At 49.1% G+C, this 65,578-nt stretch overlaps 1 long non-coding RNA gene across 1 annotated transcript; it reads right to left on the bottom strand.

Annotated features, from left to right (window-relative positions):
• Positions 1-22,923: 22,923 nt before the first annotated feature.
• Positions 22,924-64,190, bottom strand: LOC125134386 (uncharacterized). The gene is made up of 3 exons (XR_007136623.1): positions 64,030-64,190; positions 35,974-36,050; positions 22,924-23,183 (listed from the first exon to the last, which is right to left on the bottom strand). It is a non-coding gene; the product is annotated as an uncharacterized LOC125134386 (long non-coding RNA).
• Between the last annotated feature and the right edge of the window lie 1,388 nt (positions 64,191-65,578).

Here is a 65,578-nt window from a genome sequence, read left to right as displayed (position 1 = left end):
GACTGAGTGAAAGTGATTCCTCTCCTAGCTCCTTGGAGGAGGTTAGCAGGAGTAGGAGAGGAAGAGGCAATAGGCAAATTGGATCTGGAATCAGGAGGTGACTTTGCAGTTGCATTGTCTTAATATACAAAGGTTTCTTGCAGAGTTCTTGTTGTGGCTCAGCAGGTAAAGAACCCGACTAGTATCCATGCAGACACAGGTTCGATCCCTGGCCTCACTCAGTGGGTTAAGGATCCAGTGTTGCAGACACACTGTGCAGATGTGTCTACACACTGTGGTATAGATCACAGACATAGCTCAGATCCCGCGTGGCTGTGGCTGTGGTGTAGGCCCGCAGCTGCAGCTCCGATTTGACCCCTAGCCGGAGAACTTCCACATGCCGTGGGTGCGGCCCTAAAAAGACAAAAAAAAAGTATAAAGCCCATTGTTGGGAAAGGTGGGCCCTGGCAGGCTACCTCTCCTAATCCATACCCACTACTTCTAACAGCTGAGGGCAAGGGCTTCAGAGATGCTGAGTGTGCAAATCAGGTGTTGAATTTATTCCCTTCAGGATGCTTGAAAGCTTCAGTCGCCTTCCACATACTTAACTGACACTTCTCAGAATGAAAGGGGAGAGTGAGAATGAAATACTCAATATGCTGGGATGATACATCCCATTGCAACTGTCCTGTGTAAACGGGGACGTGTGGTCCCCCTACTTATTTGTACAATGGGATTAAGTGGAACCAGGCACAGAAATCAGGGAGCACAAAGGGCCGAATGAGCAGCACCTATTATCATTTCTACCCTCTGTGTTCATCCCCAACCCACATTCAAGGCTCATTCTCTTGTCAATCGATCGGTTACAGGAAGCCGTGCTGGTGCCTCTGATGTGAAGATGTCCTGCTCACCCATCTACTCAGCCAGCTTTCTGTAAGCGGCTCATGTATTCCAGGCCCTGGGCTGGATTCTGGGGATGCAAGTCAGGGACACCCCTTGCCCTCCTGGCAACATTCTGAGCTGTATCCTGTGAGCCGTCTTGTAGAGACAGAAATCCCACCAGGTGGGAGAGGTTAACTACGTGATGACCTGACTGTAGCCATGACACAAGCTGCCATGATTCCCGGAACTGGCCTCAAGGAAACTGACCCTGGACCTGAAGATTAACTGTACTTAACACAATCAAGATGATGTTGGTCAGACCACCGCAGGATCGGCTTCAAGACGCCTGTCAGCTGACTGTGGGGCCCCCTTCGTCTCTCTGTAAAAGCTCTTGCTCGCTGATTGTCAGTGGGGGAGTCAGCCCTTTGGACAGAAGTCCACCCCTCCCCTCCAACCTGGTTGCTGGCATCCAAGATAAAGCAAACTGTCCTTTACACCAACCTTGCCTCTTTATTGGCTTTAGAGCAGCGAGCAGCCAGACCCTGCTTTCAGTAACACTGTGAGGAAGGTTTTACTATATCCCGATTTACAGAAAAGGATGTAGAGGCTCAGAGAAGTTAAGGAACTTGCCCAAGTCCATATAGCTGGCTTTACGACATGGCCCTATAATGCCACCATTAGCTGCAGAGTGAAAAACCCCCATCCCTGGAAACATCCACACATTCATCCCTCCTCTCCAGGTTCCAGGTTTTGTTGTTGTTAGGGCCACACCCGCGGCACAAGGAGGTTCCCAGGATGGGGTCAAATTGGAGCTGTGGCCGCTGGCCTATCCCACAGCCACAGCAACACAGGATCAGAGCCACATCTGTGACCTACACCACAGCTCATGGCAACATCAGATCCTTAACCCACTGTGCTATGGCAGGAATCGAACCTGAGTCCTCATGTATACTAGTCGGGTTCGTTACCACTGAGCCATGTCAGGAACTCCCTGCACATCTATTTTTATCTAGAGTTTTGGTACCTGTCTACTACCAATCCCAACCGGGTGGGTCAGAGACAAATTTGTATTTGCTTAGTAAATACATAGTTAACCACTAAACACGTGATGAGCACTTGGCAGGAAAAGTATTGCAAATATGTACCGTGGGGACCTGACCCCGTTTTAGCAATGTGGGAGGGCTTCCCAGAGGAGGTGACTTTTCAGCTGAGTTGGGAAGGATGACTAGGAGCTGGCCAAGAGATGAGGGGGATAAGAAGCCTGTCAGGTCCCTCACTGATCCCAGCTTGCTCAGCCATAGTCAGACAATTCATGCCCCAGGGCTGTCACCAAGGTGTGACAACAGATTCTCAGACACTCTCCCTTCCTGCCACATATACATTCATATGCACAAGACCCCAGTAGCAGGACCCCCCCTCCCAGCCTGATGCCTGGATAGCCCTTTACACCTTTCACTCTGCTTTCCATTGATCTCTTTCTCCTGGAGTCATGCTTCTTGTGTTCAAATTCCAGCTTCACACTTGCTTGCATGTAACCTTGGGCCTGTTATTCAAATTCCCTGAAGCTGCTCCTCAGCTGTAAATGAGGATAGTAACCCTTCCCAGCTCTTGGAGTCATGGAGAGGGTTGAGGGTGATAACCCCGTAAAGCACCTACTCACACCTGTCCCTCAACTGTGGTAGCTCAGCTTAGGGTCCTTGCTCATTGCCCTTCACCTTGGCCTTGCTCTGGCCCCACTCTGCGGCCTGGTGCAGGGCTCCTGCTTCTCCTTCGCCTCCTAGCTCACTGCCTCCCCATGTGTCTACTGGGCCTCCTTTCTTTTTTCTCTTCCCTCCTTCCTGAACCTGAGACCCAGGATACCTGGGAGGCTGGAGAAGGAGAAAGGGCAGTCACTTCCCAAAGGGAAATGCTGCCTAGCTTAGATTCCCAAGCAGGGAGGGGGAGGGGCTTTTGCTCAGCCGGAGACCCCAGAAAACCCTATGCAGATCCTGCAAGGCATAACCCTGACTACCTGCCTGTTTCCCATCTGTAAACCAGAAAAGAGAGGGGATTGGCTTAGATACCCCTAGATGCCCTTAGGGGGCACTCTGGGGGCTAAGTTCGCACTAGCGTCAGGTGCAATGCGGCGAGCATCTCAGGGCGTGAATTGGCATCCTGGATCCTCCTCCATTTCTCTGAGTCGTCTTGAAGAAGACAGTTCTCTCTGAGCCCTGGCCTCCTCATTGGCAAATTGAGGTCGGACAACAATCTCTGCTTACTACCCTCCCAGGGCTCTTGGAAGGAAACAGCGTTGAGAAGAAGGGCAGAAAAAGAGAATTGTGCTGGAAAAGAGAGCCTTTCTCTCTCTGGCCACGCTGCACCTCTTGACCAGTAGATGGCGCCATCGTAGCGCCAGTGGCCTCCAGTCTCCCTGCAATGAGCTTCCAGGTCCAATCTGCTCGACTGCGTCTGCTTGGATGGGGATGTTTGCTGTCCGGGGCAAAACTTGGTTTAGAGTGCTCACTAAGGGCCAAACTTCGGAGCCGATAGGTCCAGACTGGACTGCTTCTATTCCTTTAATAAAGACAGTGTGACTTTGGGTAACTCACTTAACCTCTCTGAACCTCAGTCTCCCCATCTGTAAAATGAGGATCTTGCATTGTCTGGAGGACTGGTTCCAGGTAGGATGGAAGGCTCCTGCAGAACCTGCAGCAGGTCAGTGCTTAGTGCTGGGACTAGCACAGCTGCCTTCAGAGGGAGGCACCAACTCCTGTTCCCTCCCAAGCTGCCGAAATTCAGCCACACTGTGTAACCCGCGTCCAGTCACGTCACCAGGCTTTCACTGCTGCCCCCTCGGTGGAATGTTCTCCGCATCCATATGTTGTGACTTCATAGAAAATTTGAGACTTGTTTTTTTCCTAACTGCTTGTTTAAATCTTACTGAGATATAATTTATATATTATAAAAATTCCCTCATTTTAAGTGTATGACCCAATAATTTTTAGGAATTTTTTAATTTTATCATTAAACCTTGCACTACAAACCTGAAAAGTAACCAAGAAACCGGCAATAAACAACAAGAAGTCTCCCCTCTAGAGGGAGGGATGCAGAGCAGCACTCAAGATTTGATTTTCAAAATTGTGTATCACAAATTTGACCTCTCTCCTGAGTCCCGGACCCTCTCTCTGGAGTCCCTTGACAGTGCCACATGGCTACTCCTGGCCCCTCTAAGTCAGTGCACCCCAACCAAACTCATCATTGCCTCCCCTCCCTCCTCTTCCAGCGTTTCCCATCTCCCTTCTTGGCTTCTTCGGGCCAGCAATTCCATCTTTTTTCTCTATGTTCTTAGCACTTCGCTTAGGACCTGACACTTAGTAAGTGCTCAATAAAAGGCTGCTCTCTGCATGAATGAAATAATCAGCACCATCCAGTTACTCAAGTTTGATTGCTCTCCCCTCACAGCCCATCTGCCAGCCACCCTGTTGAATGGAACCTGGAACTGTCTGGCTGGTGTCCACCCCTGTCCTGTGTCTGCAGCTCCAGCCTTGACCTCCCACCCCCACCATTACAGTGGCCTCTCCCTTATGCTCCTCCACTCCCTGTCTCCCCACCTCGGACCTTTCTCCCTCTTTCTGGTCCTAGGGTGACTTCTCAAAAAAGCACATCTGATCCCATCATCCTCACCCTAAGAACATGCTACCCATCCTGCTACCATGAAGTCCAGATCCTCCAGTGGGATGCATGCAGCCCTGCAGGGTTTGGCCCTAGCCCATCTGTCCAGCCTTGGCCTTGTCCGTCTCACCTCTCCAACCCTTCCAGGCTCTAGTCACTACAAGAGCAGTTTGACAATGTGGCCCAGAGGCAGATCTGAAGTCAGCCCAGCTGGCATGCACACCCCAGTGGCAGAGTCTCTTTGAGCCTTAGTGTCCTCATCTGTGAAATGGGAGTGAGGCTGTTGTGGGGATTAAATGAGGTGCTGAAGATAAGGCGCTTAAAATATGGCCTGACCCACGGCCCGTACTCAGCCAATATTAGCTCCATTTTGTCAGGGGACTGTTGACTGAAATGCCCACCTTGGTCAGGTGTGATAATAGCCACTTGCATGAGCTGTCTCCCAACAGGAGGCCCTAATAAGGAACATCGTGCTGCCCTGAAGACTAAGCAGGAGGATTTGGGAGGGCCCATAAGAAGGAGGAGACAACAAACTTCCCAGGATCCTTGGTACTGGAATCCATCTTGGCTGAGAGGCGCACACGCCTCCAAGAAGAACCCTGGGCCAGACCAGGTAGGAAACAAACCCCAGTCCCATAAAACCTGGGACCGCAAGCCACATGGCAGAGCAGTTCTCCTGGTTTCCTCACCCTGCTGCTCTCGGCCTGGGTGCCCCTTCCCAATAAAGACCTTTGCTGTGTCAGCACATGCGTCTCCTCGGAAAATTCATTTCCAGGACAAGAGTCCATGTCCGGGCCTTGGAAGGGGTCCACCTTTCTGCAACAACTTCACAGCTTCCCAAGTACACGCATCTTTGGCCCCGTGGAATCGCCTGCAGAGACTATTGTTCCCTTGTCTCTCCTCCAGAGACTCACAACCCATTCCAAAGCCCTGGGCGATCCGCTCCACCTGGGAGGCCTGCCCCAGGGTCCTCCGTTTAACCAGAACTTCCTCCATCACAGGGCTTCTCCCACCAGGGTCCCTCTTGCCACCTCTCCCAGGGCGAACCTGACACCTCAGTATTGACGTCCCATACACCTCTGCACTTGCTCCCCTTGTCTGCATCCCCAGTCCCACCTCTCTGACACACCCGTGTCCTCCTTGCCCCCTCAGTGCTCTTCCCAGAATGAACAGCGACCCTCCCTGTCCCTCCCCTCAAACCCTTCCTTGTCTCCCAAGCATGGTTCACCAGGCTCTGCAGACTCAGCCCCCTTCCAGCCCCGGAACGTAGCCTGCACCTTCCGCCCACCAGGTTCTGGCCACAGTGGCCTCAGGAGCACCCTTCCCCTCCCACCGGGGGCCCCTGCACAGACTGTTTCTTCCACCTGGACCCTCCTTCCCACCCCTTCGCCTCTTATTAAACTCCTTCTGGGAGTTCCTGTTGTGGCTTAGCGGTAACGAACCCGACTAGTATCCATGAGGATGTGGGTTCCATCCCTGGCCCTGCTCAGTGGGTTTAGGATCCCAGCGTTGCTGTGAGCTGTGGCGTAGGTCGCAGATGCGGCTTGAATCCCGCATCGCTGTGGCTGTGGTGTAGGCCGGTGATTGGACTCCTAGCCCAGGAACTTCCATATGCTGCCCTAAAAAAAAAAAAAAAAAAAAAAAAAAAGCCAACTCCTTCAGATCCTGACCTCCTCGGTGACATCTCTGACCCTCCCTCCACCACGCAATCAAGATTCCCCCATGATATGCTTTCTTCACAGCCTCTGCTTCCTCCCCTTAACCCTTATCACAGTTCCTAGTGATATATTTGGGTGGCTGTTTGATGGCTGTCTGCCTCCCTCTTCCTTTGAAAGCTTCCTTCGAGCAGAGGCTGTCTTGTTCCATTGCCTCTCTAGTGGCCTGGCATAAACCAGAGGAACGGCCGAATGAAGGCCGGCTGTTTCCCTGTGTTCCCTCCGCCCCGTTGTCAGGTTTCCAAGGGAAGGGCCCTAATCCGGGTCTGTACATCCAGACAGAACCCCTTCCCCACCTTGACCGAGAACAGCACAGGGAATCAGTTAATGTCCCATGGATGAATGGTTACATCATTTTCTGGCCTTCTTAAAGGTTGATATTTTAACTCTGCTTAAGCGCTGTTGTGGTCTGATAAAATATGAACAATACTAACGTTTACAGTGGGCATTGGCACTGGCTGTCATTGCCCACTTACTCCCCAGGAGCATGTGCTCTTTGACCATGAGCATCTCTGCACACTTTTGCAATTTGCTTTCCTAGCCCTGATCCATCCCCTGGGATCAGCAGTGCCGTGTCACAATTTTCCCACTTTCACACAAGAAAAGCGGTTTAGAGAGATTAAGTGACCTGCCCAGAGGAGGCTGAGCTAGGGCTCAAACCCAGGCCTTCTGTGTCCACGCCCTGTGACTCGCCATGCCACACATCCCAGGCCTGGACTTTAATCTCCACTGAGGCAGATTCCACATGTCATGGCCCCTCTGTACCCAGGACTTGGTCAGGAGGGAGAGGGTGTGCAATGACTGTTGAATGAATGCATGAGTGAATGGATGCCTCCTGCAGAGGTCAGGCCCCGGGACAGCCTCCCCCGCTTCCAGGAGCCACTCAAGAGATGCTTCCTCTCCTCAAGGCTCCGTGTCAGAGCCCAGAAGCAGGGAGGAAAAAGGGCTCGGGCAAGAGAAAAAAGAGTCGCATACAGCAGCACCTCCCAAGCACAGCACTTTACAGTTTGCAAAGCCCTCCTACTCATTGCCTCTCGCTGAGATTTCAAAGGAGCTCTGCAAGCAGCAGGGCAGAACAAATGAATGAACGAGACAAGAAAGAAACGCTCTTTTTCCTCTTTGCAAAGCTAACGTATGTTCTTTGTAAACACTTTGGGAGCTGAGCTGCCCCATGCAATTGCCACTTACTACACATGGCCATGTAGATTAAAATTAATTAAAATTAAATAGAATTTGGGAGTTCCCTGGTGGCCTAGTGGTTAGGACTTGGTGCTTTTAGCACTGTGGCCAAGTTTCTTTGTTTGTTTTGGCTGCAGTGCACAGCAGCTTGATATGGGATCTCAGATCCCAGACCAAGGATCAAACCCAGTTTGATTTAAATTGAACATTTTTTTAATTTAAAATTCTTTTTTTTCCCTCTCTATTTTTTGTCTTTTGTGGGCCGCACCCTTGGCATATGGAGCTTCCCAGGCTAGGGGTCTAATTGGAGCTGTAGCCGCCAGCCTACGCCACAGCCACAGCAATACTGGATTAGAGCTGCGTCTGCGACCTACACCACAGCTCATGGCAACACCAGATCCTTAACCCCCTGAGTGAGGCCAGAGATCGAACCGCAACCTCATGGTTCCTAGTCAGGTTCATTTTCGCTGTGCCACGACAGGAACTCCTAAATTTAAAATTCAATTCTTCAGTCCCACTAGCCATATTTCAAGTGTTCAGTAGCCACAGTTGACTAGTGTCTACCATATTAGACAGTCCAGAACATTCCATCACCACAGAACAGAAAGTTCTGTTGGACAAAACTGACTTATGATATACAAATAAACAAGAGGAAGGGGAAAAAAACCAGCCTGTAATTCCATTTCCCAAAGAAAACTGCTGCTCACATTTTGGAGTGGATATTTCCAGTTTTTTCTATGGGTGGGCATTATATGTTGTTTTTTTTCAAAAATGAGTTAATACTACACAAACTGTTTTATGACCTGTTTTTTCACTTATCTAAGTACTATAAATATCTTTTCTTTTTTATTATAGCCGATTTACAATGTTCTGTTAACCCAGTCATGCATATATATATATACATTGTTTTCTCGTATTATCGTCTATCATGTTCTATCATAAGTGATAAAATGGAGTTCCCTGTGCTATACAGCAGAACTTCTTTGCTTAATCATTCCTTTTATTTTATTTTATTTTTTTGTCTTTTTAGGCCCAAACCTGTGGCACATGGAGGACCCCAGGCTAGCGGTCGAATCCGAGCTCTAGCTGCCAGCCTACACCACAGCCACAGCAATGTGGGATCCGAGCCGCATTTGCAGCCTACACCACAGCTCGTGACAACACTGGGTCCTTAGCCCACTGAGCAAGGCCAGGGATCAAATGTGTGTTCTCATGGATGCTAGTCAGATTTGTTTCCCCTGAGCCACAATGGGAACTCCTGCTTATCCACTCTAAATGTAATAGTTTGCATCTACTAACCCCAAACTCCCCGTCCATCCCACTCCCTCCTCCTCCCCCTTGGCAACCACAGGTCTGCTCTCCAAGTCTGTGAGTCTGTTTCTGTTCTGCAGATAGGTTCATTTGTTCCATATTTTGGATTCCACATATAAGTGATATCATATGTTTCTTTCTTTCTTTCTTTCTTTCTTTTTCTCTTTCTTTCTTTCTTTCTCTCTCTCTCTCTCTTTCTTTCTTTCTTTCTTTTTCTCCTGTTTTTTGGGGGCTGCACCCTTGGCATATGGAAGCTCCCAGGTGAGGGGTCAAATTGGGGCTATAGCAGCTGGCCTACGCCGCAGCCACAGCAACACCGGATCTGGCTGTGTCAGGGACCTACACCACAGCTCATGGCAACACCAGATCCTTAACCCACTGAGCAAGGCCAGGCATCAAATCTGCATCCTCATGGATGCTAGTCAGATTTGTTTCTGCTGAGCCACAGCGGGAACTCCCTGTCTTCTCTTTCTGACTTACTTCTCTTAGTATGAGAATCTCTAGTTGCATCCATCTAAACATCTTTTCTATAATGCCCTTTTAAACAGTAGCACAGTATTTGTATGACTACCGTAATTTATTTACCCAGTTTTCTATTTTCAAGTATTTGTATTGTCTTCCTTTTTTTTTTTTTTAACTGTCAGGGCAACAATTATTTTTTTATTTGAAAATATTTTCTATGACAAGAGTTATCTTTTATCTTGGGAGTTCCAATTGTGGTTCAGGAGGTTAAGAACCCAACTAGTATCCATGAGGATGCAGGTTCAATCCCCGGCCTCACTCAGTGGGTTAAGTATCTGGCCTGTAGGTTGCAGACACAGCTCGGATCCTACGTTGCATAGGCTGGTGGCTACAGCGCCGATTGGACCCCTAGCCTGGGAACCTCCATATGCCACCGGTGTGTCCCTAAAAAGACTGAATAAATAAATAAATAAATAAATAAATAATAAAGATGTTGGAGCTTTCTAAACATCCTCCTGTATCTAAACACATACAATTATGTGTAACAAGAATGAGAGGCGTATTCTTCAATCTGTTTTTGTAGGTTTTTAAATTCTTTTGTTGTGGCAGCACCCATGGCACGTGGCATTTCTGGGGCGAGGGACTGAACCCAAGCCACAGCAGTGACGTGGGCCACTGAGGGGGGAGGATGGACGATAAGCAGTGACAATGCTGGATTCTTAACCTACTGAGGCACCAGGGAACTCCAATCTGATTTTTTTTTAAATAATATATTGCAAACATCTTCTCGAGTTTCCCTAATCTTTCACAACATCATATTGACGGCCCCGTAGTATTCACTGTGTGTATCCAACCAAGGGTGGTTGGACATTGGTGTTTCCAGTTTTTCACTAAAATGGAGGGAAACAAGTTCCATGAACATCCTTGTGTTTTTTTTTACCTTTGAGTGATAAACTCCTGAGGGTAAATTCCTCAACTGCAGGAGGCTCAGGAGCCAAAGAACCCACCTTCCACAAGGTCAGGCCAGTTGACACTCTACCCACGTCCTCACCAATAATTTTTACTCTTAGGGCAATTGTGTATTGACACTACATATTTTCATCTCTGCCTCTCTCTCGAGAGATGATCTTATTTCAACCATTCCTTTCTGAATTTCAGTTCCTGGCATAATAGGTGGGATGTGACTGATGTCGACTGTAAGATTCGTGCCTCTCAATGACAGAGCCCAGGGAGGGCCATGGCTCAGAGGACATGGTGGAAATTCGTCTTACTGGAGATTGGGTTTTTGAGTTGGCACATAAATGAGCTACCCCAGAGAAGGCTTGTTGAAGGAGCAAAAGTTTGAAAATCCTTTAGGGAGGTGCCACAGTGGATACCAACAAATAGCTTCTCAGCTATGCACACACTGGTAATCATTTAATGCATATTTATTTAGCAGCCAGTGCAAGCCAGGCAGTTGCAGATAATACAACAGAGGATGGGAAACAAAGTCTTTGCCTTTGTGGAGCTGACATTCGGGGGTAGGGGGGAAGATGTACGATAAACAAACAAGAAAATGCTTAGTATGTCTGTTTGATGATGATAAGTGCTATGAAGAAAAGTGAAGCAGGAGAGGGGGCTAGAAGGTGGCAGAGGTGAGGGAGGGAGAATGGGATGCTATTTTATGACAGGTGGCTGGGAAGTCCTCTTTATTCCTTTTTTTTTTTTTTAAGGGCTGCCCCTGTGGCATGTGGAGGTTCCCAGACTAGGGGTGTAATTGGAGCTGCAGCTGCTGGCCTACACCAGAGCCACAGCAAAGTCAGATCTGAGCTGCATCTGTGACCTACACCACAGCTCATGGCACTGCCAGAGCCTTCATCCACTGAGCGAGGCCAGGGATCAAACCCTCCTCCTCTTGGATGCTAGTTGGGTTCTCAACCCACTGAGCCACAACAGGAGTCCTGGGAAGGCCTCTTTATTGATGAGCAGAAGTGAACCCTGTGGATAGATAAATGGGCCAGAGGGAAAGGAACAACAGGTGCAAAGGCCCTGAGGGCAATTGTGCTTGGCTGCTCAAAGAACAACATGGATGCCAGGGTAGCTGGAGTGAGGGGAGGGAAAACAAGATGACAAGATGAAGAGCTGTGCACAGCCCCAGTGGGACCTTCTGGGCCTCAGCATGGGGTTAAGAATTTTTTTTTTAGGGCCACACCCATGGCATATGGAGTCGAATCAGAGCTTCAGCCACCAGCTTATGCCACAGCCACTGCAACACAGGATCCTAGCCGTGTCTGTGACCTACACCACCGCTCACGGCAAGGCCAGCTCCCTAACACACTCGGCAAGACCGGGGATTGAACCCGTGTCCTCATGGTTCCTAGTCGAATTCGTTTCCACTGCGCCACGATGGGAACTCCAAGATTTTCTTCAGGTGAGACAGGAGCCACTGGAATGAAGTGACTAACTCATGTTTTAAAAGATCCTGCTGGCTACAATGGGAGAATGAACATGGGGGGAGGAGCAAGGGAGGAAACAAAGCCCCAGTGAGAGGATTTTATACAAATCAGGCAAGACAAAATGGTGCCTTGGACACAGGTAGTAGCTGTGGAGGTGGAGGTGGTGAGGGTCAGATTCTGGACTTTTTTTTTTTTTTTTTTGCTTTTCAGGGCTGCACTCATGGCATATGGATGTTCCCAGTCTAGGAGTTGAATTAGAGATGCAGCTGCCGGCCTACACCACAGCCACAGCAATGCAGGACCTGAGCTGCATCTGCAACTTACACCACAGCTCATGGCAATGCCAGATCCTTAACCCCAGGGATCTAACCTGCATCCTCATGGACACTAGTTGGGTTCGTTACCACTGAGCCACAAAGGGAACTCCTAGACAGGTTTTATTGGGTTTTGTTTTTAACTTTATGGCCAAAATATGAAAGTTCCTGCAAAATATGGAAATTCCTGGGGCCAGGGATCAAATCTGAGCTGCAGCTGCGGCAATGCTGTGTTCTTTAACCCACTGCAGCTGGTCGGGGATTGACCGCACCTCCACAAGCAACCTGAACCACTTCGGTCATATTCTTAACCCACAGAACCACGGCGGGAACTCCTGGACATCTTTCAAAGGCAGGGCTGGCCGTCCTCATGCTGGATGAGATGCGGGTGTGAAAGAGAGGAGTCAAGGACAACCCGAGTTGTGGCCTGAGCAATGGGAAGGGTGGAGTTGCTATTTGCTGAGATGGGAAGACCAAACGAGGATGAGCTTTGGGGGTAAAAATGGAGCATTCAGTTGTCAACATACTCAGTTTGGGTCTCCTATTGAATATCTGTGGAGGGGTGTGTGATTGTGGAGTTGAGGGGGGAAAGTCTGGGCTGGAGAAACACATCTATAGTCGGCTGTGTATAGGATGTGTTTAGAGTCTCAGGAAGGTGGGAGCACCTGGAGAATGAGCCAGAAGAGAGGAGCGGTCCAGGGCTGACTTCCAGGGAACTGCAGCATGGGCATGGGGACGTCAGGGTGAGGAGGGAGAAGGAGCCGAGAGGCGGGGGCCGGGGGGTTGTCCCGGAAGGACATGTACAACGAGGCAGGCTCAGCCCCCGTCCCCCGCCCCCGATCAGATTCGGATCATGAAGGCAGTGGGAACAGACTATTGCACTGGGCAGCCTGAAGTCACCAGTGACCTTGACACGAGCGGTTTCAGAGTAGTGGAGCAGTGGGGGGGGGGGCAACTAGAGGGAATTGAAGAGAAAAAGGGAAAAGAGCAATTGAGAGTATCAATCTGGAAAGATCTTGGAAAAATTTCACTGGAAAGGGAAGCCAAGAAATGTGTGTGTGCACGTGCGTGTGTGTGTATGTGTGTGTGTGCGTGCGCGCGCGTGCGCATCAGACTTGGAGAATGGCAGCATGGTTGTGTGTTGATGGGAATAACCAGGAGAATGGGCAGAATGCTGCAGGAGAGACAGGAGGAATTGCTGGATGTGTCCCAGAGTCAGCAAGAGCAACCGAGTGCCGGGCCCAGGTAGGGGGCGTGGTCTTAGGCATCTGTGTAGCTGGAAGAGGCAGAGAAATGGACTCAGAGGATGGCAGGTGAGTGGGGGTCTGGGGAAGTTTCCTCCTGATTGCTTCTGTTTTTCCAGTGAAACAGGAAGCAGGGTCATCCATCAGCTGACAGCGAATGTGGCAGGTCCATTCTCCGGTGTTGTTACAGAGAGCTGTGACTTCCGCTGACCCCCAGATGAGAAGGTTGGCTTTTATTTAGGAAGGTTGGCTTTTATTTAGGTATAAAAAGCCTTTGAGGAGTTCCTGTCGTGGCTCAGTGGTTAACAAATCCAACTAGGAACCATGAGGTTGCGGGTTCGATCCCTGGCCTTGCTCAGTGGATTAAGGATCTGGCGTTGCCGTGAGCTGTGGTATAGGTTGCAGACGCGGCTCGGATCCCGCGTTGCTGTCTGGGAACCTCCATATGCCACGGAAGCGGCCCAAGAAATGGCAAAAAGACAAAAAAAAAAAAAGCCTTCGAATGTGAGGCTCACCCTGGGCATGTGAGAGCTCACACTTTGCTGGATGTGAGGGAATTGGGACAGACTGGGGGACTAGGGCAGGTCGCATGAGGTCACGTCCCCTTCAGGGCGAGAATGCTCGGGAAGTTGTCTGGGAGCATGAGTCGGTAGCAGTGACCCCTGCACGTGGCTCTCCCTCTTCTCTCCTTCTCTGTGTGTGTTTAAATCTAAGGTAAAAGCTCTGTGGTGAGGACTCCAGCGTAAATGGCACAGCTGGAACCTCAGGCCTCCTGACTCCAGGCCAGTTTTCTCCCTGCCAAGCGACTGCACCTTGCATCACATGTCAGTAGGGAACAGCAAAATTGCAGGGAGGAGCATAACCCCGGCCAAAAGGAGGAAGAGAGAGTCTAAATCAGGGGATTCTAGGACATCAGGGCCGGATGGGTCCCCACAGACCATCTGGTCCAACGCCCTCACTTTACGGGTTTATGTGACAACATGCTGATTTTATTCTATTTCTCGGCTCAGGCTGGAGAGGTTCAGTGACTCACCCGGGATCATGCAGCAGAACCGCCAGCATCCCCATCACCCCCATCATCATCCTTGTCATCGCTACCACCCTTCGTTATCCTCTTTGTGGCAGCTGGCCTGTATTGGTCACTTCCTGCTGCCAAGCGGCATCTTGCTTCGTCCTCACAGCCTCTCTGAAGTGGCCACTGTCGTTATTTTCATTTACAGGTGGAGCAGCATTGCAGAGCAGGTAAGGTGCAAGCTGGGAGATCTTCCTCCCAATCACTTTAAAAATCTTGACCAGAGAGCTCGCTTGGGGCCTAGTAACCCTCAGATGCAAGGCAGAAGGGGGCTCCCCTTGAAACCCGAAAGCAGTACATTTAAGACCAATAAAGGAAGTTTTGCTTTGCACAGAGGGGTTGCTGGCTAAAAATACTAGTGGCTACAAGAGGTATTTAGATGAATTCATAGATAGTTGATCTTCACACAGTAGTCCAAGTGATCTCTTAAAAACATAAACAACAATTTGTTGTCGAAAACCTCCCACTGCACCCGAATAAAATCTGGACTCCTCACCCCAGTGGCTTCCTCAGCCTCCCCTCCTGTCCCTCACCTCCTTGCTCACTTCTCCAGCCATGCTGCTCTCCGGGCAGTCTCTGGGACCTGCTTTACTCTTCCTGCCTCAGGGCCTTTGCATGTGCCCTTCCCTCTGCTCTTTGGCTGACTGGCTCTTTCTCATCCTCCACACCTCAGCCTAAATGTCACCTCTTCCAGGAAGCTTTCCCTGCATGATCACCCAGCCAAGTCAGTGCCTGGTCACTCTGTCTTGTCACCTGCATTTTTCTTCCTTGCCCTTATTATACACCACATTGATTAATCAGTTAATTTTCTTGGTTTGTTCTGTCTCCTTCCATTGGATAATGAGCTCCATGCGGCAGTGTCTTTGTTTGTCTTTTCATCCCCATGTCCCTGGAACAAGTACCCTTCTGGCTTAGTGTCTGGCATGTGCTAGTAATTTATTCAGTACTGACTGTGCTGGATACAGTCCCAAACCCTTTTATATGAATTTACATATTCGCCCTGCACATCAACTCTGCAAAAGAGGTACTGTCAGTATCACCCTTATTTTAAAGATTAGAAAACTAAAGTACAGATTGGGTAGAAATTTACCCAAGGTTACAGCTAGTGAGTAGAAGAGAACAGATTATAATTCAGGCAGAGGGACTCCAGGGTCTATGCTCTTAACCACAACTTTCTCTTCCCTCTCCAATATTTATTGAGAAGATCATCAGTAGATGGGGTGGGGGGATGAATGAATAAATGAATGAGAGGCAAAGGGATTGGTACAAAGGGCCCTGGAATCAGATAGATGTGGGATGGGAATCCAGTTCTGTTCCATGGGAACTTGGGTCTCAGATTCTAATTCTATTAAGGAACTAAATAAAAAATCCTCCCTGAGAATGCCTCAAAGCAATAAGAAAAAAATACCCAACCTAATAAAAAAGTGGGCAGAAGGCTGGAACAAGGAACTCACTGAGAAAGAAATGAGGATGCGAAATAAACCAATGAAAAGATGCTTTTCTCAGGGAAATGCAAGTGAAGACCAACATCTTAAGCACCATGAAGAGGTAGTGATACCAAGTGTTGGCCAGAACGTGAAGCAACTGGAATGCTCACCCACCATGGCAACAGAAGGGAGAATGTTCTGTGAACAAGAACTTTGGAAAAAAATTGGCAGCACTTGTAAAGCTAACCATGTGCATACTTGATGACCTGAAATTTCAATCTCAGATGGATAGCTGGAGAAACTCCCATGTGTGTGCACCAAGAGACATGTATAAGAATGATCACGGCAGCCCTAGTGATAAAGCAAAAAACTAGGAACAACCTACATGTTTATGAACTGAAGAATGGATAAAGAAGCTGAGGTCTAATTTAGACCGTGGAGTACTAGACAGCTGAGAAAAGGAATGAATGTCAGCTAAAATGCAAAATCATGTATATATTTTAGAAATCTAGTGATGCATGAAAGAAAATCAAGCTAAAGAGGAATACCTATGCATCATATTGTTTACATAAAAGTCAAAAGGCAAACAAAACAATAATGTCCTATAGGTTCCATCCCCATATTTTTTTTTTCAAAGCAAGTAAATGGTGATCACACAATTCTGGATTGTGTTGAACTCCACGGAGAGGCAAGGAACAGAACTGGGGAGGCATACATTTGGCTTCAATGGTGCTGGTGAAGTCCTAGTTCCTAAATTGGGACAGTGTTTATCTTCATAAACTAGACGTTTATCACACTTTTTTGTCTTTTTGTCTTTTTAGGACCATACCCACAGCATATGGAGGTTCCCAGGCCAGGGGTCTAATAGTTACTACGCTGCCAGCCTATGCCACAGCTCATGGCAACACTGGATCCTTAACCCACTGAGCGAGGCCAGGGATTGACCCTGCAACCTTATGGTTCCTAGCTGGATTCATTTCCGCTTCACCATGACGGGAATGCCTTATCATACATTTTTGGTTTTCACCATATATTACATAATAAGGGTTTTTAAACTTCTGTACTTTGCAGGGTTGTTTTAAGAGTCAAATGAGAGTGTGGACAGAGTGGGTTCATTCATTCAACAAGCATCCACCCTATTCCAGTCATCCTTTTAGACCGAGGAAGATACAAAAACATGAGAACATGATCTAATCGGGAGGTGATGGATCAAGATCAGAGCAGTGAAGGGCACCAGCTTCAGAGCTGGAGAGACCTGGGCGCAAATCCCACCTCTGCTATTTACAAGCTTAAGACCTGGGGCAACTCTTCCTCAGTTTTTACAACAATGTCAGGGAAAACAATCATGGGATGTTATGAGCCTTAGATAAAGCTTTAAAGGTAACTGGCATGCCATGATAGGAGCATTTAGTAAGAATTCAGTAAAAGTTGCTGTTTGTGCAAAGGGCTGAGGGGGTGGGGTGGAGAGGAGGGCGTCACTCTGCCCAGATGAGCACTGAACAGGAGGAGAAGGAGTTTGGATTATACACTTACAGCTCCAAGGGATCACTGACCCTTTGAGGCAAGGCAGGGACAAGGTTTGTGTCTCAGAAAGATCCCCCTGCCTGAGATAGAAAGGCTGTTTACGAGGCTGTTAGGAGTTCCCGTTGCGGCTCAGTGGAAATAAACCCCACTAGTATCAGTGACGACATGGGTTTGATCCCTGGCCTCATTCAGTGGGTTAAGGACCCATTCTTGCTGTGAGCTGTGGTATAGGTCTCAGATGTGGCTCGGATCCCCATTGCGGTGGCTCCGGTGTAGGCCAGGGGCTACAGCTCCAATTCTATCCCTAGCCTGGGAACTTCCATATGCTGCACCTGCGGCCCAAAGAAATAAATAAATAAGAAGTCATTAAAATAATCTAGGAGTCTGAGCTCGGGGGTGTAGAGTGCCCAGGAAGGGCTGGAAAGGAGATGGGTTCTTGAGCTGCCGGGACATAAAACCGATTGGACTGAAGATGCTGCGTGGGGGCAAAGGAGCAGAAATCACCCAGGACAGCATTCGGGTGTCACGCCTTGAGACAGGGAGCTGAGCGGGATAGCAGGTTGGCGGGGAGAGCAAGAGGAGGAGTTCAGAGTTGGTGGAGTTGGTTGGGGTGCTTGGGGTCACTATGTGATGTTTAGGAGGTGCCCCGATTACATTCTGGGAGCTCAGGGCAGAGCTCAGCTTGGGGCAGATAAGTGGGAGTGCATGAGGCTGTCTGTCTAGGAGCTGTGCTGCAGGCCGCCAGGCCCGTGTTCCCAGGGGCAGGAGCAGAAGGAGCTGGGAGACCACAAAGGAGCTGCTAGGGAGGTGAGAGGAACACAGGAAGGTGAGGCCTCCCTGAAGCTGAGGGAGGTGAGAGCTTGAAGGAGGAGGGGGCGGCCTGCCCCCGGGTCAGATGTCACAGAGAGGCTGAGAAGAGGCCACCAGATCTGGCCTTAAGGGATTGTCAATGTCCTGGGCAGGAACGTTTCCTCGTGGGGCGGGATCTGAAGCTTTTCTCAATGGTCTCAGAGTGAATTATGGCCCCTTCCGGGCCCGCTCACCCCCCACAACCACAGCTCCCATCCATCCTGTTCACTCCTAAGGTCTTTGTCACCATATTGGTTCAATGTCTATTTCTGGTTGGTCTTCGAACTCAGGAACAACTACCAGGAATCATGCTAATCATACTGTTTCATTTGCACCTCATTTCAGTTTCTAGAAATCTGTATTATTTTCATCCCCCACTGAGCAAACTCAGGCTCATCTGAAGGCCCTGAAAGGGGAGAGACCTATTTGGACAATATTGGGGACAGGTTCCATCCCTAACCTGTGGGTGACAGAAAAAATAAACTTGTTTTCTGAACCTACAGCATCTGTACTTGGTGGTTGTCCAACTTGAACCTGCATACAAAACACCAGAGATTGGTATGAATTTGCAGGTTCTTAGGCCCTAAACTGCAGCGATTCTGATTCAGCAGATGTGAAGCAGTGTCGGGGGACTTATTTTATTAACCAGCACCCCAGGTGATTCCCATGCAGGTGATGGAGGGGCCACACTTGGGGCAACATTAACCCCATCCCGTGCTACACACATGGTCCAATTTCAGGCAGCAGAGTGGTCCAGGACCCTGAAGCTACTGGTTTCTGGCAATCGGTTAGGGCTCTGGCTGCAGCTGGGAGCAGGCTGGGGCTGGGGGAGGCAGAGGGTGGTAATAAAGAAACAACAGGAAGCTCAGCTTTTATTAGCCCTGGGTAGTCGCAGCTGCAGGTGAGTAATCTGATTTCTGCGGCGTCCTGTTTTCTCCGCTGCCTGGCGGTTCCTCGACACCCACTCACCTGCCACCAGCCACGGGAGAAAAGGCGAGTGGGAGGGAGGTTGGGCGTGGGGCTCCGCCTGCCTGGGTCCCTCGCCCGCGCCCACGCAGGCACACCCGCCGCGCCGCCGTGCCCACGGACCACGCACCTGGTGCACTCGCTGCAGGGACCAGGGCTCTGCGCTGCTGCAGGGGGATGACGCGGACGCCCACTCGTGGCCCTGTTGCCCCCGACCCAGCTGCGCCTCCTGACGGCTGGCGTGCTCCGCTCGTGCATCGGAAGGCTTGGTGCCTTCTCCCAGCTCTGCCGCTGTCTTCTGAGCCTCAGTCGCCACCTCTGTAAAGTGGGAGACTGTCCACGTCCCCGAGAGATGCAGGAGGAGAGATGAACGTTATAGACCCTAAAGCGTTGTACCACTGCAGAGGCGTCAGAAGGAACCCAGGAGAGACAAATCTCTTAACTCTTCTGTGCCTCAGTGTCCTCATTTGTGAAATAGGAATGACAAACCCTTCCTGCCTAGAACAGCGTACACAGCGAGGGCAGCTGCTGTCACTGTGATTACCATCAGACACCGCAAGCCCAGTCCAGAGGCGCATTCCCCCCTCTCACTCGGCTGCTCTGGGTTCCCTTGGTCCTCAGCTCCCATTGGGGAAATGGGGAAGCTGGGGAAGGCTCCAATGGGAAAAGTCTGAGGGGCTGAGAGTCAAGGGCTTGCCCAGGACTGGGGATTGGTTCCAGCCCTAATGCTCTGAACCAAATTTTCCACCTGTAAAAGGGGGCCGACAGGCCACAGAGACGTAAAGACTAAATGAGAAAATAAACCTGGGAACACTTGCAAATTGTGAAGTGCTGTCCACATAGGAAAAAAAAAAAAGTTTTTTGTCCTACAGAGTCAAGGATCAGTCAAGAACCAAACTAGATTTAGCCAGTGAGTTCCCTAGGGTCCCGGTGAGAAAGCCCCTGGCCTTTGCCTTGGCCAGCAGAGCCCAGCCCGTCATGCCGTGCTGCCACAGAGATAGAGACAGACCCTCCCCGTGGGGCTCAGGGTCCGGTCAGCCAAGAGGCAAAAGTGTTGTGGGAGCACAAAGGAGGGAGGAAGCGGGCTCCTTGAGGGGAGGCAGGGCAAGGGTGACAAGAAGGAGGACTTCCTGGAGGAGTCAGCCTTGAGGGGGCTCTTTGAGGGATGATTGTAGTTCACGTGAGGAGGAGGGGAGGCCTATTCCAGGCAGAGGCAAATTCCAGCAGAAAAACCCAGCAGGGAGAAAGTGTGTAGTGTTCCGGGGAAGGGCATGCAACGCCGCTGGAGTGCAGGATGGGATGAAGGCGACCTGGGCAGGGCTTCCAGAGCCTCCCCCAGGGAGCTCACACTCTGTTCTGAGGTTGATGGGGACACATGCAGGGTTTGAAGCAGGGGAGTGGCATGGGCAGGTGTGGGTTCTAGAAAGATCACTGTGGTAGGTACACAGGATGGATAAAGGCAAGAGGAGGGAAGAGAGGACAGACTGAAGCTGTTGCCTTGAGTCAAGTGTGGCCCGAACCAGGGCAATGGCAAGAGGACAGGAGAAGGGACAAATGGACAAGAACTTTCTGGTACAGAACAGTGTACGTACAGTAGAATGATTTGAGGGAGAGAAGGTAAGGATGACCGTATTGCCTGACTCTGGAGCTTGAGGTGGATGGTGATGGCATTAGTTGTGATGGGGAACCCAGGAAAGGAGCAGGGTGAACTCACCTTTGAGGTACCTGTCAGACATCCATTCCTTCAAGAGCTGTCTGTGCTAGACGCACTGATGTGGGAGTAGATAAGACCAAACATCTTCCAGGAAGAGACCAGAGAGAGATATTGGTCAGCAATCTTTTGGCTATAAGTGACAAAACTCAATTCAAACTAAGTAAAAAAAAAAAAATTTTTTTTTTTTAAGGAAAAAGAGAAAGGTTAGGAATCTGGCGTTTCTATTATCTTGGAGTTTCCAGGGAGTGTCAACTTCAGGTATTGTTGGATCCAGGGTCCCTGATGCCGCCATTGGATTATCTCTCCACCGTCCCCATAGTCAATTCTGTTTGTGTCTTTCTCAAAGAATGGTCCTTCTGGAATTCTCTTGTTCAGTGGGTTAAGGATCTGGTGTTATCATGCAGTGGCTTAGATAACTGCTGTGGTGTGGGTTTGATCCCTGGTCTGGGAACTTTCACATGCCACAGTGCAGCCAAAATAAAAAATGGGCCTTCTTCTCTCTCGTATGACAGGCCCTCGTATGTCTAGTCCCCAGAAAGATAGTCCCATGTTCACATCCTATCAGCTCCCACACTTCAGAAGGAGAAAGCCAATGGTCCACCCTAGCTGTATCAACAGTCCCAGGCCTTAATTGACCAGCCTGAATCATGTGCCCAAGCCCAACCTAGTCGTTGCATCAAAGAGAATGGCGCCCTGTGCTTGGCCTACTTGCCTTTTCCAATGGGTAGAAACATGTTTGGACATCCCATCAGCCCACAGGCTTGAGGGCAGAACCTTGGGGAAACACCAACATTTCAAGGTGGGACAGAACTTGGGGAGGAGACTGAGGAGGATGAGAGAGGGTCTGGGAGAAGTCAGGTCTTCAAGGAAGAAGTTCTACAGGAGGGAATGGTCAAAGGCAAATTCTGGAGGGTGACAGGCTGTTGTTCTGGGCTTCCACCATCTACCCTCACCTGCAGCGGAAAAAGGCTGTGGGCCCTGATGGGCTAGGACACCCAGCAGAGCCCATTTCCTTATCCGTGAAATGAGGACACTAATAGAACAGCCACCCCATAGGATGACTGAGAGGTATGAGCAAGATGGCGCTGAAAAATGCTCACTGGTAAACACTCAATAATGGGGAGCTACTTCTTGTGCTGGTGGAAGATGTCATAGTGGCAGTGGTCATAGTACCCAGAATCCTGCTGCCCTGATTGGGCAGAAAGTTTAGTTAATACATTCAGCACCACTGAGGCATCATTTATTTATCTATCCAATAGCATCTGCTGTATACCAGCCCCTATACCGACACAGCAGATGTCAAGAAGACTAGAGCAGAGGAGTTTGAGGCAGTGTGTGAGGTGACATGGCGGTGAGTAGTTACCACGTGGAGGGATGGGTGCCACAGGGCCCCGGGCTGTGGGCAGCCAGAGAACTTTGGTCCATATGGAGGCACTAGGGAGGCCCCATAGAAAGGAAGCATTTGAGGTTGGTCTGAAAGACAACTGGTGAAGACCAAGAAACCTGACATTTTGTGTGTCTCTCAGTGGGTCAGGTGCTGGATATGTCGAGTATTTCTACATAGAGTTAGGGACTGCTGTCCCCATTTCATGGATGAGGGAATAAGGGCCCAGAGGGGTAGGTGGCTTGCTTGGGGTCCATGTTTGTAAGTGGGGCACCAGGGCTGGCCTAGGAGCCTGACTCCACCAAACAGGTTTGCCAGGTGGAGAAGAGAGGAGAGACAGGATGCCAGACTGAGAGATAAGGACCATGTAACACAGCCTCCCAGGATGGGGAGAGGGAATCAGGACTCCCACATCAAGAAGACCCACACCTGTAGGGGGGTGGGAGAAAGACAAGATGGGAGCCACGACCTCCATCGAGTCCTGTGCCTCCTGGAAACTCAGTCTCCTTATCTGTACAATGGGGCTGAGGAAGTCTGTTATCTCCATCCCCATTTTACAGATGAGGAAACAGAGATTAGATCAAAGGCTTCTGGTTGCAGAGCTCACAGGGCTGTGCCATGTCACTATGAGATGCAAGAGCTCTCTGCAAACCCTCCTCTCTGTTTCAAGGGTGGTGGCCACAAAGAGCACCCCAGAAGAATCCAGAGCCTCCATGGGTGCAGCCCCTGGGGTGGGGAGAGGGGTGTCCCAAGAATCAGTCTGTGCTCCTATTTACTCTCTCAAGGACCTTAGAGACAGTTTCATTCATGCACTGGGAGGGACAATACATGCAACTTGCAAATGCAGAAACTGAGCCCAGGAAGAGGGGAGCATCTTGTTCAAGGTCGCAATGAGCCCTGGTGGAGCTCCATCCAGAGGACAGGTCCCCTGATGCCAGGTTCTTTGTTCTTTCTTCTTTCCAAAACCCACTTCGCTCAGATGACCTCTCACCTCACCTCCACAAGAGCAGTCTCTACAGGTCCTGAACAATCAGTATGGACCAGGCACTCACTTCTCCTTTCTTTATCTCTGGTCCTAGAAACAGAGGCAAATATATATACATAATTTATGGTTTGTTGATAGTATATTACAAAATAATAATCATCATCAAGGCATCTAGACTTTATAGCCACCCTATAAATTATGCAATCCTGTTTTACAGATGAGAAAACTGAGGTTCAGAGATGTGCAAAGTCTGCTTCAGGGATTCACAGCTAGGAAGTGACAGCATAAGGATTAGGATCCAAGCATCTCTGACTCCAAAACCCAGTGGTCTTGCCCCCTCCCCGAGCTGCTGCTGGGTTAGAGATGTAGGACTAGAAAAGGGAGTTGAGGAGTGATGACAGCCTCTGAGCCTCAGGGATGAGGGAGATGACAGTTATGGCAGTGGCTAAAGTCAGGCTGCCTGGCTTTGAATCCTGTTCTGCTATTTCTTAGCTTTGGGCCTTCAAGCAAGTCCCTGGGCCTCCTTGAGCCTCAATTTCCACATCTGTATAATGGGGGTGGTAATAATGTGCTCGTCTCATTGGGTTATTGGGAGGGTTAGATGAGAAGAGTGTGTGGCACATGACAAGCACAATGGAAGGGTTGCTTTTTTTTTTTTTTTTTTTTTTTGCTTTTTAGGGCCACACCTGTAGCGTATGGAGGTTCCCAGGCTGGGGGTCCAATCGGAGCTCCAGCTGCCAGCCTACACCACAGCCACGGCAATGTGGGATCCGAGCTGCGCCTGTGACCTACACCACAGCTCAGGGCAACGCCAGATCCTTAACCCACTTGAGCGAGGCCAGAGATCGAACACACAACCTCATGGTTCCTAGTCAGATTCCTTTGCACTGTGCCACGACGGGAACTCCCAGGGTTGCCTTTTTTATTTGCTGGCATCGTCTATGGCATTTAGCAGGGACTGCCTCATCCGCCAGTAGTACTGCTTTTATAACAGCCTGGGCTTCTGGTGTCTCCCTTGCATGGCCTTGTACTTCATTTTATAGTCATAATTTATATTCTATTTTTTTGGCCAGGACCCTGGCATGTGGACGTTCTCGTGCTACGGTTTGAAGCCGCCTCACAGCAGCCCATGCAGTGACAACACCGGATCCTTAACCCACTGCACCACAGGGGAACTCCTATATTCTTTTTCTTAAAGGGATCCCTCAATATTGTGTAAACTCTGCAGACAGCCTGTAAAACATGGATCTGCCCTGTGCGTGCCATGCATTTGGCTTCTCCATGCAGCTCCATCTCTTAGATGGAGAGTGTCTTCGAGTGCTGATTAAATGAATTAATATGTGTAGAATGCTTTAAAAGCACCTGGCGCATAGTGACCACCCAGTAACTACTGGTCTCTTAAGTGACTCTCGGCTAGTGAACATTCCAAGTGCTAATAAATGTGCTTGATGCTTTATCCTGATCGTGTGATTTAATTATGTTTAATCTTCACAACAACTCTTCCCATTTAACTCAGAGAAATGAGGTCACAGAGTTTGGAAGCCAAACGGATCTGACTCGAGAGCCATGACCCTGGCCACTGCCCCACTACCCCCCTGTTCAGGATGGGCCCGGCCCCTGCCCCTGCCCCCTGGCAGCTGAACCTGGGTGACCCAGGCCACACCGCAGGCAAGCATTGTCTGCCAGGCTCAGGTCACCCGAAGGTGGGGGGAAGAGGCCCCCCAAGTCCAGCTGGGCCTGGGCCCTGCCACACCTAGCACCCTCATCCCGCCTGCCCCCTAGAGCTTCCTCTTAAGCCCCTGTCACCAGAGGCCCTGGCCCAGGTGGGGCGGGGGCCAACGGGTGACAATGACCGATTTAGAAAGTAAAGTTGCCTCTCAAACAAATAAGAAAGAAGAGGAAAGAAAGAAATGGCCTGCCCGCTTCCTGCCCCACTCTCTCTCCCAGCACCTGGGGCCCAGCTGCAGGGTTTTCACTGCTTGTTTGTTCATCCTGCCTCGAGGAGCCTCTTCTTAAAGCCCCAGGCCCCCTCCCCACGGGTGGCGGGAGGGAGGATTGTGGAGCCAATGGAAATAAGCACCCTCCGTGATTGTGGTATTGTTGTTGTCTTCAGTATTGTCTCCAACGACAATACCAATAATCCCAACTGGCTGGGTTTCCTGCAGTTGGGGGGCGGGGTATTACCAGCTTGGATTTGGGAGTGGCCCTCCTAGCTCTGTGATTTGTGAGGTGCAAAGGCCTGGCCAGGTCATTCTTACTCTCTGGGGCCTCCATCTCCCGGTCTGCAAAGTGGGGGTGGGGGCTACGCGAGGCTGCCCTGAGCAGGGAAGGCACAGTGTCCGCCCCAGTGGGCTGGCAGCTACTTAGTCGGTTGCTATGAAAGCCAGGATCGCCAGGAACACAATTTTAAGAGCCTCTGCAGATGTGGCTGGAAACTCAGTGGATGCAGAGGTAAAATAATCCTAAAGCCCTCCATATGTTCCAGCCAAAGTTTTAAGTGCTTTATGTAGAATAAGTCATTGCATCCTTACCACAAGTGCAGCAGATCCTATGTCATCCCTATTTTACAGATGAGGGAACTTTACTACAGAAAAATGACTTGCTCAAGATCAGCACATCTGTCAGGGATGGAGCCAGGATGAACTCAGCCTGTCTGGATTCAGAGTCAGTGCCCTGGGAGCAGGTCTGGCTCTGTCTGGTCTGATTTGCTGCCTGACTGTGGACAAGTCGTTTGCCTTCTCAGCTTCAGTTCTTGATCTGCAAAGTGAGCAGCCCATGATACCTGCCTGCAGGTATCAGACAATCCTAAGGGAGAGTTGTGGCCAGATACAGTGACCATGGAGAGAAAGATAATGAATGAATATACCAAGAGCTCAGGAAGCTGTGGCTGTCACAGCCGTAATTATTATTTGTTTTAGAGTCACAGTCAAGAGCCGGCCTAGAGGATGCTGAGGGCCCTGCCCAGCTCTGAACATCTAAATCCTGTGGTTGCAGCTGGGGAGTGACTCCAGGAGGCACCTGGTGAGAGGTGGCTCCACCCGTTGGGGTGCATGGGGCTAAAAAAATCCCTGAGTCTGCCACCGTGCAATCTGCCAGTCACCTGCCCCGGTTAATGGCAAACTCTCTCACCCTCCTTCCCTTCCCTACCCGTAATTCCCATGAGCTCTGTGGCTCCAGAGAACTCACTCGACCTCTCTGAGACAGGAAAAGGACACAACCTCGCAAAGTTTTGTCCCTTGGAAATAATGCAAACAAAATGCATAGCATAGTGCCTGACATGAAGTCCCGAAGAGGCATGGGAGCCAGAATCTTGAAGCTGACCTATGTTCTAGTTCTGGCTGTGCCATTTCCTGCTGCGTAATCTTAGGGAAGTTACTTGGACTCTCTGAGCCCGGAAAATGGATTAGTACAGCCCCCAACACACAGCCACACAGTGGTTGGCTCTATTTCTTGTACTTTCTAAGGATGTCCAGAGGCCCTCGAAGGGGGTATAATGTTCTCTCTAGGGCCGGATTTCTCTGTTGGTCCCTCCATAACTGTCCTTTGCCCATCTCCATCTGTTCTTGACCTGGTAGGTGACTTTGTGGGTGACATCAATGGCCTCCTTTGCCCTCTGGCCTCCGGTTGGGTAGGGCAGGAGGGCAGAGGAAGATGGAGAGTGGGCACAGTCAGTTTATTCCCCTGGCCCCATCTTGAAGGGTTGCCACAGGCTGCCTGAGTCCCTGACCCAAAAACTACAGCTCCTGTCTGGCAGCCTGTGCCTAGGGCTCTGGCCCTGGGTTCAGGGGACCCCTCCCTCTCCCACCCATCTCCCTGAAGGCCAGGGGTGGTAACAGCTCCCCGTTGTTACCAGCCCTGGAATGCTGCACCATCTCTCCTGGTTTTCCCAAATTCTGCCCCCGGTCTTTGTTAACAGAACTTTGATTCAACTCTCTTCAAATTACTCAGTTTGAGCACACCATCTGTTTCCTGCCAGGGCCTCGATCATGGTTTTAGTGTGACGTGCACCCTGATGTGTTCATCTAGGACTCCAGGTATGGTGGAATCATCAAAGCTCACACAGCTTCCAGATACAGGTGTTTATCCATTCAGTTACTTTTTGTTGAGCATCTGTTGTGTCCCAGGCTCTGATGGAGACAGAGCCCCTGACCTCAAGGAGCGCAAGGGCTAGTTGGGGAGACAGACACCTAAAGAGATGACCACAGTATTTGCTAAAAGCCATAATAGAGGCATGTGCAAACCCTGTGGCAAGGAGAAGAGAAACCATCACATTCCGGGAGAGGCTGGCAAGGCTGCACAGCGGAAGGATTTTCAAGCAGTGTCTTTGTAAAAAATTTCAAAACGTATTTTATTTAATCCAATACTACAAAATAGCATTCACATATCATATTATCAATTAAAATTGATAGAAAAATTCTTTTTTTTTTTTGTCTTTTAGGGCTGCACTTGCGGCATATGGAAGTTCCCAGGCTAGGGGTCGAATTGGAGCTGTAGCTGCTGGCCTATGACACAGCCACAGCAACACTAGATCCGAGCCGTGTCTGTGAACTACACCACAGCTCACGGCAATGCCGGATCCTTAACCCACCGAGCGAGGCCAGGGATCGAACCCACAACCTCTTGGTTCCCGGTCAGATTCGTTTCCACTGAGCCATGACAGGAACTCCAAAAAATTCTTGAGAATTTTACATCTTTTTCTAAGTCTTCAAAATCCAGTGTGTACTTGACGCACTCCCGGCTCGTCTGTTACTCTTGGCCATGCTTCAGGGCTCAGTGGCTGGAACATTGAGTGGCTAGTTTGGAACAGCAAATCATTAGGTCCTCACAATAGCCCTGGGGGCTAAGTGGTGCTGTTTCTCCCCCTTTGCAGATGAGGAAGCAGGGACACAGAGGAGTATTTTGCCTGTGGTCACAGTGACTCCCGGGTAGGGCAGGATTTGAACCTACATCTGTGTAGCTCCAAAGTCTGTCTCTTCCTGCTGCCTTGTTCTGTCTCTGGACTAATCTCTTCTTCCCAGAGTGAAGTAGCTGAGAAGGGCTGAAGCCAAAATTTAACTAAAGTCCTCTGCCATGTTTCTACATCAGTTGATTCTCTGGGACAGGTTGGTGAAAGGGAATAAGCCTCCAAAATGGGTTCTGACCCCCCTTCTTCCATGTCCTAGGGTGGCAGAAGAGGACTGAGGACTTCCAGGAAGTTGTTAAATTCCCTTTTTGCGGGGAGGAGGCTGTTAATGGGTGGAAGGCAAGGGCTGCATAGGGACAGGGAGGTCTACAGTGCCAGTCAGACCAGGCTAGAAAGTGGCTGCAGCTCATCTTGGCCTCTTTGCCAACACCATGGGCAGCAATTCCTTCTGAGCCCAAACACTGGATCATCCAGAAACACCCTCTTCCTGAGCCTAGAGGTGTCGGCAGAGTTCTCAGTGAATGCATCACCATCATTTTCACACTGACCCTTGGGGAATTCTAATGGGATGATAAAGGTAAGACATTCTGATGGGCAGTTTACCCCAGGGTCTCGTGGGAAAATTCTTAAACTTACATTCATGCTTTGAAGGAGAAACCAGAGCCATGGAAGAATGGGTGGAAGCAAAGGGAGTTCCTAGCACATCCAGGGTGTGTGTTTGGTGACTCCAGAGATGCTGTGTGATGCTGAGAATAATGATCAGTAGGAGCTCCCACTGTGGTGCCATGGGTTAAGAATCCAACTGCAGAGGTGCGGGTTTTATCCCTGGCCCAGTGCAGTGGGTTAAATGATCCACTGTGGCTGCACCTGCAGCGTAGGTCCCAGCTGTGGCTTGGATTCAATCCCTTGCCAAGGAACTTCCATATGTGGTGGGTGCAGCCATAACGAAAAAAAAGAATAATGATCAGTAGCTGAGTATTCCAGACCTATTTATTATTCATCAATTATCCATCCATCCACAGAATCATCCATCCAACCATCCATTCACCATCCAGTACCCCTGTCCATGCATCTATCTCTCAATTCCTTCATTCCTTCATCCACCATTCATTCATTCTGCCCCCATCCTGTCATCTACCCATTTATCAGATACCGTCTGCACCCAATCCCCGGCTGAATGCTCGACATGCAACAGTGAGTAAGACTCAGGTCTTCTGTCAGGCCTGGGGAGTAGACGTCATTTAGCAAGGGACCAAGTGTGGTGTCGGAGGTTTCTAGGAGCTCCGAGGAAGAAATGCCACCTGTGACCGAGAGCCAGGAGGCTGCCCGAGGAAGGAACACCCAAGCTGGTCTTGAAAGGGGAACAGGGGCTTGTGAAGCCAGAAGAAGGAAGCCTGGCTGATGAGATGGGCAGTGATGCGGGCTCACCAGTGACACAAGAGAACCTGCCACAGAAGCCAGTGGGAGGAAATGAAGGAGGACTGGCCTCGAGCCAAGGTTTCACCCCAGGTTCTCACGAGTGGCTTAAAAAATGGTGACAACTCAGAGGTCCGCACAGCCTGACCTGGACTGGTCTTCTCTTGGCACAGGGTCTGAGAGGCCAGACCCGGAAGACCTAGAGAACCTCCAAGTGACCCCCCTGATTGTATGGGGGAAACTGACCTGCTGAAGTCACGTAGCGAGTGCGGGGGTGCCGAGCCCAGGTCTATAACTCCTGTGCATTCTGGGGTTCTTTCCATAGAATCTAGACCCCAACCCCCCACACCCAACAAGCACTGGAGTCCAAACGCTTGCAGCCCCTCTGTGCCTGGCACAGTGTTGGGCCCAGAGAAAAGGAGCTTCCCTGTTGCCGCTGGGCTCCTGCTCTGTCCCCACAAATAACCAGATTGCTAGAGCTCATTCAAACTCTTTCCATTTAAGTCTCACAACAGTCCCAGGGGACTAGAATTATGCCTCCTTTTTACACATGCAGGCAAGGACAGCTCAGAGAGGGCAGGGGGCTTGCCCAGAGGCACACAGCTCAAACGCAGCAGAGCCAGCCTCCTGACTCCTCGGCCTGTACCTGATCTGGGACACCAGGTGACACCCCATCATCTTGAATGTTCTCATCCCTGACTGACCCTGTGCCATGGAAGTGAGGGGCTGTGGATAGGTAGGTTCGGCCGAGATAGAAACCAAACCCAGGTGAGGGGCTGGGAGGTGGGGGAAGGACTAAAGAGGAAACCTCGGAGATTGTTTTCACCTGTAACCTGCTCTGCCCCACCCAGCAATGGAAAATGTGTGTCAGAGGAAGCTGCTGGCTGGGGACGGGGTAGGTGCGCGTGGGTGACAGCCTGTGGAGGTGCACCACGGGGGGCAGGGTGTGCCGGGGCTGGGGGGCAAGGTCAGGGGTGCTAGAGGGAGGTTCGAGTTCTGCCCCTTGTACCCTGCCCGCTGCCTTGTTCTCTCTGGTTCTCTCTTTCTCATGCTCTCAGAACTAAGGGTATTTATACTTCCCAAAGGATGGACAGACTATTCTATGAAAGCTGTCCCCTAGCTCTAATTCCCATATCTCCTTGGCCACTGCTAATTCTTGGCTCAATAGCTCATTCAGCAAGCCTTTATCCAGCACCTGCTGTGTACCCTGAGAAGTGCACAATCTGATGGAGACACCAAAGTGATGAGACAGACGTGAGACCTGGGTGACAGAATCTGGCAGGGAGGCTTTCTGGGGGACAGCACGCCCAGCATAAGGGAGGTGATATGAACAATGCTTTGGGGGGCTTCCTACAAGCTAGGCTCAAGGGCTAAGCCTTTAGAGGCTTTTATACCTTTCCATCCTCAAACAAACCCATGAGATTGGAAGTGCTAGCAGTCCCATTTTACAGGGGAGGAAACTGAGGCATTGAGGTAAGAACTTGGGCAAGGTGACACTAGCCAGGATTCAAAACAAAGTGTTCTCTTCTTAACTGCTCCACCAAGGAAAGGGAAGAGGGAACAGGTGTTGGGGCCAGAAGGGGGAAGTATGGAGGGAGTAACAAGAGGAAAGGTCCAAAGAGGTGTTGGTGCTGAGAGGGGAGGGGAAGGTGCTGAGCCGTGAGGCTGAGGAGCAGCCAGGACCTAGGCAAGAAGTCCCTTAAAGCATTGCCCTAGGCACTGGGGAGCTATGGACAAGTTTTGAGCAAAGAAGTAACATTAGACATGTTTGTTCTAGAAAGATATCTTCTTTTCTTTTCTTCTTTTTTTTTTTTAATCTTGCAGTTGCCCCCATGGTATATAGAAGTTCCAGGGCCAGGAATAGCATCTGAGCTGGAGCTGTGACCCATGCCACAGCGGCGGCAATGTTGGATCCTTAACCCACTGAGTCAGGCCGAGGTTCGAACCCACACCTCCACAGAGACAAGCCAGAAGATAGCCTCCTTTAAAGTGGTGATCAGGGCCAAAATGGACAAAGTGAAAAGTGATTTGTTGCAGTGTATGAGTTTCCTAGGGCTAGTGCGACACAGTACCACAAATGAGGTAGCTTAAGAGAAGAGAAATTTATTATCTCACTGTTCTGCAGATATAAGGATTGAAATCAAGGTGTCATCAAGGCCATGCTGTCAGAGACTCTGGTTAGATCCTTTCTCTCCTGTTCCTGGCTTCTGGTGGTGGGCTTCAGTGCCTGGTTTTCCATGGTTTTCAGCTGCATCATTCCAACCTCAGCCTCTGCCACCCCGGCCCGCTTCCTCTGCAGCCTTCTCCTCTTCTCGTAAAGATATTGAATTAAGGGCCAACCCTTTTCCTGCAGGATCTCATCTTATATTTGCAACAACGTTATTTCCGAAAAAGGTCCCATTCTAAGGCACTGGGGGTTAGTACTTCAACATATCTGTTTTTTTGGGGGGACACAACTCCTAACAGATGCGATTAAAGCACTTGTCCTATAGATAAATCTCAAATTTGAAAAAAAAAAAAAATCCTCTGTAGATTGTATGTCTTAGTTTGAGATTCAGAAAATAGGGTCTCAGCATATCTGTCCTCTATACTAATACTTTGCCCTAGTGAGTACTAAATAAATGTTTGAGAAATAATTGCCTCGTGGTCCCCTAAGGCCCTCAGGTCTTTCCTTAACAAGTTAGAGAAATAGAGTAAAAGTCCCCAGAGAACCAAGTCAAGCTGTCCTCTGTCCTGGATTCCTGGTGGGCAGCTGCTCCACTGACCTGGGCACCTCCTTTCAGTCCTGCCCGGTCACCAGCTTGGGGAATCGCCAGCCCTAAGAAGGTTAGAGAGAGAGGCCTGAGCCTCCTTCCTCCCTGGATTAAGCAGAACCCTCTCTTCTCAGTTCTCTCCCTTGCTTCCCCAGCCCAGCAGGCTCAGACAGCTTCATTCAGACAAATGTCCATGTTCTAGCCCTGCCTCCTCAATTTGGTTCAGGCCTTTGCTTTAACCATTGGGACTATCGTCCAGTCTTCAAACTGATTTCCCTGCCACTGGCAGCCCATTGGGTCATCCTAAACTTTGATGACTTCTCTCACTGCCCTAAAACCTTCCATGGCTCCCTATTGCTCTCAGATCCTTTAGCCTACCATTTCAGGCCTTGTACAAGTTGATCCCCATGCTGCTCTCCAACTTGCTTTTCACTCTTTCCCTACATGTGCTCTATCCTCAGGCAGGGGAGTTTCTATATAAAAGAACCAGGATGGGGGGTGGGAGGGGAGCCTTCTGGTTTGAAGGGGACACATCGGAGGGCTTGTTTTGAAGTCTTTGTTTTTGTTTTAGGGCCGCACCTGCAGCATATGGAATTCCCAGGATAGGGGTTGAATCGGAGCTGAAGCTGCTGGCCTACGCCACGCCCACAGAAACACTGGATCCGAGCCGAATCTGTGACCCATGCCGCAGCTTGCGGCAACGCTGGATCCTTAACCCATTGAGTGAGGCCAGGGATGGAACCTGCATCCTCATGGATACTAGCCAGGTTCTTAACCCACTGAGCCACAGAGGGAACTCCCTGAAGTCATCTTTATAAGGAGGCATGGGCATGGGGTGCCGTCCTCTTTCTGCATCTCCTCCTCGGCGCGTGCTGTTCATTCTGCCCGGAATGTCTCTCTGCATCGCCATTTTTCAGCATGTGACTCAAAGAACACCTTCACCCTGATCGCAGAAGCAAAAGGGCCTCTGCCTGCTCCACATATCAAGCATTTTGACTGCACTCCCTTCCAAAGCTTCTTCCAGGCCACCTTGTGTCGACCAGGGGATGCACCACCCCTCCCTTAGAGCTGGTGCGAGCTCCAGGCCTGCAGCTGAATGGCAGGAAGAGCAAGGGAGAAAAGGGCCAGAATGTTGACCTGACTACAAATACCCTTTGCCAGCTTCTTGCCTTGTGACCCTGGGCAAGTCACTTTCCCTCTATGAGCCTCGGTTTCCTCTCTGTCGAGTGGGATGTGGGGAAAGACAGTCAAGCAGGGTGAAAGCTTGAGCTAAGTTTCCCCTCCACCCCAGATCTGGCCAGACCTTGGTCCAGTGAACTAGAGCTTCTGGGGTCCTTTATTTTTACAATAATTTGCATACATTTGCATAAGTGCTATAAGAAGCACCGGCCACATTTCGTTCATAGAAAGAATTGAGACCATCATCTAATCTGATGGCCAGGGATGGAAAAGACTCACTGGCTCATGGTTTCATCCAAATCTTAGCTGTCAGAGTCTTTAGTAATTAACCCTCCAACCTCCTCCTTCTACAGATGAGTAACGGAGGCTCAGAAAGGGAAAGTGACAAGCCCAAGGTCACACAGCAAGTAAGGAGCACCAGGCTTTCTCCCAGGTTTCCCACTGTGTGCCAGAGGATTGTCCTAGGCACCTCAAATTTCTCACGATGCAGGGTGGGAGAAGGGGTAAGGGGGGGCTTGGGTTGCTTTTTAGGCCCTTCTCTGCACCCCAGAAAAACAAAGCCTGCTGGCTTGGCAGCCTCCGCAACCACCACAGGAAACCAGAATGCAGTAGAAAGGCAGATGGGAGTGGAAAATCCTCTCAGAGATGTTAGATCGTTGCTTTCACCTGTTCTAAAAATAACCCGGTTTATTAGAGATTGATAGATGACAAGATAACCCACAAGTTCTTCCACTGAGGCGGGGGAGAGGAGAGAGTGTGATGCTCTTTAAACAAAAGGGGAGTTCAGAGATGCTGCGAGAGTGTTGATGCGCTGGCTGGACCGGTGGAACTTAGCGCACAGGCAGTGTCAGTACAGGGCAGGCTGCAGGGCAGATGCTGTGCTGGGCTGTAGGAACCCCATGGGAGGGAGGCAGATGTGGATGCTGCTTTCCAGAAATCTAGTCAAATGTGGGGGGAGACAGATGATACAAATGGACAAATAAAATTATTGCATATTGAGCTAAGTGCTATGAGGGACCTGAGCAGTGCTGAGATAGAGCTAATGGGGGAGACCGAGATGAGCTGGGAGGCCTCTGGAAGGAGGGGGCACTTAAGCTGGGACCCGGGGAGTGAGAAGAAGCCAGCCCAGCAAAGAATGGAGGGAAGGGCATCTCAGGATAGAGAGCAGCATGCACAATTGCCCGAAGGTGGGAAAGATCTCAGTGATTTAAGAAACTAGAAGGCCAGTACAGGGGGGTGGGGAGAGGGGAGGACTCTAGCCTTGCAGGAAGAGCTCCGAAGCGGGCAGGGCCAGACCTGTGCCAGCTTTAAGGACCCACTTGGGCTTATGGATTAGACGCCACATCATTGGAAAGCTCCTGAAACAAGGTTTTCAGCAGTGGACCCACAGGGTGTGGTTTGCCTTTTCAGACGCTTGCTCTTGGATTTCCCTCGTGGCACAATAGGTTAGGATCCAGAGTTGTCACTGCTATGGTGTAGGCTCAATCTCTGTCCCAGGAACTTCTGCATGATGTAGGCACAGCCCAAAAACCCTTCCAAAAACAGAAGCAGCTTGTTCTTGCCTGTTGTGTGGGTAATAACATGGATCCAAAATACGTTTTGGAAACAAACTCTGAAGCTACAGATGGATTGGGTCGGGGTGGGGTAGAGGGAAGAGAGGAAGGGGACACTGAAGGGGACACCCAGGTCTCTGGCCTGAGTGCCTGGTGGGTGGCAGTGCCATTTTCTGAGGAGGGGAAACATGCAGGCAGGAGGGGCAGTGGTGGGAATTGAGTTTGGGGCATGCTGGGTTCGAGATGTCTGCAGATTGCCAGGAGGCAGCTCCAGAAGCCATAGCAATCTCAGGCCATCTGATGAAAGCAGGCATGAGGTCCTTCCCTCACTGACAAAGTCTGAACAAAGAGCACCAGGGGACTAGGGACTGCTCTGCCTGGTGTCATAGCTTTAGCACCTAGGAAAGTACCTTGCCCATAGTAGGTGCTCAAGGAGAAGTGGCGTATGAACAGAGCTGGACCATCTGCTAGGTGAATTGGCTCACAACAGGGTGCGTGCTTAAAAAATCTTTAAGGACTTCTTTGACTCCTCTTCTTTCACCCCCACATCCATTCAGTCAAAGATTCCTGCAGATTTGACTGTCAGTGTTTTTCAAACCAGTCCCAGTTCAGACCCTCAGCATTTCACTACATTTACGATGACCTTTCACTGGGTACCTACTGTGTGCCAGGCACTGTGCTAGACCCTTTATGAGTATATTGTTCTCATCTAACCTTCAAAACAACACAAAGGGGCAAGAAACTTACCCCCCCTTTGACTTCCCGGAGCACTACTCACTAACCTCCTGTGTGATCCCGCTGCCTCCAGGCTCCACCCTCCAATCCATCCTCCATCCTGCAACCGGGGTGGTTTGAGAAGAATCAAAATCTAACCTGTCCTCCTCCACTTAAAACCTCATCATCTACAGACCATGATCCAATCCCTTCACGAGGCTTATGGTACCCTGAGTCCCAGCTCTGCCTCTCTTCTTACTGAGCCTCGTCGGAAACTCCACTTGCTGTTCCCTGGAGCATCCAAGGCTGTTTCTCAGCTCCGTGCTTTTGCTCACATTGTGTCCTTGTTCATCCACACTCACCACGAAGGCTCAGCTCCTCATACGGTCCCCTGCTCCAGTACCAGCTCCTCTCCACTCCGTGTTGACTTCATCAGCACCTGTACAACATAAGAACTTTTTTTTCTTTTTCTTTTTTTTTTCTTTCTTTTTTTTGGGGGGGGGGGCTGCAAGTGTGGCATATGGAATTTCCCAGGCTAGGGAGCAAAGTGGAGCCGGCTTATGCCATAGCCACAGCAATGCAGGATCCAAGCCATGTCTGTGAGCTGCACCACAGCTCTCGGCCACACCAGATCTTTAACCCACTGAGGGGGGCCAGGAATCGAACCTTCACCCTCATGTATACTAGTCGGGTTTGTTTCTGTTGAGCCACAATAGGAACTCCATAAGAAATTTTTTCACAATAATTTAATTATGAATAATTATGAATAACACATGATAATTTTGCTTTGAATGTACAGAATTATTTCCAACTCCTCTGGTCTCGTGGTTCCTTAGTCACAATTGAACATGGGACAGCTGGGCAGTTTTCCTGATAGGGCAAGTAGCAGTAGCCTTCCCCTGGGTTGGCTTTGATGGAAATGAGTTGCTATGTCTGGAAAATATGTATGTACCAGCAGAAAGGGGTCCAGGGGTCCTCACCCTTACCAATCCCAGAGCCCCAGTATTTCCCCCCACCCCAGTGCTTTCCCATCCTGGTCCTCTCTCTCCCTTGGGGTTCAGGGGCTTCCTTGAGTTTTCTTCCTCCCACCCAGGCAGGCTGCAGGGGGTGGGGACTGAACCCTCATGTCTAAGGGAGGGCTCTCGCTCCACTGGACAGGGGTCTGTGCCCTGCCAGTCCCTCAGACATCACGTTGTGGACCGGCCAATGCTCTTGTGGGGGGCTCAGGCCCTGGAAGCGCGAGCCCATCACCAGCTTGTGGAAAAGCAGCTCCACTGCCCGGGGGGACCTCATGGCCATCGCTCTCCTCAAGCTCCAGCACCTTGGGGTTCAGTGTCGGCTCCAACCTCGTGCTAATGGCCTTGGTGGGACTGATGGTCACTGAATCTATGCTGTCCTGGATGGACAGACAGAGCCACTGTGGAGAACGGATGCCTGACCAGCTGCTCACTCAGCGTGGTAGTCCCTTCTGCTTTGGCTACAGCAGTTCTGCTTAGAGACAGGGCTCCTGACATTCTGAGTGAAATACAGTCCCTATAATAAAAACAACATTTATTCATTGAGATTTACTATGTGCCAGGCACTGTACTAAGTATTTTATAAATAGTACGTAATTTAACCCTTATGACAATTTTATGAGGGGGGGTAATTATTCCCCTTGTTTTCAAATTTAGGAAATGAGGCCAAGAGAGGTTAAGTGACTTGCATATAGCCACACAGCCAGTAAAGGGCAGAACCAGGCAGGCTGGCTCTGGAGCCACACCCTCAACCCGTTTGTTCAAATGCTTCCACCAACTGCGTGATGCATGTCTGTCCGCTTGTCCCTCTCACTTAGAACTGAGTCTTGGTGCTCCTTATTGTCAATGCTGGCACACAGTAGGTGCTCAGCCAAGCCTTCCTTCAAGGAAGCCAGTTTGTAACCTTCCTACTTTGGATAGGAGAGCCCAAGGGGAGATAATGCTTCTCATTTTACGGCATTGATTGCGTTCATTTTCACAACACTGCTGGGCATGGATTATGAGAATTGCTTGTCGAATGAGGACACTGAGGCCCCAAGAGGTTACAGAATTTGCCTAAGTCGCCCAGCTAAGAGTTGGTGGAGATGGTCCGTCAACCCCAGGCTCCCGACTCCAAGCCCAGTGCTCATTCTGCACATCGGAAATGGGGCTGGGGAAGATGTTACTGAACCCAAACCCAGTCCAAGGGGCATGGAGGCCCTGGTGAGTCAGGGGTCATTAATCACTCCCTCCCCTAGCATGGGGGAGGCTTGGGGGACAGAGGCCTGCTTCCCGGCCTCCCGGCCGTCAGGGTCTGACACCTCCTCAGAGCAGGAAACTCTTCCTTGTCACAAAGCTCTAGCCCTCCTTCCCCCACTGCTCCCACCCCAGGCCACGCCCCTCCCTATCCCCCTCGAGGGTCCTGGTAAAAGCATCCGCTTGTCAGTGTAAATCTGCAGGGTGCAGACCAGCAGCTGGAGATGGATGGGCAGGAAGCAGTAACAATGGATGAAAGACCCTCTGTGCCCAGGTGGGTGGGGGAGGGAGAGGCAGGAAACAGAAGCCTCCCTCCTATGGAGGCCGGAGCGGCTGGCTGGCTGGCCGGAGGCCTGGGATGCCAGAACCTGCGGGGTTTATTTGGATTCCCCAAGGATCCAAGCTGGGAGCCCTTCGCAAACATCAGACCAGCTCAGCTCCACGGGGTGCCAGGTCCAGGATGTGTGTGACAAGAATGTCGCTTTCAAGCGTAGCTCTTTGTCCCCGGGGCCTAGCACAGGGCCAGCTATCACAGCAGGGGCTCGTTTGTTGAATGAAGAAATTAATCTGGCACTACTAATAACTAAAGGCTGATAGGTTTTTTTGGGGGGCCACACCCGACAAAGTTTTGGGGCCAGGGATTGAACCCGAGCCACAGCAGTGACCATGCTGGATCCTTAACCTGCTGAGCCACCAGGGAACTCCCAAGAAATACAGTTTTATATTTATTTTCTTTTTTAAGAAAATTAAAAAGATCCACAATTATCCCTTCTCTCTTTGGAGCTTTTGCCTATACTGTTCCTTCTGCGCAGTGTGCTCTTCCCTCTGCTTTTCGCAAGGACAGCGCCTTCGCATCCTCTAGTCGCAGTTCAAAAAAGTCCTTCAATGAAGCTTTGGGACCAACTTTGACACCTCCCAAGGTAGTCCCCGTTCCCTGGCCCTCTTTGGCCCAGCACCCTCAAAGATTTCCTTCATGGCACTTACTGTGATTAGAAATCTTCCCAGTTAGGAGTTCCCGTCGTGGCGCAGTGGTTAACGAATCCGACTAGGAACCATGAGGTTGCGGGTTCAGTCCCTGCACTTGCTCAGTGGGTTAAGGATCCAGTGTTGCCGTGAGCTGTGGTGTAGGTTGCAGACGCGGCTCGGATCCCACGTTGCTGTGGCTCTGGCGTAGGCCGGTGGCTACAGCTCCGATTTGACCCCTAGCCTGGGAACCTCCATATGCCGCAGGAGCGGCCCAAGAAATAGCAAAAAAAAAAACCAAACAAAAAAACAAACAAAAAGAAATCTTCCCAGTTAATAGGTATCTATTTTTTTTTTTAATTTTCTATCTCTTCTACTAGAATCTAAGCTCCAAAAGGGCTTTTTGTCCATTGTTATATCCCCAGGGCCAGGTAGTTAGAAGATGCTCCATAAAGAGTTGGAAAATAGATAAAGGATAAACAACTGAATCCTTATAATAATGTCATTCACACCTGATGCTCTGCAATCTGCTGCCTTGAAGAGAATAAGAGAGTTTTGCTCTTGCACTAAGGGTTGTAAGGCCCCAACCCACAGTGAGTGGCTAGTTCCCAGGGAAATAATTGTGACCATCACAAACCTTTAGGGCTTTGCAATGATTTTTGAGATTGATCAAAATCTGGGTGTGCGCAGGGCTTGGTGGGGAGAGGCTTATGTGGGAATGCCCCCCATCTGTCCGGCATGTTGGACTCTGGGGTGGACGGGGCTGCTTCCATCAAACCCATCCATTTCAAAGATGGGAAAACTGGAGTGCCCGTTGTGGCGCAGTGGTTAGCAATTCCAACTAGGAACCATGAGGTTGCGGGTTCAATCCCTGGCCTTGTTCAGTGGGTTAAGGATCCGGCGTTGCCATGGGCTGTGGTGTGGGTCGCAGACATGGCTCGGATCTGGCATTGCTGTGGCTGTGGCTGTGGCGTAGGCCAGTGGCTACAACTCCGATTTGACCCCTGGCCTGGGAACCTCCATATGCCGAGGATGCAGCCCTAGAAAAGACAAAACAAAACAAAAAACAAAGATGGGAAAACCAAGGCCTAGAAATGCCAAGGCCACACACACATTAATCCAGAGCTTTGGCAGCAGAGAGCCCAAGAGAGCTGCAGATGCATCGAGTCTTGAGATGTGTTCATTCACTGAGCAAATATCACTGAGCACATATTATGTGTCTGGCACTGTGCTAGGATCTGGAGATTTGACAATGACTAAAGACTCTGCCACTCAAAGGAATTAAGTAAAAGGCCCAGCCTACCTGACACAGATCTGCTCAGTGACCCTGAAAGCAGTTCCTGCTTGGCCAGGTGTGAGAGCTGGGAGTGGGATGGGGAAGAACTCTAGAGTCATGGGAGGCAGAGAGAGGAGAGTCGGCTGGGGCTGGACAGGGAGAATCTGAAATGGAGGGAAGAGCTGACTATGACTAAGAAGCCAGCTCAGCCTGGGGGAGTGACCCTCTTAGGCACTGGCTGTTGCCAGCCGGGGTTGGGTTGGTGCCCAGAAATGCAGTGCCTTTGAGCAGAGTGGTCTGTTCTGTCTCAATAGTGTGGGACCCAGTGCAGAGAGAAGGCCAAAGGCCATTCATGCGCTCAGGAGACTCATAGCAAGCGCCCGCTGTATGCCAGGGCACGTGCTGGGCCCTGGAGTCACCCAGCTGAAGGAGACATTGTCCCACCCCTGAAAGTCCTCAGCACTAGGCGGGCACACAGACCCGCAGACAGGCCACTCCAGTCCCGATGTCCTAACCACTTCACAGCAGCACAGATCTGCACTGAAATCCACTAGCCGTGCCTTCCCGACTCCCTCCTCTGTCTACACCAGTGATATCAGAGACAGTTAAGCACCGAGGGAAGGTGTTCTCTTGTGGAGCAGTAGGTTAAGGATCTGCCCTTGTCACTGCGATGGCTTGCAAGCAATGGCTTGAGTCGCTGCTGTGGCTCCCATTCGATCCTTGGCCCGGGAACCTCCACATGCTGCAGGTAGAGTCAAAAAAATCCCAACAACAACAACAACAACAAAGAACCTAGGGAGATCAGACAGACCTGGGACTGGCCTCAGCTCCACCTCTAGGTGAACACGTGACCAGAAGCAAGTGACAGAGTATCTCTGAACCTCAGTTCCCGCATCTGTAGAATGGAGATAATGATAGTACCTGCTCATGTGGTGCCGTAAGAGTTTGATGAAATCAGCTGCAGAGCTCTTGGCATACAAGTGCTTAAGAAATGGAAGCCAAAAGCCAGCTTCTCTTTTGGGTAGAAGTTCTATGCATTCAAATAGCCTGGGGCCTATGGTCACAATTACCACCGTTCATAATCTAACACATTCCAGTCCTGGATGGGGTCAGTCAGTCATGCAACAAACATATACGGAGAACTGGCTGACTCTATGCCAGGCCCACCAAGGCAAAGATGAATGAGAGTCAGTCCCGACCCAGGAGCTGCTCGCCATCCAAGGCAGAGAACACATTTGAATATACCAATAAGGAAATGCGATCCTTCTTATTATAGATACAGTCTGAGGCACAGTAGAAAGTTCTCTGAGGTGGCCTCATTTACACCCGTATTTTACAAAATGCACATTGTTACCCCCGTTTCACTGATGAGCAAACGGAAGCTTGGAGAGGCTAATTCACCTGCCCAGGGTCACATAAACTCTGTTTGTTCGTCTGTCTCCAGCAGTCTCACTCTGCCCTCACAAGCACCCTGCACACAGCAATTCTATTTCTCCAAGTCCCATATGGATGTTGGCCCATTCAGTCAGTGAGTGTTTATTGCATCCTTGCTGGGTGCCCAGCCCAGTCCTAGGTACACTGGGCGTGGAGATGAACAGGACAGGGCCTCAGCCCCCACCTCCAGCCAGCAGAGAGGTTGATTTGGGGCATGTTGGGTCATGTCCCCTCATCTCGGTGACTCTGGTGGGGGACCCTTTGACTCTGGTTCAGCATCTACCCATCAGAGTGCCCACAGGGCTGCTGAGAAAGGCCAAGGGAGGGAGGCTGTGGTAGCTTCAGGCCCCCAAGGCCACCATGTCCGCTCAGCCTGGCTCTGACTCACCACCCACACCTGCGATGGCCTCAGGCAGCCGCTGCTGGAAATAGACCCAGGGCGAAGAGCAGGAGCTGGGGAGGGTGGGGGAGGGCGAGGAGGGAGGGAGGGCAGGGAGGCAGCACCTGCACACTTGGCTGCCATTCCCACTCTCCCGGGCAGGAAGCAGAGAGAGGTCCCCCAACAGAGCCCACCCCAAGCAGCCAGGCTTGGGGCTGCTCCTGGAGGCGAAGACCCCAGCCTACCTGGGAGGCTGCCCCAGGAGCTGTGAGGACTGTGGTGAAAATAAGGACATGCCTCACTTCCCACAATGCTTGGTGGTTCTGAGTACTTGCTCTGTGCCAGGCGCTGGTCTAAGTTAAGTGCTTTGCATGTCTTAATGATCTCATTGACCTCTCGGCTCCCAGCGGTGGTACCGGGAAGTGAAGCCCATTTTACAGATGAGGAACTTGAGAATCTGAGAAGCAAAGTCACTTGCCTAAAACCACATAGGCCCTGCATTTAGCAATGTGGACCCTCCTCAAGCTCCCCACCCAATCCCAGCTTAAACGGCTCGTTCCAGACCACACGGGCCAGCTGTGCTGCCGTCTGCCCCGCCTGCATCAGCATCACCTTCCCTCTTTGCCAAGATAAGGTCTCTCTCTCTCTCTTTTTTTTTTTTTTGCCTTTTTAGGGCTGCACCTGTGGCATATGGAAGTTCCCAGGCTAGGGGTCAAATTGGAGCTACAGCTGCTGGCCTACAGCACAGCCACAGCAATGCAGGATCCGAGCCATGTCTGTGAAACACACCGCAGCCCACGGCAATGCCGGATCCTTAACCCACTGAGCAAGGCCAGGGATGGAACCCACATCCTCATGGATACAAGTCAGATTCATTTCTGCTGTGCCACAGTGGGAACTCCCAAGATCTCCCTTCTTACGGTTCTGGGAAGCAGCAATCAAACCATTAATCCTTCTTTCTTCCCTACCTCTCTCAACCCTGTTGAGCTTTCCACCTGAGTCTGATCATGTTGCCTCCCTGTCTAAAACCTGCAGTGGCTCCCCACTGCCCTCAGTGTAGAGCGTATTCAAGGCCCTTTGTAAAACGGGCCCTGCCCACCTCTCCAGCTGTATAGCTGACTGATCTTTGCTTGGGCAAGTCCGGACACCTCCCAGGGCTCTCTCCCCTGGCAGGCATGATAACAGCTCTGTGCAGTCAGGAGAAGAAAGGAACTGATGCATGCAGAGTACCTAGGAGGGCACTTGATGCATGCTTGTCGTTTGGTAAACCTTCCTGCCCCACTACCATCTCTGAGCCAGAGGCTGGGGCAGAGTCGATGGTGAGTGAAATGGTCTCTGCTTTCAGCCAGGCTGGGGTCAAGGGCTTTCTGTTGGGCCAGGCCAAGGGCTGCCATCGCCATTGGAATTCATCATTTTGAGAAATTCTGAAAGACCTCAGAGCAGCAGTAGTTGGAACTGGGGGGTGGAGTGGGGCTGGGGAGGCAAAAGAATGGTTGATGAGAATGTAAAATGGTACAACCACTGGAGAAAACACTACGGTGATTCTTCAAGAACCAAAAATAGAATTCCCGTATGATCCAGCAATTCCACTTCCGAGTACACCCCCTGAAAGAACGGAAAGCAGGGTCTCAAAGAGATAGGTGAACACCCATGTACATAGCAGCGCTAGGCACAATAGCTAAACATGAAACAACCCAAATGTCCATCTCTGGAGGAGTGGACAGACAAAATGGTCTCTGTACATGTAATGGAATATTATTTAGCCTTCAAAAGGAACAACAATCTGACACCTGCTACAGCCTTGGAGGACCCTTGAGGACATGATGCTAAGTGAAATAAGCTGGACTCAGAAAGACACCTGCCTTATGATTCCACTTATATGAGGCACTTAGAGGAGTCAACTACTAAACCCATAGAGACAGAAAATAGAATGCTGGTTGCCAGGGGCTGGGGTAAGGGGCGGGGTGGGGAATTACTGTTCAATGGGCTTTAGTTTAGTTTAGTTTTGTTTTTTTGCTTTTTAGGGCCGCACCTGCAGCATATGGATGTTCCCAGGCTAGGGGTCGAATTGGAGCCACAGCCACAGCCACTCAGGATCTCAGCCACATCTGCCACCTACACCACAGCTCACGGCAAGGCCAGATCATTAACCCACTGAGCAAGACTACAGATTGAACCCGCATCCTCATGGATACTGGTCAGATTCCTTTCCACTGCACCACAGTGGGAACTCCTGGGCTTCAGTTTTACAAAATGAAAAGAGTTAGGGAGATGGATGGTGGTGAGAGTAGCACATTATGAATATATTTAATGCCACTGAACTGTATACTAAAAAAATGGTTCGGATAATACATTTTCTGTTTATATATTTTACCACAATAAAAAAGATTCAGGGAAAAAAAGGCAAAGGAAACCAGCTTTCATGCCAGAGTATTTTCATCTGCATGACAATCTAGAAGGTAGATATGCCCACTCTATAGAAAGGAAAACTGAGGTCAGAAAGGTAGATTCACCAGGGTGTCTGGGAGAGAACTGGATCTGGGACCAGCTCGGTCAGGCGCCAAAGCCCATTCTCCTCCCTGGCCTGCACCCAGCGCCCCAGGGGATGGAGGGCGCTGCCTTAGAAAAGGCAGTCCAGAGTGGGGGTGGGCAGGGGATAACAAGCTTGAATAGAGGCTGAAGGCAGGACTGGTTCCAGAACTCAGGCAGGTGTGAGCGCAGGGAGTGGAGGTGACTAGCTGGGGTGAGGTCATCTGTGACAAGCAGAGAAGCCTGGACTTGATCCTCCCCTCCCCCACTGCCACATGAGGAAACCAAGGCCCTGAGCCTTGCCCAGGCCTCCGTAGCGCAGTGGGCAGGTGTAGGGTTGGAGGGGGACTGCGAGAGGAAAGGAGATGCAGGTTGGGCCCACAGAGCCTCCTCTCCCCGCTCCACTGCCCCGCTCCCCCCAAGGACCACACTCCCACCCCTACTGCCCCCCTCCCCCAGGGCCACACCCCCACCCCCAGGCTTGGCTGGGTCGCCTGACTTACAGGTGGGAGTGACTCAGGCAGAGGGCCTGCTCTGGTGGCCCTGGCCCCTGGGCCACAACAGCGCTCTGGGCCTCTCAGCTGTGATGTCAGGGCCCTTCCTTCCTCCCACATCTGCTTGAAAAGGTCACCTATTTTAAACTCTTTCTCACCCCACCCTGTCCCTCTCCCCAAAAGAGGATGAGTTTTTCTAACCCTTGTCAACAGCTCAGTTCAATATCCAAACAGCTTTCTCTTCTGGTGCCCATGACCAGGGCCTCCATCAGAAAACCCCAGCCCTGGCAGCCTCCCCAGGTCTCAAGAACCCACCCTAGCTGCTTTTAATTTAATAAAGAATTCCCGAGTATCTGCTGCAAGCCAAGCCCTGTCCTTGGCCACTAGGGATAGATCCCTGCCTTCCTGGAGTTTACAATGTAAGGGAGGCAGACAGACAACAAATAGACAATCAACAAATACAGTAATGGAATAATTTCTAATGGTGACCAGCGCTCTAAAGAAAAGAAAACAGGCCCAGAAAATAATGACTTGAATGGCTACTGCACGCAGAGTGGTCAAGGAAGGCTTCTCTGAGGAGGTGACAAAGGTTTGGGAAAGAGCACCCCAAAGAGCGGGAACGGCAAGTGCAAAGGCCAGGAGGAGGGAGTGGAAAGATACATTAGAGCAGGGGTTCTCCACGTGGGCCGCCAACCAGCAGCATCACCTGGGAATGAGTTAGATCTGTGAGCTCTAGGGGCCCCCATCCCAGATCTACTACAAACCTCTAAGGGTGGAACCCAGCAGGCTGAGCTTTTAGCAAGTCCCCCAGGTGATTCTGATGTACCTTACATTTCGAGGGTCCCTGCATTCGTGCTCAGAAAGGAAGCTGTGTGACAGGGAGAAGGGTGGCCCCATTCTGACCCCTGGCCTTTCTATCCCATCCATTCACTGCCTTGCCTCCTCCTGGCCTCACCATCTTGGCCCACTCAGGGCAAGGCTGAAAGCCCTTCCAAGGCTCCTCATTGCCCTCTGGATGAAATTAAAACCTCTCAGCTGGGTTTATGAGGCCCTGCAAGATCTGCTCCCACCCACTCTCCAGCCTCATCCCTCACCCTTCTCTCTTTCAAACCTTATACTCCTGGATGCAGATGTTCCCCCACTCCTCCATACCCACCATTCCCTTTGTCTAGAATACTCTGTCTCCATGTCTTCACTTGGCTAATTTTCACCCATCCTTCAAATCATAACTCAGGATTCCCCTCCTTCAGGAAGTCCTCCCTGATTGCCTAACCCCACTTTTCTGCTTACACACCAACCAGCCCCTATGCTTCCCCACTGTGTTCATCACATACATTTGACATTATCTGAGGGAAGAGAGTTGTTTTCCTTTTTATTTTCAGTTTTAGTGAGCTATAATTGACACTATTGTGTTCCTTTAAGATGTACAATGTAATGATTTTTATGTGTATATTTAGTGAAATGATTACCCCAGTAAGCTTAGTTAGCATCTATCCTCACCTCACATAGTTAACGAATTTGTTTTTTCTTGTGATGAGAACCTTGAAGAACTACTTACCCTCCTAGCAACTTTCAAATATACAATATGGTACAGTTCACCAAGCTGCGCATCCCAGCTCCAGAATTTATTTCTTTTATAACTGAAAGTTTGTGTCTCTTGACCACTTCACACAATCCCCCCCCCCAACACCACCCGGTTGTTTTTTATTTATTTTTATTTATTTTTTCTAATCCTTCCCCCCTCAGGTTGTTTTTTAAATGAATTCTAATTAATTACACGTATAATACATGAACATGTATTTACTATAAAATTATCAAACATGCAGATGCAGTAAAAGACCTCTTCTCATGGACGCTAATTTGCTGTTTATTCATTCATACATTTTTAGAGTGCATTGCACACACATGTATGTACAGAAAATTTAAGGTTCATTCTGAGGCTTTTTTCCAGGTATAAATGGAATCATGCAGGTAAGAAATATTCCCATAACTTGTTTTCTTAATCATGTTGTGGAGGTCATCTCTGTCAGCACGTAGAGACCTCCTTACTATTTTTAACCACCATATAGCACCCCAAAATATGACTATACTGATGGTTTTGTTTTTGGTTTTTTAGTCACTCCCTAAATATATGAACCATGTTTTAAATTTTCTGTATTTTGCAATGCGTTCACATCCTACGGCCTTGCTACTCCTGGAAAGGCCACCTCTCCCAGGGCTGGCAAATTCCTAGAGACAGTAAACAACTTGCCTGAGGACACACCTTTCATATACAAACCAAGCAATTCAAAACTCATACCCCCCAACCACCTCCCCTGTCAAGTCAATATTTCCCTAAAGCACCCCAAGGCCACGTTCTGGACACCTAGGAACCAGCTCTATAGGCCAGAATCTGCCAACACTCTTCAAACTAGCAATCCCAAACTTGTTCAGACTTGCCCTCCCTATCTGGCCCATTCCTTCCCAAGAAAACCACAGAAAAGGTTCTTGACCGTGATCTCCCTTGCTTCTTCTGCCTCCCAACTGGCCCTGGTGCTTCCCCACGTGGCCTTGTATGGTATGTGTGGCCCCCTCCTCTCTGGAATTGTAAGTCATAAAACTTCTTTCAATGGCATTGGCCCCACTGTGTTGTCACTCAGTCACCTATATCAGTTAACCCCAGGTACCATCAAAACATGGAATGATGGACATTTAGAGGTTTTCAATTTCTCACTGTTACAGAAAAAGCTGCAATGAGCATCTTTGTATATGCTTCTTTGTACATATATCTATATCTCTAGGGGGCAGAACTGCCAGATGCTAATTTACCTAATGACTCATTGATCTCCATGGGCAATGCCCCTCCCAAGTCCAGCCCCTGCCCCCCTCACCTTGTCAGTTTCACAGCAACTGAATCACAAAATGAATGAGACTCCTCCCCCGGGGGGTGGCCCCTGGAATGGTTTGGTAAGTGCCAAAGCAGCTCCGGGGTATAAAACATCTTCCCCAGACACCCTGTCCCCTGAATTTCCTCCCTTGTGAGCCTCCACATCACTTGGTCAAGAGCGCTTTCCCCTGGAAGGTGGATCACAGCCAGAATGTCAGGCGAGCTCTGTCAGAATCATGCCACAAGGAGAGAACATGGGGAGCTTTCAAGTTAGTCAGTACCTGGAGATATGGGGCACGTGGCCCTCAGAGAGGGCACACAAACACATGCCCCTTCCCATACACCTTGCCCTCCCCACGTCTTCCATCCAGCTGTTCCTGAGTTATATTCTTTTATAATAAACGGGTAGTCTGTTGATAATATTGATCCTGCTCACTGGAAAGCAATGGACTTCCTGGAGCTGTGCTGCCAGGACCCTCCTCTTCAGCCTACCCTGGGCTGCCCCATTCAAACATGCCTGGCTTCCAAGTTCTGGTCTAGGCTGAGGCTGTGCTTTGCATCTCTTTGGCTTTTAAGATATTGAAATATATCCCTATTTCCCATTTAAGGCTAAAGACTTCATTAAAACATCCTTTTCAGAAGGAAGGAAGAGAAAGAAAAAAGAAAGAAGGAAGGAAGGGAGGGAGGAAGGAAGGAAGGAAAGGAGGAAGGAAGGAAGGAAGGAAAGAAGGAAGGAAATGGTTTTGCAGTCAGAAGACCCAGACCAAGTCACTTTACTGCTCCGGAGTCTTATTTTCCTCATCTCCCAGAGTGACTGTCAGAATATGTGCAATACATTCAGTAATAGTCTAACAGTGCACATGAAGTCTCTCACAGGTGGATGTGCTAAAAACAAAGCATGCTGTCTTCTCCACTTGCCCCTCCAGCTGGGCTCTCCTTTCTCTACCTGGGGAGGCATCTGGGCTTCTCTGCTCTCTGGCTTCAACTTGGAATTGGCTGATGGAAGCGCTGGCGAAGATTGGTGTCTAAAGGAAGAGAGAGGGGTTGGGTGTTTATCACCCTGGCTCCCTTTCTCCTGCCGGGCTGAGTTGACTGTGTTGAGTTCATTTACTTAAGGCCCCAGCTCCTTTCCTGCACTCCTTCCCCACTCCTTCAGGGCTGTGGCTAGTCCCTGGGTGCTCTTCATCCCTAACACTGCCAACCCCTTCAGAGGGCTCTCTGCTTCCTGCTGGAACCCCCCACTGCAGAAAGAAGGATAGACCAAAGGATAGACCAGCTTTGGGGAAGTCTTCAGAGGTGGGGGGGTGAGAGCCCAGCTGGGAGAGGAGTCTGCAGTGCTGCCTGTCCAGCCGAACCCTGTGGAGAGCAGCCCTAGTTGAGGCCTTGCTGCCCCAATCTTCCTCCTGAATCTTTCAAGATCAAGGTCTTGTCTAGCCAACTTTGTTCTACCAGCCCAGGTGTCCAGGCTCTAGGACCCTGACTCACACTAGTAAACTCATCCTGGACCAACTGATATGCCCCAAACTAGCATACTCATTGATCCTGAGAAAGATACAGGCTGAGTAGCAGGAATCCTGAGGTCAACTGGTCAGGAGCTTCTCTTTCAGGAATCAGTATTATTATTATTAACAATAACAGTGACCAGATACTGAGTGCCTACTATGTGTCTAGAAACTAGGACTTTCATTCCTTCATTCAGCAAATATTTATGAAGGGTCTACTAGGAGTTCCCTGGTGGCCCAGTGGGTTAAGGATCTGATGTCACTGCTGTGGCTCGAGTTCGATCCCTGGCCCAGGAACTTCTGTATGCCACAGATGCAGCCCAATAAAAAGGGGGTCTACTATATGCCAGGTACCATTCTAAGCCCTGGGGATACGGCCACGAACACAACACATAAGAACACTGCCCTCTTGGAGCCCTAGGCAATGGGCGTCTGTAGCCCTTAGTTAGTCCCCAAATAAAAGTACTGAGGTCCAGAAAGTTGCCAAAGGCTTTCAGCTGGCAAGCGGCTGAGCCAAGATTTGAACCTATGCTTCCCAGCAGGAACCATCATCTTAGAAAGCTACAGAAGGAACTGGGGGCAGTTTGGGAAGAGCCAAAACCAACTGTCCAGAAAGAGAGAGGACCTGGGAGGAGGATGCCTTGAGTTTGGGGGCAGGGCTGCAAAGCTCCCATCTGTATTCCAGATGCCTGCTGTGACTAAAATATAGGATCAGGGGCCCAGGGTGACACAGCCTGGGAAGGATGCTCTTAGAAACGATGCTCCTAGTTATTACTTCTTTGTAATTTCCTTCTTGACGTAAAATTTGTGAGTCACAGTCTCAGAACTTGTCTAGGTTTCACAATCCACATGAATGATTGCAGACACTGTTGTGACTCCTGCCAGCACATTTTCAACAGTCATTTCCCTCTGCTCCTCCCCTCCGTTTGGGGCATCGGGGATTTCTTTTGCAGGGCTGGTAGGAGCAAGGCAGGGAAAGGTAAGTGCAAGACCTCACTGGGCCACTCAAGGGGCGTTTGTATCAAGGGTTTGTTTTGGTCAGAGTTCCTTCTCCCCAAGCACAAGCAGACATCCATTTCGTTGAGCACTTACCATGGGCAGACAGTGGATTAGTCCAAGTTGCTCAATGGTTAACAGCAAACCCTGGACTGACAGGATTTAAGTTCCAGCTCTATCACTTTCTGGCTGTGTGACTTTAGGCAACTCAGTTTACCTCTCTGAGCCTCAGTTTCCTTATGGGTGAAATGGTGGCAATTGTAGTGCCTTGCTGACAGGGCCGTTATAAGAATTAAATGAAGCAACACATCTAAATGCTTGGAAGAGGACATCGCATATTGTGAGTGTGTAAAAAAATGTTAACAGTCATAACCATCAGCAAACACAAGGAGGGAAATACACACATAACATGTTCACATCATATTTGCATATTTATGATAATAACGCAATTGTGAAACAGATGGATACTCATGGCAATCAGTTTTATCCCTTACCTGTGCTCTTCGGTATTGACACAGTGCCCTCGTTTAGCATTTAGAATTCTCTAGGTCGGAGTTCCCATCGTGGCTCAGTGGTTAATGAATCCGACTAGGAACCATGAGGTTGCGGGTTCGATCCCTGGCCTTGCTCAGTGGGTTAAGGATCCGGCGTTGCCATGAACTGTGGTGTAGGTTGCAGACGCAGCTCAGATCCTGCGTTGCTGTTGCTCTGGTGTAGGCCTGTGGCTACAGCGCCAATTCAGTCCCTAGCCTGGGAACCTCCATATGCTGTAGGAGCAGCCCAATAAATGGCAAAAAGACAAAAAGACAAAAAAACAAACAGAATTCTCTGGGTCCTCAGCTCTTTGAGGTCTCAGTTCAAATATTACCTGTTTATGGGAATGTAAATTGGTATAGCCACTATGGAAAACAGTATGGAGGTACCTTAGAAAACTATACATAAAACTACCATATGACCCAGCAATCCCACTCTTAGGCATATGCCCAGACAAAATTTTCCTTGAAAAAGATACATGCACCCACATGTTCACTGCAGCACTATTCACAATAGCCAAGACATGGAAACAACCTGAATGTCCATCGACAGATGATTGGTTAAGAAGATGTGGTATGTATACACAATGGAATACTACTCAGCCATAAAAAAGAACAAAATAATGCCATTTGCAGCAACATGGATGGAACTAGACACTCTCATACTAAGTGAAGTCAGAAAGAGAGAGACAAATACCATATGATTTCACTCATATCTGGAATCTAATATAGGGTACAAATGAACTTTTCCACAGAAAAGAAAATCATGGACATGGAGAAGATTCTTGTGGTTGCCAAGGAGGAGGGGAGGGAGTGGGATGGACTGGGAATTTGGGGTTAATAGATACAAACTACGGCCTTTAGAATGGATAAGCAATGTGATCCTGCTGTATAGCACTGGAAACTATGCCTGGTCACTTGTGATGGAGCATGATAATGTGAGAAAAAAGAATGTATACATGTATACGTGACTGGATCACCTTGCTGTGCAGCAGAAAATTGACAGAACACTGTAAATCAGCTATAATGGAAAAAAAAAAGAATAAACAAATAAAACCAAAAAAACAAAAGCAAATATTACCTGTTTAGTTGGCATAGCCACTACAGAAAACAACATGAAGTTTCCTCAAAAAACTCTGGATAGAGTTACCATATCCTACTCCTGAGCATATACCCAGACAAAACTATAATTTAGAAAGATACATGTACCCCTATGTTCATAGCAACACTGTTCATAATAGCCAAGACATGGAAACAACCTAAATGTCCATCAACAGATGAATGGATACAGAAGATGTGGTACATATATACAATGGAATACTACTCAGCCATAAAAAAGAATGAAATAATGCCATTTGTAGCAACATGGATGGAAATAAAGATTATCGTATTAAGAGAACTCAGAAAGAGAAATAAAAATACCATATGATATCATGTTGTGTGTGGAATCTAAAATATGACACAAATGAACATATCTATAGAACAGAAAAAGACTCATGGACAAGGAGCACAGACTTGTGGTTGCCAAGGTGGAGGAGGTTTGGAAAGAGCTGGACTGGAAATTTGGGGTTAGCAGAGGTAAGTTATTACACGCAGGGGATATACAACAAGGTCTTCCTGTATAGCACAGAGAACTATATTCAATATCCGATTAAACCATAATGGAAAAGAGTATTTCATTTATTTATTTATTTATTCTTTTTAGGGCCACACCGACCACATATGCAAGTTCCCAGGCTAGGGGTCGAATCAGAGCTACAGTTGTTGGCCTACAGCACAGCCACAGCAATGCCAGATCCAAGCCGAATCTGCAACCTACACCACAGCTCATGGCAATGCCAGATCCTTAACCCACTGAGTGAGGCCAGGACTCAAAACCGAGTCCTCATGGATCCTAGTCGGGTTCGTTAACCACTGAGCCACAACAGGAAGTCCTGGAAAAGAACATTTTAAAAGACTGTATATTATATATGTGTGTGTGTATATATATATAAATTGAATCATTTTCCTGTACAGCAGCAATTAACACAACACAGTAAATCAACTATGCTTCAAAAACAATCATTTTTTTTCTTCTGTCTTTTGCCCTCGCCTGTGGCACAGCCTGTGGAAATTCCTGGGCCAGGGATTGAACCCACACCACAGCAGTGACCCAAGCTGCTGCAGTGACAACACTGGATCCTTAACCCACTGTGTCACAAGAGAACTCTTTAGAGGATCTCTTTAAAAATCACTTTCAGGGAGTTCCAGTTGTGGCGCAGTGGTTAACGAATCCGACTAGGAACCATGAGGTTGCAGGTTCGGTCCCTGCCCTTTCTCAGTGGGTTAACGATCCGGCGTTGCCGTGAGCTGTGGTGTAGGTTGCAGACGCGGCTCAGATCCAGCGTTGCTGTGGCTCTGGCGTAGGCTGGTGGCTGCAGCTCCGATTCGAGCCCTAGCCTGGGAACCTCCATATGCCGCAGGAGTGGCCCAAGAAAGAGCAAAAAGACAAAAAAAAAAAAAGAAAAAGACAAAAAAAAATCACTTTCAAAAAAAAAAGAAAAAGGAGTTCCTGTCATGGTGCAGCAGAAAAGAATCCAACTAGGAACCATGGATTTCGGGTTCAATCCCTGGCCTCGCTCAGGGGGTTGGGGATCTGGCATTGCCATGAGCTGTGGTGTAGGTCACAGATGTGGCTCGGACCTGGTGTTGCTGTGGCTCTGGCATAGGCCAGTAGCAACAGCTCTGATTAGACCCCTAGCCTGGGAACCTCTATATGCAGCAGGTGTGGCCCTAAAAAAAAAAATCACTTCTTTAGAGGATCCTATCCAGCCACCTAATCTAACCAGAAATGTGCTCTGTCTGTCTCTACTTTGTCACTGTTTTTTTTGTTGTTGTTTTTTTTCCCCCAGGGCCACAGATGCAGCATATGGAAGTTCCCAGGCCAGGGGGCTGAATCGGAGCTATAGCTGCTGGCCTATGCCACGGCTGCATCTGCAACCTACACTGCTACACTGTACCCACTGAGTGGGACCAGGGATTGAACCGTCATCCTCAAGGATACTAGTCCCATTCATTTCCACTGAGCCATGACAGGAACTCCTACTTTGTCACCGTTTTCATTTTCATCATAAACTTACATTTATTTACTTCCTTACAATCGGCCTCTCCCATAGAAATGTGAATTTCCATGACAGCATGAGCCTGACATCCTGGTCCCTCCTCAATTCTCAAAGCCAAGTACAATGCCTGGCACACAATAGACACTTAAAAAAATACTTGCTCAGGGAGTTCCTGTTGTGGCTCAGCAGAAATGAATCCAACTAGAATCCACGAGGATGTGGGTTTGATCCCTGGCCTTGCTTAGTGGGTCGGGGATCTGGCATGGCTGTGAGCTGTGGTGTAGGTCTCAGGTGCGGCTCAGATCCCGAGTTGCTATGGCTGTGGTGTAGGCCGGCAGCTGTAGCTCCAAATGGACCCCTAGCTTGGGAACTTTCATATGCAGTGGGTACGGCCCTAAAAAGAAAAGAAATTGTTCAAAGAAGAACAACCCATAAATCTGATCTTCCCTCTACCCCTCTTGAGGTACCAGGAGCTCCTTTTTACGGAGGAAAGTGATGGAGGCTTGGGAGGCAAGATGGTTGGGTGTTTAGCCTCAAGCTCGCCTGGCTTCGTCACTGAACTGTGTCCCCGAGAGCAAAGGGATGCGGTGGTAATTATCAGCTGTGACAACCAGAGCTGTCTGCCCTCCGCTCCACTCCTGGTACTGCATGGTGGAGAGACAGCATCTGGCCTATAGCAGGGGGCCCGCTTCCCAATTCTATTGCTGATTCGCTGGGTGACCATGCGTGGGCTGCTTCTCCTCACTCAGCCTCAGCCTCCCCTCTAGAAAATGAAAGTGGTAGAACGGATCAGAGGGTTTTTTCAAAAACTGAGATATAACTCATAGCACAAAAGATCAAATGTTTTTTAACTTTCTTTTGTCATGGAATCTTTTCTTCTGAACTCAAATTTTATAGGAAGTCTCAATATGTAAACAAGAGAAAAGTGGGCCTGTTTGGAGGCGTGGGGGTGGCCTGAGAAGCCCAACGGCTTAGTGTACCCCTTATTTCCACCACACTCCCCCTCCCCACACTCAGGGCTCCCTGAGGCACCCCTCAGAATCCCTGCCCTCGGAGGAACCCAGTTTGAAAACCACTGGACAAGAGTCACTGTCTAGGATCCCCCCCAAGGTGCAGGAGCCCTGGGGAGAAGGGAGAGGCCTGTGTGCTCCCAACTTGCAGATGGGAGTTGTTCCTTGAGCTGCAGTCCAGCTGCCTCCCCAGGGTCATGAGAAAGAAGGCAAGGGCAGGCTTAGGGCGCAGGAAGTGAAGACGGCCAGCTGGGAGGCAGTGACAGGCGCTGGTACCATGGCCTCCTGGATGGGCCAGGTGACATCACAACCCCAGGAAGCAGCTGCCCGAGAGGCCCTCGCTGTCCCCCAGGCCTCCTCTGGGAAAATCAACCACCAGCTGTTGCAGTCCTCTTCTCACTCGCTCGCTGTTGTGAATTTTCCCCTCCTGAACCATCACCTTCATTCAGCACAGCAGCCACTTCCTTTCGTTGATGACCTACTATGTGCCAGAACTGCAATTGTGGACCCCTTCACGGACCAGCTCATAGTGGCATGAATTCCCTTACGTCATTTAATTCAACCATCACATCAACATTACCAAGTAGGGACCAGTACCATCCCCATTTTACAGATGATGAAACTGAGGCTCAGAGGGGCAAGAGATGGCACAAGTTTACCTAGCTAATAAATGCCAAAGCCGGAATTTGAACCTGGTTCTGTCTGACTCCATCTACACTCTCATGAGTTATCACATTGTCAGATTCAAAGCCAAACAATGGGAGTTCCCTTGTGGCACAGTGGGTTAAGGATCCAGCTTTGTCACTGCAGTGGTCTGGGTTCAATCCCTGGCCTGGGAACCTCCACATGCCATGGGTACACATCAAATTGGAGCTGCCGCTGCCAGCCTACACGCCATAGCCACAGCAACACTGGATCTGAGCTGCATTTGCGACCTACACTGCAGCTTGCGGCAACTCCGGGTCAAACCCACATCCTCACAGATACTATGTTGTGTCCTTAAGCCCCTGTTGTGTCCTTAACCCCCTGAACCACGATGGGAACTCTCTCAGTTTCTTTAATTGATGATTATTCTGGGCCTTTATTCAGGCCAAGTCTTAGGACTCATGGAAAGGGCTTAACACACTCCCTGGCACTCAAGATGTTACCTGTTACTGTGACTGTCCTATTTTACAAAGAAGGAAACAGGCTCAGAGGAGGAAAGTCCGTTAACTGAGACCATAGCACAGGTAGGTGCCAAAGCCAGGCCTGTGAGACCCCAGAGTCAAAGCCATTTCTCCCAAGTCCTGAGTTTCTTAGCCAGGACTGCCCTCTTGTTCAACCCCTGTGATTTTCCTAGGGCTTCTGTAAAAAACGTGATGGCTTAAAGCTACAGGAATACATACTCTCGCAGTTCTGGAGACCAGCAGGTCAAAGTCAAGGTGTCATCAGGGCTAGTCCCTCCAGAGGCTCAGAGGGAGCATCTGTTCCATGCCTCCCTTGCAGCTTGTGGTGGCTGACTGCGATCTTTGATAGTCCTTGGCTTGGGGCTTCATGACTCCAATCTCTGCCTCTGCCTTCCCTTGGCCTTTTTCCCTCGGCCTTCTTCCCTCGGCCTTCTTCCCTCTGTGTCCCAAATCTCGCCTTCCTATGTCTTCTAAGGACATCAGTCCTTGCATTTAGGGTCCACCCTGAATGTAGGATGAGCTCATTTTGACATCTTCACCTTAATTATATCTGTAAATACTCTATTTCTAAATAAGGTCACATTCACAGGTACAGGAGTTAGACCCTGACATGCCTTTTTAAGGGGTATATTTAACCATCACCATTACCACCCCCACTTCAGCAAATCTTCATTGACCATGAACGACGTGCCAGCCAGGGGCACTGCAGGTGTATTTCATTTTTGAGGCCACAGTCTAGTGGGAGAGGCAGACACACACAGGTGACAGCAGAATGGTTTTTAAACCAAGTGTAGAAATAAAGCATATGGGCCCACAAAAGAGAGCAAGTAACAGTATCTGGGGTGAGGTGAAGCAGGGAGCGTGACGTGTGTCCTATCAGTCAGCAGCTCTTTATTAGGCACCTACTATGTGCAAGATATTTTAGGGGAAAAAAAGTATATATATGAAAAAAAAAAGAGTAGGAGAATGAGCCTGAACTTTGGCTTTGGAGGCAGAAAGCCCTTTCATGCAGGCTTTAATCTATCTGTGCCTCAATTTCCTCATTTCTAAAATGGGAATTCTAATAGCACTCGCCTCCAAAAGTTATTGTTAGGGTAGAGTGTAATCACTCAGGCATTCAGTCAGCAAATATTTATTGAATATTTTCTATGTGCCAGGCACATCATGTACAGGAAGGGGCTAGCCTGGCATCAAGAAAGCATTTAATAAATGTCAGTTCTTGTCCTCTTTCCCCTGATTCACAAGTTACGTACAAGTTCAGGACAGAAATACGAGAGAGGTCACCAGGCAGGACCAGCTAAAAGCCAAGTGAGGAGCATGGGATCTGTGGTTAGAAATAGTGAAGACCTGGCCAGATAGGTCGGCAAACACATCCTGGGGGAAGTGGGCTTTTAAATCAGACCCTGGAGCACAGATAAGAAGGAAAGGAGGGAAGAAACTCCAAGCAGTGATCATGATGGGAACTGGGGTGAGATTTCTTAGGAAGAAAAGTAGGTTTGGGCCAGATTGTGACTTTTCTGCAGGATTCTAGGGGGCAACTGAAGCATCATGAAAGACAAGTTTTCTAAATTTAAAATTAAAAAAAAAATCAAGGGTAAGTACACGAGAATATACTTAACCATATCACATGCATTTGCATTTCCTTAAATTTTGCTCCAACTTTAGTGTCATTTTTTATGCAGGCCATTTCCTATAGGGAGTGGTTCCCTATGTTTCCACTACGTTTCACTTGTCCGATTTTCCCACTCCACCAAGCTCCTTGAAGGCAGGGGCTGGATCTTCGCACCAGCACCTCCTTCATGCTCAGCCCAGTGCTTGGCATTTCGTCAGTGCTCAATAAGAATTTCATTGAATGAATAAATTACTTTGAAGCTTTTGTTTTACATAAGAGCATAACATGGTGAATGGTTTGCTATAATTCATGGAACTAGGGAAAGTGTAATATTAATAGCACAATACCCAGGCCGGGTAAGATTGTTTAGTTGAAGACAGCTACTGCAACGACCAGCCCAGAATGTAGTAGGACAGAGCCATACCTAAATGTATGAACCCCCAGGCTGTGCTGTAAACCCATCAGGCTGTGTTGCTTTAAACTCAGGGTCAGCCAACCAAAGGGGATGCAAAAGACCTTACACAGGCTACAGCTTGAGACTTTAAATAGAACAGAAAGGGAATTCACAGGACTCAACCTTGTCTTCTGGCTGGAGTCCCTGAGGCCTGAGGATGCTGGCTGGGCTAACTCTAGGTTGAGATAAGAAACAGCAGCTTCTTGAAGGTTTATTTTGTTTTTGGAGCCACCAGATCCAGTGGGTGGATTGTGCCTTGAAATAGAAGCATCTCGAAAGGCCTGCGAATCATTTCTTTGCGCTGGCCGGCAAGGTTTCATATCCTGTTCTCAGAGTTACCTTGGGTGCTGTGTGCGTGTGTGCATGCACGGGTATGCGTGTGTATTGTTTTCAGGGGCGTTTGCTTAGGATTTGGTTTTGAAACTTTTACTTTCTTTTAATAGGCTTTTTTTTTTTTTTTAAGCTGGAAGAATTTTTCAAATGGCTTTTGCGAGAAAGTTCAGACCCTGGAATGACTAAGTCTCTGGAAGAATTTGGACTTTGTAAAAGGAATTTGTTTGTATTTGGTCTGAATCACCCAGTCACTGATTTCTGCAGCTAGAAGATCTTTGGGGAAGTTTTAGGTCAACCCTCTCATTGTACTGGGGAAACTGAGGCTCGGGGAGGGAAAGGGGTTCAGCCAAGGTCACACACATTCTCAGTGGACATGATGGGACTGAAAGGCAGGTTGACTCCTGGAGCCAGATTCGGGTTTGCAAGAGGCTCTCAAGCACCCGGTCTACATTTAGGTGGGCACATTAACAAGAGCCATAAAGGAAAAAAAGAGAAAGAAGATTCTGGAGAGTCAGAACCCACCCAGTACAGGCCGTAGGAGGACAGTGAAAGGAAGGAACGTATGAAGATACATACCTTGGATGCATTACCTCATTTAATCCTCCCCAGGGATTAACTATTAGAGCATTAGTTCTCGACCAGGGTGCAAGGTGTCCCCAGGGGACATTTGGCAAGGTCTGGAAACATTTTTATTAGGAGGGGAGGCTGCCCTTGGCATCTCATGGGTGCAGCCAAGGATATGCCTTAACATCTTATGATGTGCAAGAGAACCCTCGCAACAAAGAATTATCTGGCCCCAGATGTCAACAGTGCCGGAGCTGAGAAACTCTGCTATATAAAGGGCACTCTTCTATAGCACAGCCCCATTTAACCGCCGAGAAAGCTGAGTCTCAGAGGTACAATCACTCACTAGCTGTGTCCTGGGCAAATGACTTAACCTCTCTGTGCCTCAGTTTCTTGCTCTATAAATAGAGATCCCAGTACTTCTGTCAATGGTTGTTATGCTGATTATATAAATTAATATTCATAAGCCACTTAGACCAGTACCTGGCACATATTAAATTTTAAATGAGTATTTGCAGACAAAAATAGTAAAATAAAAATAAACAAACAAACCTGTTCAGAATAAGTGGAAGAATTGTAATGAAAGCCTAAAGACACTTAAGGGGGTGGGAACTGGAAGACGGAAGACCTTCTGGCAGTCTGGCCATGAGGTTTTCCTTCTCAGGTACTGCTGCCTTAAATGCAACTTCATCTTTTTATGTTGATGTGATATGCACTGTTAAACATGAATATCTTCAGCAAGTCTGACATGGTAAGCCACGATCATTCATCAGTAATTGCTCAGGATACATGAGTTCAGCTCCCTCCATTACAGCAAGTCAGCCCATGGCTCCCTTTCAGGACTCCTCAAGCAGGCCTCCAGACTAGACCAACCCCATGCCCTGCCCCTCCTTGCACCCCACTTCAGGGCCTGCTCCTGGTCCTCCCACCTGCAGCTCTGATGGCTCTTTTACCCAGCTGGTCTTAGTCTCCTTTCTTTTCCACTTGACCCTCTCATCCTGTCCTATATCAGGGCTCAGATGCCTCCACTGGCTGCTGACATCTGCCACATCTCTGAGTGGTTACCATGTACATCCTCCAAGACCTAGCTGCTCAGTCCAGCTCTCTCAGCGAGCCCTGGGAAGGCAACCAGGCAGAGGAGTGTTATGAGAGCAGATGGAGGAAAAGCCAAAGCAAGGATCACCCATGCCTCCCCTCTGCCTGGGCCCACGTTATAAGCCTATTCCCTATACAATAGGTGCCACTTCTTTTTTTTTTTTTTGTCTTTTGTTGTTGTTGTTATTGTTGTTGTTGTTGTTGTTGTTGCTATTTCTTGGGCCGCTCCCGTGGCATATGGAGGTTCCCAGGCTAGGGTTCGAATCGGAGCTGCAGCCACCGGCCTACGCCAGAACCACAGCAACGCGGGATCCGAGCCGCGTCTGCAACCTACACCACAGCTCACGGCAACGCCGGATCGTTAACCCACTGAGCAAGGGCAGGGACCGAACCCACAACCTCATGGTTCCTAGTCGGATTCGTTAACCACTGCGCCACGACGGGAACTCCAAGGTGCCACTTCTTGAGCATCCTCAGCTAAGGGTCTTACATACTTACAACAGCTCTTACCAGCTGTGCGCCACTCCCCCATCCCTAAGAGATGCCCATTTAAACTCTGTTCACTTTCTATTACTGTGATACAAATTACTACAAACTTAGTGGCTTAAAATGATACAAATTTATTATCTTACAGTTCTGTAGATTGGAGTTCTCCTGTGCTGCAGTGGATTAAGGATCTGGCATTGTCACTGTCATGGCCTGGGTTGCTGCTGTGGCGTGGGTTCAATCCTTGGCCCAGGAACTTCCACATGCTTCAGGCACAGCATCTCCCCACCCCCTCCAAAAAAATAAGTTTGAAAAGACTCTCACTGGGATAAAAGCAAGCTGTTTGCAGGACAGTGTTTCTTTCTGAATGCTTTAGAGGAGAAGCCACTTCCTTGCTTTATCCACCCTCTAGAAGTTGCCAACATTCCTTGGTTTGTGGCCCCTTCCTCCATTTTCTTTTCTTTTTTTTCTTTTTTTTTTTTTTTGGCCGTGCCAGTGGCACGCAAATGTTCCCAGGCCAAGTATGGAACCACACCAGAGCAGTGACGATGCCAGATCCCTAACCACTAAGCAACCAAGGAACTCCCTCTTCCTCCATTTTCAAAGCCAGCAACATGGCACCTCTCTGACCTTGTTTCCATTGTCACATCTCTGAATCTCTTCTTCTGCCTCCCTCTGCCACTTTTAAGGATACTTGTGATTACATTGGAGCCAACAGAAAATCCAGGACAACCTCCCTATTTTAAGATCAGCTGGATTGTTATGATCATTATACAACTACAGATGTGATAAACTCATTTGAGTAATAAAGAAAAAAAAAAAAGATCAGCTGATTAACAACCTTAGCTCCATCTGCAAACTTGATTTCCATTTGTCATGTAAGGTAACATATTCACATGACATATTCATGTCCCAGGGATTAGGATGTGGATACTTCAGAGCAGCCATTAATCTGTGTACCTCAGTAACCAACAGGGAGTGGTGGGGACCATGGCAATCCAGAGAGTACTCCTTTTAAAGGGAGTACCCGCTACTCAGCCCTAGTTGAGTACATCAGGCACAAATAGAGGTTCAGTGTGACTGGATCTGCCAATAGTTCAAATGAAGCTGGAAAAATCAGATTTTCAGGTGAAAATTTCCAATTATGAAATCACTGGGCAGGCCCAAAAAAGAAAAAGAAATTCTCACGGGCTAGATATGGCCTGAGGCCATCCAGGTGTGACCTCCAGGTTCGCCTCCACCCTATCAGCCACTCAGCCAAGGTGAGATGATGAGATGTCCTCTGACTTTTACAGGCTCTGTACCCTGCGGGGGGTTGAGGAACCAGCTGGGCCTGGAGGTGGGAGGAAACGTGGTCAGGAGCATAGCAGATACTGGAGGGGGTGCCTCGGGGGAAAGTTTAGAGGGAGAAGGGACCAACCATTTCCCTAAGGGACCAACCATCACCTGCAAGAAGCAGTGGTGCATCAAAGGGTACAGGAAACCAGGCAGAAGCTGACCTGAAGAAATCAACCAGACTGAGGTAGGCTTTATGCCTTGTGGCTTCAGAACAAATCAAGCACACCCTTTCTAATTTCAAAAGGTATCAGTTCTTCCCTTCCCCCTGAAAACACAATAATGCTGGCTGGCTGTGTGGAGAGACTGGCAGGCTGAAGGGATGGCAGGGGTGGGGGTGAGAGGGAGCCTTTTCACCCTATGACTTTTCTCGATGCTTTTCGAATTTTGAACCAGGTGAAAGTGTTACCAGTTTAAAACCTTGAAAGCCTTTTATTTATTACAAAAACTTAAAATACAGTAGCTTATGTTAAAGGTAAAAACATGAATGCAGTTGTCATGGCGATTCCACTGCCCCGCCACAAAGATGAGATGTGTGACCTCATAACTAGAAGGTTTAGAAAGGGGAAATGTGAATAATGTTAATAGGAGCTCCCTTGTGGTGAAGTGGGTTAAGGAGCTGGCATTGTCACAGCTGTGGCTCAGGATCCATACCTGGCTCAGGAAATTCCACATGACATGGGTGTGGCCAAAAAATAATAAAAGTTAATAAACTTGGCAATTACTTTGGACCCATCATCTTAAGTGCTGCTTTTCCTTATCCTCACACACCAGGACTTCAATAAACTAGACTGGCATCTTAAGTTCTACTCTTTTTTTTTTTTTTTTGTCTTTTTAGGGCTGCACCCAAGGCACATGGAGGTTCCCAGGCTAAGGGGTAAATCGGAGCTATAGCTTCTGGCCTACACCAGAGCCACAGCAATGCCAGATCAAAGCCATATCAGTGACCCACACCACAACTCACGGCAACACCAGATTCGCAACCCACTGAGCAAGGCCGGGGATCAAACCCGTGTCCTTGTGGATACTAGTCAGATTCATTTCTGCTGAGCTGCAATGGGAACTCCTTAAGTTCTATTTAATTGCATCCTGAATGGCAAAGAACTAAGGCTCTAAAGTTTGTCAGCTTGCCCCTTCCACATTGGAGACCTTGAGCCAACATATTTAACCTCTCAGAGCCTCAGTTTTCACATCTATAAATTAGGGTAATGATGAAATCATGATACCAATTTCATGGGTTGTTACAGAGATTCATGAGTTAAAGCACTCAAAACAGCACAAAATCAGTGTCCAAAAATGGAAACAGCACAAAATCAGTGTCCAAAAATGCTGACTTAGTATTTAACTATTTTTGCTATTCTCTTTAACTTTGTTTCTTTTGAGTGGGGTAATTATTAAAACCATAACAACTTAAGACATTTAATGTATATGGCCGAAAAATGAAGTTCATTTGGTCCCCCAAATTCTTACAACCACACTCTGAAGGAAATACCATTGTCTCCATTTCATAGATGAGGAAACTGAAGCCTGGAGAAGGTAAGCAAGTTGCTCAAGGACAACTGAGTTTGGAGACAGAGAAGCTAGAGACTTGGACCATGAATCCAAGATTCCAGATCCCATGAGTTTCCATTCAAGTCTGTCCTATGCTGTGATTATATGGTGTGATCACAAAATAACAGGGCTGAGTGGGACAGTTGGATTTCAGTTTGTTAGTTTGGTCTGGGGACAGCCCCTCCCTTGTCATGGCCCCAGATCCAGTAGATTCCAAGGTGGGGGTGAGGTCAGGTCTCTGGCTCTCATTCTGGTCTCAGTTTTGGAGCCAAGTTCCTCTCTCCCCTGGGAGGGAGACAGGGTTGAGGAGGGGGTGACAGAGCATGGGGACTGCCACAGATGACCTTGGCCCAGCTGCTGCCTGTGCTTTCTCACGAAAGAGGCTCTCCCAGTGTCCCAAATCCACCCCCGGCCCTCCGTCATCTCCCTGTGACCCTCGTCATCTAAAGAGCAGTTGTTGCAGCTTGAAAACATGTCTGGCACCAACCTTGGGAATTACATGTCCAGGAACGATGGAGGGCACTGCCCAAGCAGACTTCAGGAAGTGAGAGAGTCCAGCGATCAAGAGCACAGCTTTGTAGGTTTCAAACCTGGCTCCTCTACTTCCCAGCTGAGTAGCTGTGGGCTTCACCTGTCTGAGGTTTCCACACCTGTGAAATGGGATCACCAGAGTATCTATTGAAAATGTGGCTGATATGTTTTCCTTCTTTGTTTTGTTTTTTTCTGGCCATACCCTGGCATATGGAAATTCTCTGGCCAGGGATTGACTCTGAGATGCAGCTGCAGCAATACCAGATCTTAAACTCACTGTGCCACAGCGGAAACTCTGGAACACTTTTTATTTATTTATTTATTTATTTATTATTGGTTTTGTTTTTTTTTTTTAGGGCCACACCTGAGGCATCTGGAGGTTCCCAGGTTGGGGGTCAAATCAGAACTACAGCTGCCGGCCTATGCCAGAGCCACAGCAATGAGGATCCGAGCCACATCTGCAACCTACACCACAGCTCACAGCAACGCCAGATCCTTAACCACCGAGCGAGACCTGGAATTGAACCTGAAATCTCATGGTTCCTCGTTGGATTCGTTTCCACTGCACCAAGATGGGAACTCCAATTATAGAATATTTTTATCACCCCTCCAAAAAAACCCCTGTACCCATTAGCAGCCACTCCCCTTCTGCCTCTCAGCCTGAGGCAACTAATCTACTTTCTACGTCTATAAATTTACCTTTTCTGAAAATTTCACATAAATGGAATTATGCTCTATGTGGTCCTTTTTGTCTTGCTCCTTTCATTCAGTCTAATCTTTTTGAGGCCCATCCATGGTTGTATACATCAGTAGTTTGTTCCTTTTTAAATTGCTGAATAATATTCCATCTCATGACAATAATACCACATCTTGTTTACACATAATCAATTGATAGATATTTGGGTCATTTCCAATTTTTGGCTATAATGAACAATGCTGCTATGGATATCCCCTCTACAAGTTTTGGGGTAGACACGGGTTTTCATTTCTCTTGGGTAAATACCTCGAAGAAACACTGAGTCATATGGTCAATTTATGTTCAACTTTTTAAGAAACTGCCAAACTGTTTTCCAAAGTTTTCCATTCCCATCAGCAATATATGGGCATTTGTTGAGAGAATTAAAGGAGATAACACAAAATACTTAGCATTGGAGTTCCCGTCGTGGCGCAGTGGTTGACAAATCTGACTGGGAATCATGAGGTTGCAGGTTCGATCCCTGGCCTTGCTCAGTGGCTGAGGATCTGTCATTGCCATGAGCTGTGGTGTAGGTCACAGACATGGCTCAGATCCCTTGATGCTGTGGCTCTGGCGTAGGCTGGAGGGTACAGCTCCAATTGGACCCCTAGCCTGGGAACCTCCATATGCCTCGGGTGCGACCCTAGAAAAGACAAAAAAAAAAAAGTACTTAGAATTGTGCCTGGTCATAGCAAATCTTCAGTAAATGATAGCTGATATTACTAGAAGCCTTACTAGAAGTTCCCATTGTGGCTTAGTTGGTTAAGAA

Source organism: Phacochoerus africanus, chromosome 8, assembly GCF_016906955.1.
Source record: "Phacochoerus africanus isolate WHEZ1 chromosome 8, ROS_Pafr_v1, whole genome shotgun sequence".
NCBI classification, from domain to species: domain Eukaryota; kingdom Metazoa; phylum Chordata; class Mammalia; order Artiodactyla; family Suidae; genus Phacochoerus; species Phacochoerus africanus.
This window is presented reverse-complemented; position numbering and strand designations above follow the sequence as displayed.